Source organism: Pipistrellus hanaki, assembly GCF_964339955.1.
Source record: "Pipistrellus hanaki genome assembly, chromosome: 10".
Lineage (NCBI taxonomy): Eukaryota > Metazoa > Chordata > Mammalia > Chiroptera > Vespertilionidae > Pipistrellus > Pipistrellus hanaki.
The window spans coordinates 67,504,620-67,576,708 of record NC_140512.1 but is presented as its reverse complement, the minus strand read 5'-3'; the positions used below and the strand labels follow the sequence as shown (position 1 = coordinate 67,576,708).

The following is a 72,089-nucleotide window of genomic DNA, read 5'->3' as shown; positions in this document are numbered from 1 at the left end:
GAATTTTTGACCACATGGGGGCAGCCATCTTGTGTGTTGGAGTGATGCTCAATCTGCATATTACTCTTTTATTAGATAGTTTAGAGGCCTGGTGCATGGATGGGGGCCAGCTGGTTTGCCCTGAAGGTTGTCCCGAATCAGAGTGGGGGTTCCCTTGGGATGTAAGCTGGCCTGGGAGAGGGGCCTGTGATGGTTTGCAGGTCAGCCAAGCCCCCTGATGACCCAAACAGAGACCTTGGAATCTGGAATTTATTTACCTTCTACAATTGAAACTTTTAAAGAAAGGTTTCTGGCTTGGATGGAAACCTGGGAGAAGTGCAGAAAATGTAAAGAAGACCGAGTCTATATTAAAAGAAATTGACAGTGAGTTTGAAATGGAATTGCCATAGCCTAGAGCAAAGAATATCCTTAAATGATATTATTCTACAATGCCATTATAATTTTTTCCCAGAGTTGGGTTACCCCCCATTACCTATAATAGTACCTCACATCCTTGGGTATCAATAAAAAATCATCTTTATGGTGCTTGAAGACAAAGATAATACATCCTTAGATATTTTACAACAGCACAATGTACAACTATCCCAAACAAAATTAAAACCAATTTTTTGAATGTCTGAAGCAATTTAAAAATGAAATGAAAAAATTTAATCCCTTCCAGGATAGAGGGCCCCTTGGGAAGGCACCTGAGCATTCTATAATGGCCCCTCTTGTCCTTTTGGCCAAGAGTGACCCTTTTCTCATGGTCTAGTTGCCCACAGCTGTTGCCTGAGCTTTCAGTGCCAGCTGATGTTGAAGCATCATGGTGGCTGGTACCATAGATCTGTCTCTCACCCAGTGAGGTGAGCTGGGCCTTCTCTGGAGAAGAAACCTGGGTTTCCCAAAATATGTGATCAGTGCCTGGGCCTCACCAGCAGATGAAGGGATCCCAAGGCAGGTGCTGGGTGTGAAGGCCATGGGGGCATAGGCTACCAAGGAGACAGAACTGAACCTCACATCATCCTGCTTGGCCCCGGAAGATGGCTGGTTAGCCAAAGACTGTAAGATTCTGGGTAAAATTCTTCAGGGAAGGAAAAATATCATGTAAGGAAAAATATCCAGCGAGTAAATTACATGTAAAAATTTTGTACTTTAGAAAATTAACTTTCATTCTACCTAAGACAGACACAGTCGCAGAAGACAACATGGTGGTCAACAGAGGTGGGGCACAGGCCTTACTGCCCCTCCAACTCGGCAGGCACCTGAACATTCACCCCTTCTAAGGGATGTCTCCTGCCCCCATGGCTTATTCGCTTCCCATGCACAGCTCAAATCAGGACCCAGGTAACAGACAGAGACTTGGCTGACAGCAGCAGCCCTCTCACTGCTACAAGACTCATTTGAGATGTCTTGTACCATGGTGTGGGGAAGTGGGTTTTTGATATCCAAATCCAGCCTAGTACCACGAATGCTCAGGGCCTACTCAAGAAGGCAAATAATCCTTTTAACTAATACACACAGGGTAAATAAGATTGTTTTTAGAGTGTGAACTTTGACAGTTGAATAGTAGTCAATTTCTCAGAGATAATTAAACTAATTGAAATAATCAAATATTCTAGAAAAATTGATTGCACTGTACAAACAGCTGTTCCTAAAATGTTAACAAAATTCTTATTGGCAGTTCATCTCATGGTAAAATTTCACAACATGGAATGAACCTAAAGCAGTCATATTTTAGAGCAAATAATTAAAATGTAAAACCTACCAAGATTACATTATAAAATTTCCAAAAGCCTCCTAATATTTAAATTTAAAAAAGAGGTGACAGTGGAAAAATATCATGTAAGGAAAAATATCCAGTGAGTAAATTACATCTAAAAATTTTGTACTTTAGAAAATTAACTTTCATTTGAAATGCTAACCACAAAATACCCGTGAAAAACATAATGGTGTCAAAAAAGCCAGAGGAAAATCATTTGGGGAAAAAGAAAGAAACAAAGAATGAAAAAGAAAGAAAGAAAGAAAGAAAGAAAGAAAGAAAGAAAGAAAGAAAGAAAGAAAGAAAGAAAGAAAGGAAGGAAGGAAGGAAGGAAGGAAGGAAGGAAGGAAGGAAGGAAGGAAGGAAGAAAGAAAATGGATCCCAAGTCAAATTCATAGAAAATATCCCTTTATTAACTTTTGGTCAAGAATATGTTTGGATATTTTCAGAAAACAACTTTGAGATCATGTGGATTCCTGCAACAGAATGGAATTGACAGGAGTGCCCCAGCCATGAAGACGTAAGATAAACAGTCTGGAGATGGAAGATGCTGACAATGCCTTGCCATACTGCAGATAGAAGCTGTGTGACGCTGGAGGATGCCCAGGACCAAACCAGAGATGTCGAAACTGCATAAACACCATTTGTCATCCAACCAGATCGGAAATACCATGGCTGACATGTACACATAAGTAATGTTTGACATTGAAATGGGGACTCAAAAGAACTGTTGACCAAGAAAGGAACTCACTACAGACTGATTCATTTTCCTCTCAGCATGAACATTATGGTTTGTCTCAGTTTCGGTCCTATAAGGGAATTCCTTGTATCACATGATCTAACACATCTAGATAAAAAATAATAACCAACATAATTGATTAACAGAAATAGACCTGGAGACTGAGAAGCAGCCATCAGACTGTCGGGCCTCAGAGAGAAAGTAGAGGAGAGTAGAGTCAAAGGGGAGATACAAACCAAAGTTCTTGGGTGCATGCATATAAGCCTAACCGGAGGTCATGGACAATAGGGGGTGGGCAAACATGAGGAGGGGCATGGGATGGGAATTGGGGGATGAGGACAATTATGTAACACCATAATCAATAAAGATATTTAAAAATTAAAAATTAAAAATTAAATAGGCACAATATAGCCACCTTAGTTTAAAAATAAAATATCTATATCTATATCTATATCTATATCTATATCTATATCTATATCTATATCTATATCTATATATATAAAAGAACCATTATCTTTGTGTATGTGCACCCTTTTCTCCCCTGCAGGGGTGGCATTACTTGAATCATCTACTTACCTGGCTTCTTAGTGGAAAGAAGAAAAGTTCAATTTTGAATAAATCGAGAGAAGAGGATCTTCCACTGTGATGCCCCAAAGCCAGAATTTGTGTTACTTCCTACATTAGCTTATGAGGAACAGCTACCAGCAGTGGTACACCATCATTGATTGACATTTAGCTTCCAAAGGTCACAGGGAGCAGTCAAAGAGACTCATGAGAAGTGACCTGGTGTTTCCCAAGTCTTGCAGGAGGCAGGTCATACACAGGGGTTCTACAGATTCCTGTGAGTGCAGACATTGCTCGCAGAGATGACACCAGCAGGCAATAGAGGAAGGAAATATGGTGGGGGACTGGGAGGCATGAAAGGTTGGAAGTAACTGTGGCTTTTCCTCTGATGTCTTAGGAAACCAAGACCCCATAGATTCACAACTGAAACTCATCTTATTAGGTAAGACTGGAGCAGGCAAAAGTGCCACAGAGAATTGCAACCTTGGAAATCATTATAGCATTGCAGCAAAATCCATCATCAAGATCTGTGAGAAAGGGAGCAGCACATGGAATGAAGGAGAAATTGTCATTATGGACACACCTTGTATTTTAAATATGATATACTGAATTCTACAAAGGAGATTGTTCTTTTAAGCCTCCTGATCTTTGCAGGGTCTCACTAGTGGTCCCATTGGGCCCATACACAAAGAGCAAAGGGCCATGGAGAAGACTCTGGCAATGTTTGGAATCAAGGCTAGGATATAAATGATTCTCTTATTCACCCAGAAAGATGAATCGGTTGGCATGGAGTTTCCATGATTACGTAAGGAAGCACCAGAAGGCATTCAAGATCTGATGGAGCAGTTCAAGGATGGTCACTGTGAGTTCAACAATAAGGTGACATTGGCTGAGCAGGAGGCTCAGAGGACACAGCTATCGGACCTGGTCCAGCGCATGGTGATGCAGAACAAGGGAGGTTGCTACACTAATATGATGTACCAAAGGGCTGAGGTGAAGATTCAGAAACAGATTCAAGCTATATCATACATAGAAAACGCAGAGCTGAGCTTGAGAGAGAACAAAGGCAATTAAGAGAGGAGTATAGATAGAAAATGAGAAAGCCAAAGAGCTGCATGTGGATCGTAACCACTGGAATAGAGGCCTGGTGCATGGGTGGGGGCCAGCTGGTTTTTCCCTGAAGTGTGTCCTGGATAAGGGTGGGGGTTCCTTTGGGGTGTGTGGTGGCCTGAGCGAGGAGTCTGTGGTGGTTTGCAGGCAGGCACCCCCCTGGCAACCCAAGCAGAGGCCCTGGTATCTAGGATTTATTTATCTTCTATAATTGAAACTTTGTAGCCTGGAGTGGAGCCAAGCCTCCTGCTCACTTTGTGGTCACAGCCATTTTTGTTGGGATTTATTCATCTTCTATCATTGAAACTTTGTAGCCTGGAGTGGAGGCCTGGGCTGGCAAGGGCAGGTGGAAAGCTTGGTTTCCTCCATTGCTGGGGAAACTCAAGCCTCCCTGCTGCTCTCTTCATGGCCGCAGCCATCTTGGTTGGGGTTATTTGCATATTCACTCCTGATTGGCTTGTGGGTGTGGCTTGTGGGTGTGGCTGGGGTATGATCAATTTGAATATTACTCTTTTATTAGATAGGATTTGCTGGCTCAGTACATGTCCACTGGAGGTTTGTGTCAGGAACTGTTGATTGCAGGGCTGCCCATAGAGGTGATATGAGGTCCATGTTGGTGTAGTCCTTGTAAGGACAACAGGGTAGGCCCCACCCCAGCTGCTCATGTCTAATTTCCTACCTAACAAATGTATGGGTTTCCAATTCCTTTGGATATTTTGGGCAAAGACTGCTCTGGCTACTTCAAGCTGATTAGGGTCATTGTGGGCTTTAGGTTCCCATACTAACTAGTTGTCAGCTGAGGGAGGTGACCGGAGATGTCTGCCCAGAGGCCCCAAATAAGAAGTCTCTTCTGTGGGAGTGAGGGCCTGGTATCCTTCAGACAGCATTATTTGGAACTGTATGTCTGCCATATGAAAATAAATTAATTTTTAATAAATTGAGGAATGGATCGAAATATTAGTAGGAGTATGAAGATAATCATGAGTGCATAAAAGGAAAGCAAGAAGGAGAAAAGCCAATTTGATATCCCAGAAAGAGTCCCCAGTATTCTGTACATTGCTTGCTCTTTCAAGTTTATCTTCTATGTTTTGTTGTAGCTACCCTGATTTATTTATGTAAAATCAAATTTTTCTGATTTAAACAGATACCACCTTTTGCCACTGTAAGGAGGTATAGAGCCCTTCTGTTCTGAAGGGCAACACTGGCGAATGAATCAAGCTATTCTTATAACATTTATAAGATTTCTCTTGTCTTAGTTATACTGTTTCTTGGGATAAGTGTTCTTAGAGCCCAGTGACACAGCTATCGGACCTGATCCAGTGCATGGTGATGCAGAACAAGGGAGAATGCTACACCTTTTCTTGAAGGAAAGGCTTCAATCATAAGACAAAGTGAAGAAAAGCAAGTGAAATTTATTGAGCACAGCAAAAACACAGCTGGGGCAAATAGCATAGCGGAAGCAACAGGAGACCCTAGACTAAATCTCAGAGAAAAGGGGATCCAAAAAAGGGGGCCTTGGAAACAAGTTCAGAGGGTTAGCCAGGAAAAGATTCTGCTACCCATTGCTCTCCTGGAAGCACTTCCCATGGGGTCACTTAGAGAATAGGGTGTGCATGCCTATGGGAGAAAATGCCACAGGCATTCTTCTTGGAGGGAGAGGACCCAGGAACCTTCATTTTGGGGGTTTTAAAGTCTGACCACTTGGGGAATGTCTTAGGAGAAGATCAATAGAATATTCTTCAGTTTTATGTTGATGTACCAAAATGAGATTTATTCTCTTAACGTGTATGTCCTTGGGTGTGGCTAGCATATGGTACTAGTAATTGGATTTCTGTATCTTTAACCCTGAGTAGGATGAGTTACCGTATTTTTCCATGTATAAGATGCTGATTTTTTTTTCTAAAATCATTAGACTGAAAATCGAGGGGTGTCTTATACATGAAAGTCAGCCAAGGAGGGACCCATGCAGGTGCATAGCTGTCAATACCTTGTCAAACAGGCTTTCTCCAATCACAAGCCTTGCTGTTATTGATGTCAGCTGATGCCATAATTGAGGTGGAGGTGGAAGGTGCAGATGCAACAGGGATTGGAGCATTCTGAGCCCCCAAAGACATAAAAAATTAAAAAAAGATAAATACTGGTAAGTGATTGTCTTTTTTTTTTTTTTTTTTTTTTTATTGTTCATCAGATTTTTTTTAAAAAATTCCCTTGGTTTTTAGATTCACTTGTTGATAGTTACGTATTTGTTGTTCATAATTTTTATCTTTATTTTCTTTCTCTTCCAAAAGAACCCCCTTCAGCAATTCATATAATTCTGGTTTGGCAGTGATGAACTCCGTTAGCTTTTTTTTTTTATTAGTGAAGCTCTTTATCTGTCCTTTGATTCTGAGTGATAGCTTTGTTGGGATGAGTATTTTTGGCTGTAGGTTCTTGCTATTCATCACCTTGAATATTACTTGCCATTGCCATCTGGCCTGCATGGTTTCTTTGAGAAATCAGCTGACAATCTTATGGGTGCTCCTTTATAGGTAACTACCTGTTTCTCACTTGCTGCTTTTAATATTCTCTCTTTGTCTTTTGCTCTTGGAATTTTAAGTATGATGTGTCTTGGTGTGATCCTCTTTGGATTCCTTTTGTTTGGGGTTCTGTGCACTTCCTGGACCTGTAGTTCTAATTCTTTCCCCAGGTGGGGGAAGTTTTCTGTCACTATTTCTTTCTGTATGTTATTGGTATCTTGCTCTCTCTCTTCTTCTGGGACCCCCATAATTCTGATGTTGGTTCGCTTGAAGTTGTCCCAGAGGTTTCTTACATTATCTTCAACTTTCTGGATTCTTTTTTCTTCTTGCTTCTGCGGAGGAGTATCTTCTGGCTCTTTATGTTCCAAATTTTGACTTGATTCTTGCAATCTTCCATTCTGTTTTTAGGACTCTGTATAATTTTTTTTTTAATTTCAGACAATGTATTCTTTATTTCTTGTTGATCCATAATTATTTCTTGTTGATCCCTTATTATTTCTTGTTGATCCCTTATTATTTCTAGTTGATCACTTTTCATATCCTCATAGGTTTCATTTATTTTATCAGCCTTTTCTAGGAAATTCTTGAAAAACCTTATAAGTGTGGTTTTGAACTCTATATCCAGTCGCTTTTTGCCCTCCATTTTTTAAAGTTGTGATCTGTTTCCTTGTCTCGGCATTTTTGCAGCTTCCCTGAGTTGGTAGCCTTAAAAGTCAGTGTTCAACTTGGATGGAGCAGAGTTTCAGGGTGGAGCCTACAGCCTTGGCTTCTGTCAGCCACGCCCTATGAGTTCCTGAGTCTCAGAATTCCTCAGGGTTCTTCAGTACTCATTACAAGCACCTCTGAGAGTAAGGTGCCCTTGAGTTTTGGGCACTATCAAACAGTCTAGGCTCTCCCCAATTGGGGTTCAGTTCAATTGAAAGTGGGGTTGGAAGTGGGGTTCAGAGCAGTCTGGAGCTTTTGTCTCCTTCCCGCTAGGGCAATCCAGTGGCACACTCAACCTCACATTCTCTGCACAAAATGTGCCCACCTCTGGGACTTCCTTTAGCCATTCCCCTGGGTTTCCACCTTATAGCCCAGGCTCCCTCTGTATGAGCCTGGGTCCCAAGGACCTGGCCTAGAACTGGGGTTCAGTGCAGTTGGAACTGGGGCTCAGCACAGTCCAGAGCTTTTGTCTCCTTCCCTCTAGGGCAATCTAGCAGCACAGTCAACAATCCGTCCTCTGCGCGTAATGTGCGTGCCTCTGGGGGCTCTGCCTTTTGCCGCTCCCCTGAGATTCCGCCTAACAGCCCAGGCTCCCTCTGTATGAGCTTGGATTCCCAGGGTCTGGCCTAGAACTGAGGTTCAGTGCTGTTGGATCTGGGATTCAGCACAGACCGGAGCTTTTATCTCCTTCCTGCTAGGGAGCGCTCAGCCTCCCCCTCCTCTATGGCTCCATCCTCTCCATGCGCAACGTGTTTCTGTACCTTAGGCTTTTACAGCTTCTCTGATTTTCCTTCTGGTTTTCTCTTTCCATCTCATTGTAGAATTTCCAGTCAGTCAACTTTCCTGTAGTTCTGGGTAATGTCCATTTTGTATTTTAGTTGTATTTTATTGAAATTGTTGGGTGCAGCTGCAGTTAGGTGTTTACCTATGCCGCCATCTTGGATTCTCTCCCAGTAAGTGATTGTCTTACTCTGCAAAATTCAAACTGAATGTAATCAACTATACAAAAGAGCTGCAGAGACAATTTGGATCTTCTCCCAATGAGTACAGGAGAAAACTGGAAGAGAAATTCCTTAAGATGCCAAAAACCATGTAGGCCTTAAGAAGAAAACCAGAAAAATGGGAAAACTGGGAGCAGAGGCTGAAGACTTGGATTATGGAGCAGCACCAGAGTGGCTTATGTGTGTAAATCAAGTTTACTCAATGTCAGGCAAGAATGTTTGCAAGCGAAATGAGCATTGTTGACTTTTCAGGAAAGACAGAACAGTGCTTCAATTTCATGAGGAGAGAAGGGTTGGCTATGAGAACACAAATGAAGTTGGCTCATAAAATGCCTCCAGTTTATGAGGAAAAAATCCAACAGTTTCACTCCTATGTCGTACAACTTTGGAAAAAACACAATTCTGAACCAAGTCAAATACCTCTCAATTTTGATGTGAAAGGAATCAAAATAGTGGCAATCAAAACAAGTGGCCATGAAAAGACACACTCTACTACTGCTGTGCTTTCATGCTGTGCAGATAGTACTAAACTATCTCCTTTGCTCATTTTTAAGTGGAAAAAAAAAGATACTAAAGAGACCATACCACCTGGCATTATTGTGCAAGTTCAAGAGAAGGGATGGATGAATGAAGACATTATGGTCATTTGATTTGCAAAGACTTTGGTTCAGAAGACCTGGGTGGGGTGTCCTTAAAGAAGCCAGTTCTACTCGTCTTTGATCTGTTGCAAGCACATTTAACAGAAAAGTCAAAATGGGTTGCATCTGATTTACAAACACACCTAACAGTTATTCCTGGTGGACTTACATGTCAGCTACAGCCACTAGATGTTTCTATCAACCAGCCATTTAAAGCCCTGATGGGAGAAGCAAAAAGCTGGTGATAACTTGACACCAAAACTAGAGGAAAAAAATAATAAAAGAACCATTCCTGAAGTCTTCAATTGGGTCCTAAACTCATGGTATGGCATCAAGCAAGAGGTGATTGTGAGGTCCTTCAAAGAATGTGGAATCAGCAATGCCATGGATGGAACTGAGGATGATCTCACATATATAGACAGTGACTCAGAAGATAGCAGTGATACAATAGGAATTGAAGAAATTGATATGTCTAGAATTAATAGTGATGAAGAAGAGCAGTGATGCAACAGAGGCTGAATAAAGTGATATTCTGCATAATACTGATATTCTGCATAAAATGATATTCTGCATAATCATAGTACTGGTATGTGAACATTATCTATGGTAATTACTAAATAAAATTTTGTTTTGTCTTATGTTTAAAATATTGATTTCTTAACTTTGGGTTGAAAACATGGGGGGAGCATGTTATACATGGGGGTGTCTTATAAACAGAAAAATGTGGCAAGCTATTTATCTCTGGTTGTGGAGAAAACATGAAAACCACTTACTCTTAAGTGTTCTTGGTTTGGGGAAGATAGAATTTACCAGGTGGCTGCAAACAGCTGTTTAACTATCCATCTTCATTTCCCTATTCCACATGTGCTGGAATTTTTCTAGCTTCTGACACCAAATTGTGTGTGTGTGTGTGTGTGTGTGTGTGTGTGTGTGTGTGTTTTAAGATCAAGTAGTCTGGGAAAATGTGGTCAATGTCTTTAAGAGTTAACATAAAATATAGGTTTGTCTTTCCATTGTTTAAAAAAAATTATGTTATCTCTGTTATGTCTCTTGAAAATGTGCATGTGTTTGCCAATGAAGAAACCTAATTTTACAAGTTATAAAATGTATTCCTAAAATATCAAACTAAAAAATGTTAATTACTTATTTTTAGTTGTTACTAAAAATTAAGGTTTATAAAGGTTAAAAATCTAATTAAGTTGGAAAAAAAACTATATGGTTTTTGGTAATAAAAGGTATACATGAGAAAGAGCAATATACTAACCTGACAAGCTCAGGGGAGGCCTACATGGCAGTCTTGCAAACTCAAAAATCTAAAGTAACCACCAAGGATGATCTGAAATTAAAACTTTAACTAAAAGCCGTTATGGTGGATAGTCACCTCGTAGGCCAGTATCTTCCCTGACAAGGTTAATCTTTATTTTAACTAGCCTTATTGACTTTATGCATCTATGATGACATATCATTGAACTGTCAGGGTAACTTGTAATTTCCTCTTTTTTTATTTTTTATTTTTTTGACCCTTCTGGTCATAACCAAATACCCTGTGTGCCACCTAAGTAAAAGACATATATGTCTATCATTATATCCTCTATACAATCCCAAAGGTTTATCTGCTTTGCTTTCTCTCACCTCTTTAATCTATTACCAATGGATTTCATGTAACTCACCTACATCTGCTCCTTTGATTGCAATGCATAAAAATAGATGAAAAACCTCCATTCTCTGGAGAATTATCCCAATCCATTGAGATTCTGATTCCCATAAATTGTCAACAGTTTGGCTCAAATAAATTCACAAAAATTCTTTATAGGTTTGAATGTTTTTCTGTTAATAATGGAAATCCTTACAAACTCAGAGATCAAAAGTAACTACATAGGATTGGCTAAAATTAAAACTTCCTAAACCAGAGAGAAACCAAGATGGCGGCATAGGGTAGACACCCGAATGCAGCCTACCACAACAAATTTGAATTTAGAACTGGAAAACAGGAGAGGCATTGCCCTGAAGCGCCAGACGGCTAGCTGAGAGGAGGCTCTGCCATCTGGGAAGGAGAGAGAAGGCACGCTGAACCTCAGGAACTGTGAAGGTACGGAGAACTGTATGTGTAAAAAGGCGCTGCCTTACTCCTGGCGCACGGAGAGGAAGGGCTGATGGGAGACCGAGATTGCTGCTGGCTTACTCCCGGTGCACAGAGAGGGCAGGCCGGGCTGAGTTCCCTACTGGCTTACTCCTGGCACTGGGAGAGGGCAGAGAGCTAATGCACGGCTGGCTTTCTTGTTCAAGAGGAAAACAGAATCACCCTATTGCTCTGATAGACGGCCCCAGACAGGGAGAGGCCAGACTGTCAGGCAGTGGGCAGAGATCTCTTGGAGGTGTGTGAAGCCAGACGCCATTACTGCGGGACTTGAGGAGCCCAAGGGAAAACAAAGTTTGTCTGCACCAATCTGAGACTACGCCCCATCTGTGGCTGAGCACAGAAGCTCTCCCTGAGGCTGGCTTTCTCTAAGGAGGGACTGGTAGGAATCCAAAGCTTTTCTGCGCCTTTACCAAAGAGGTGTGTGTGCCTGCAACCAATCTTCCGAAACTCTCCACAAACAGGACTTTTCTAAGGTGAGACTCACAGGGAACCAAAGATTGTCTGCACCACCCTGAGACCCTGCCCTGTCCAAGTGGAGTACAGAAGTACCTCCTAGCTGAGACATTGCTGATCCTCATAGCCAATTGGCTTGGAGATCAATGCTTCACAGTGATACCAACAATAAGCAAGGCTTAACAACAAGGCTGCACACACAGCCCACAAAGGGCTACACCAAGACTGTCCACCGCAGGTAACTGGGAAGGCTGTGTTACTGGGCTCTACCAGAACACCTAGCACACAAAGCTAATCCATCAAATCAGGGAAACAACTAAAATGCAGACAAGAGGAAGGACACAAAGGAAGGAGGTGGAGGAAAAGAAAAGATTGGACATTGAGTTCAAAACTACAGTTATAAGGTTATTCAACAATATCCTTAAAAAGGCTGATAAAATAAATGAGACCTATGAGGATATGAAAAGGGAGCAACTAGAAATAATAAGGGATCAATTAGAAATGAAGAAAACATTGTCTGAAATAAAAAATATTATACAAAGTCCTAAAAACAGACTGGAAGATTGCAAGAATCAAGACAAAAATTTAGAACACAAAGAGCCAGAAGACACTCCTCTGCAGAAGGGAAAAGGTAAGAGAATCCAGAAAGTTGAAGATAGTGTAAGAAACCTCTGGGACAATTTCAAGAGAACCAACATCAGAATTATGGGGATTCCAGAAGAAGAGAGAGCAAGATACCGAAAGAATACTGGTAGAAATAGTGACAGAAAACTTCCCCCCCCTGGGGAAAGAAATAGACTTACAAGTCCAGGAAGCCTGCAGAACCCCAAACAAAAGGAATCCAAAAAGGACTACACCAAGACACATCATACTTAAAATTCCAAGAGCAAAAGACAAAGAGAGAATATTAAAAGCAGCAAGTGAGAAACAGGTAGTTACCTATAAAGGAGCACCCATACAATTGTCAGCTGATTTCTCAAAGAAACCATGCAGGCCAGATGGGAATGGCAAGAAATATTCAAGGTGATGAATAGCAAGAACCTACAGCCAAAAATAATCTACCCAGCAAAGCTATCACTCAGAATCAAAGGACAGATAAAGAGCTTCACAAATAAAAAAAAGCTAAAAGAGTTCATCACCACCAAAAAAGGCTGATAAAATAAATGAGACCTATGAGGATATGAAAAGGGAGCAACTAGAAATAATAAGGGATCAATTAGAAATGAAGAAAACATTGTCTGAAATAAAAAATATTATACAAAGTCCTAAAAACAGACTGGAAGATTGCAAGAATCAAGACAAAAATTTAGAACACAAAGAGCCAGAAGACACTCCTCTGCAGAAGGGAAAAGGTAAGAGAATCCAGAATTATATGAATTGCTGAAGGGGGTTATTTAGGAAGAGGAAGAAGATAAAGATAAAAATTATGATCAACAAATACGTAACTATCATCAAGTGAATCTAAAAACCAAAGGAATTTAAAAAATCTGATGAACAATATTAACTGGTGAATATGATAGAATCAGAGGTATGGAAGGGGAGTGGACTGACGATTCTCAGGGAAAAGGGGAGTGGGGGTGCGGGAAGAGATTGAACAAAAACTATGCACATATGGATGAGGAAAATGGGGGATGGGGAAAGGACAGAGGGTGGGGTGGGAACTTGGGGGAGGGGAGCAATTGAGAGGAGGAAGAGGATCATATTTGTAATAATCTGAACAATAAAGATTTATTTTTAAAAACAATAAAGATTTATTTTTAAAAAATAAAATAAAAAATAAAAAAATAAAGGAAAAAACTGGAAAAATGGTCCCCGATGAAGCTAAGTCTTTCTTTTAATTGAGCCTATTGCCCATTTGCATTTTTTATAACTTAGCTTTGGAATTTCAAGGTAACTTCCTTTTTACCAGACTTTTCTGGCCACAACCATGGCACCAGGGCTGAGACCACATTTTTGTAGGAACAATAATTCAAAAAAGATTGTGGAAATGAGTCCCCTAAGGCTTTAAATAAATTGTGGAATAACTTGGAATTCAGTGGAAACAACCTGTATTGCAAAATAAAACAATAAGCTACATTTAGAATATTTAAAAAATGTGATTTTTCAATTTTTAAAATCTTTCCTGCCTCTGATCCATTACTTCTTGAGAAATAATATAACGAAATGTTTAATCCTGTTTAAACCTTTCCAATGTGATCTATTAAGGAGCTCCTTTAGAGAGTGATCAGGCTCTCTATTTAGGTGCCATATAGAGCCTTCCCCCCAACCACCATGTTTCTCTCCCTTGGTGAAATGCATGCCTTGTGACGTTGTAGTTTGGGGAGAAAGATGTGGTTCTCAGACCTCAACCTCTGTCTCTCTTCTCCTTGGGTGATGTTCCTTGCCTGTAAGTTCTCTGAGGTCCTCCTGGCCCCTGATAAGGAAGGCCACAAGCTGATGAGACTCAGAGTGAATTTCTCAGTCCAAGCAATGTTCTCTGGGTGTTAATTGGCTGACATCACCACAACTCAGCTCTTGTTGGCTCTAAATGCTCTATTGGCTTGTCTTATGGTCACTCTCCTTCAGTCCCAAAGTGTCACCTTGAGCATCAGGCTACATGTAAGAGAACCTTCACTAAAGTGGCTTACCAACCATCAGTTCACCCTGGGCAGTGTGTCTCAGTGCTTAGAGCATCAGATCATGGACTAGAGGGTGGAAGTTTTGATTACTGGTCAGAGTTGCAGCTTTTATTCCCGGTCTAAATAGGTGTGTGTGCATGTGTGGGAGGCAACCAATGGATACCTTTCTCTCACATCAATGTTTCTCTCTTTCCCTCTCTAACCATGTTCCACTTTCACTAAACATCAATGGGGAAAAAATCCTTGGGTAAGGATTAAAAACAAAAAAGACAATGGAAAGATGGTTCAATTTTTTTAAAGTGTGATTTTTATGGTTTCACAGAGAGGAAGAAAGAGATAGACACATCAATAAGAGAGACATCCATTGACTTCCTCTTATAGGCATCCCATTAGGGACTGAGCCCACAACCCTGGCAAGTGCTCTGACCATGATTCAAACTGGAAAACTCTTTGTGCATGGGACAATGCTCAACCAACTAAGCCACACTGGATAGGCCAAAGCATTCCATTTTGATTCAACAAAGAGGTTTACAATGGTAAGTCCAAAGATGATATAACTATCCAAAGGACTGGATTTTCTCCCCTACCTGCTCCACAATTCTTTGTAAGTTACTTTTGTCCTCAAAGTGTCATGATGGCTGCTTCACCTTAAGCCTTATGTCTGAATTATAGGTAGGAAGAAGACAAAAACAATAAAGAAGTCAGAATTACAACTATTTATATTAAAAAAGCAAAACCAACCAAGAAATCTCCACAGTCATTGTGCTGATCTCTTGGGTTCAAAGATAAACTCACTTGCAAGAATCACTATATATCACAGGGGCACATAACCTTTATAAGCAAGATTATAGTTTTGTTAGGAAGAAGAAGACGGAAATGCCTAGTAAGCAGATGACTGGAAGCATGCTCCATGTGAAGCCTGGGGGAATTTGCTCCATCCTCCATTGAGAGCCACCTCACTTTAACTTCCCTGATGAAATCTTTTGACAATATCCCAACCAAACCTTCATATAATTCTCAACTCTTGTTCATTCTACACATGATAAGAACAAGAGAATTTAGCCTTACAGCCAGAGTCCAATTTCAAAGTAACAGAGAAACTTAGACTGAACAGTCCACCTTTGGATAAACTTTTAAGCATCAAATACTGGAAAGCAATAAAGAGCAACCAAACCAGAAACTTAAGGTGTACCCATACTGAAACAATAACCATATAAGTTGACAGTCATGTCTAAAAGGTTTTCCCTTGAGGGCAATTTCCAGACCATAGCACCAGAAGTGACTGGAACTCCATTATTTAATATATTTCTTGTTTTCCTGAACCTGGAGAGAAAAAGATTTGAATACACATCTGATTGCTCTATTCTTCTGCTTCCTACACTCTAAGAGGAGGGGTATCCCCATATCTTATGATATACACTTCTATATAAAATACTATTGCCCAGTGAATGAAACTGGGGCCTTATTCTAAAATTGAACAAGTGACAGAATTTAGACAATCCATCCTAAAGACAGTGCCCAGGATTACAAAGCTGTCATATTGGACCAAATCCTATTAGTAACTTTTTTAGGTTAGAATCCGATTCTTCAGATTTTTCTTTGAATTTCGTGAAGCACTGACATATATCAGAGCCATGTGGGAGGCTTGTTAAAATACATAGTTTATGATTCAGGAGGAGTGGGATGGAGCCTGAGATTCTGCATTTCTAACAATTCCCAGGTGTTGCTTCTGCTTAGAGATCACATGTTGAGAGTGACTGTACTGGTAATAATGGGGAGGGGGAAGGAAAACCATTTTGCTAGTGTTCAAAGCATTTGCAAATATTACCAGCAACTCCCAGGGAACCAAAGACCCTTCTCTCCTGCAGGATTATGAAGGGAAAGTATACATATAATCATCTAGGATTGCCTAGTAAGGATTGATACTGAATATAGGTTCAGCCGTTTTCATTTCAAAAGGCGATATTCGAGAGAGGTAATGATGTAAGGAAAAACAGTTTACTCAAGGGACAGCAGCTTAAGAAGATGGTTCCAAAAGAACATGTCCACAATTGACTTGGGCCTGGATTTTTCTAAGGAGGGAGTAGGAGACCTTGTTAACCATTTGACTTTGATTTTTGTAAGGAGGGAGAAGAGGGAAATACCCAACAGAACAAATTGAAAGGCAAGTTATTTGTTAAGTGGACTATGTGCAAGCCAATAGTGTCTTTTCAGACAAATGGTTTAAGATGGTCGGAAAATATTCCACAGCTGGCACTTCTACAGGTCAGAGTCTCTTTCCTTTAAAGTTAGTTCCTAGAATTCTTAAGCTAGCAGGCTGTTTATCTGTAGTCACATACTAGTTAACAGCTCATCATTACAAGAATAATATTACAAAAATGATGGAGTGAGTTACAATTCTCCACTGTCAATTTTTTATTCTATTCCCATGGAAGTTTTCATGAGAATTTGTAACAGAGCCTTAGGGCATTAATTTAGCATGAAATGCCCAAACTTGTTGTGAGATATAACTTTTAATTTTATTAGTAGAAGAAACATGCATGAGGCAGAATCCTGATCCTGCCCTTGTTGGTTTGGCTCAGTGGCTTGAGCATCCGCCTGTGGACTAAAGGGTTCCAGGTTCAATTCAGCCAAGGGTGGCTTGCAGGAGGCAGACAATCAATGATTATCTCTCATCATTGATGTTTCTATCTCTCTTTCTCTCTGAACTCAATAAAAATGTATATTTTTTTAAAAAGTAGTAAAAAAAATGGTGATATATCCAAAAGGTGAAATACTACCCATTCAGAAAAGAGGACAGATATTGATATGAAAAACTTGGAATGATTCTCAAAATCATTATGCTAAGTGAAGGAAGCCAGTCTCCAAGAGACTTTGTTTTACTTTCTCTAGATTCTCATTGTCTGGTATAAAATCGTAAATCAAGTTCAATTCACTGACTGTGAATGAATGAATGAATAGTATAAACTCCCAACATTCTTCAGAAAAGGGGTTGTCCCTCAATTTCCTGTTCTATTAAACAAATTGCATGGTATTTATCAAGAACTTTTGTTCTCTCTTCTGCTCTGTCTTTGGGGAATGAGTTATATGGGGAAGAGGTGCCTGAAAATACACAGAAAATTTACGCAGATTTTCATTCGTTTGATCTCCCTTGTACAGAAATGAGAAAACAAGTAAGCAATCTCTCTCTTTTTTAAAAAAAATAAGACTTTATTGTTGAAAGTATTACAGATGCCCCTTAGTTTTTTATTCACATTGACCCCTCCTCCTTGCACCTAAGCTTTCCTTACACTATTGTCAGTCTATGGGCTATGCATATATGCATTTAAATTCCAGGGTTAATCATGCCACTCTGCCTTCCCTCTGGAAGTCATCAGTCTATTCCATGCTTCTATGTCTCTGGATCTATGTTCATTGGTTAATTTTGTTCCTTAGATTCCACATATCAAAGAGATCATGTGATACTTTTCTTTCTCTGACTGGCTTATTTCCCTTTGCATAATAGTCTCCAGGTCCATCCATGCTGTTGCAAATGGTAAGAGTACTTTCTTTTTTACAGCTACATAGTTTTCCATTGTGTAAATGTGCCACAGCTTTTTTTATCCCCTTATCTACTGATGGGCACTGGGGCTATTTCCATATCTTAGCTATTGTAAACTGCACTGTTATGAATATAGAAATGCATAAATTCTTTCTGATTGGTGTCTGGGGTTTCTTAGTCTATAGTTCTGGGAGTGAGATCACTGAGTCAAATGGGAGTTTCATTTGTAGTTTTTTTATGAAACTTCACAATTTTTACCACAGTGGCTGCACAGTCTGCACTCCCACCTGCAGTGCACTAGGGTTCTCTTTTCTCTACAATCACCATCCACATTTGTTTATTGTTGATTTGTTAATGAAAGCTATTCAGAGAAGTGTGAGGGGATAATTCCTAGTTTTAATTTACATCTCCCTGATGATGAGTGACTTTAAGCATTTTTTTCATATGTCCCTTGGCCATATTTATATCTACTTTGGAGAACTATTTATTTAGATTCCTTGTCAATTTTAATAGAGTTGTTTGTCTTCTTCTTGTTGAGGTGAAGGAGTTCCATATATATATATAAAATATATATATATTTTAATTAAGTCTCTATCAGATGTATCATTGGCAAATATGTACTCTTATGCAGTGGGCTCTATTTTCATTTTGTTGATGGTTTCTTTTGCTGTGTAAAATATTTTTATTTCAATGTATTCCCATTTGTTAATTTTTGCTTTAGTTTCCTTTTTTTCTAGAAGATGTATCCATAAAAATATTGCTATGAGAGATGTCTGAAATTTTGCTGCCTAAGATTTTTTTTAAAGTTTTTATGGTTTAATTAATTATATTTAAGTTTTTTAATCCATTTGGTTATTTAGTTCTTACCTATTATTATTATTCCTACAACTTTTTTTTTCTTTTTTCTCAATAGTACTTCAGCTATTCAGGATCTTTTTGGGTTCTATATAAATGTTTAAAGTGTTTGTTCCAGATCTGTGAAATATGCCAATAGTATTTTTTAAAAGGTAGAATTGAATCTCCAGATTGCTTTGGCTAGGATTAACATGTTAATGAAGTTAATTCTACAAATCCATGAATACAGTACATTCTTCCACTTGTTAATATCTTCCTCTATTCCTTTTGTCAATGCCCTATAGTATTGTGAGTATAGGTCTTTTACCTCCTTGGTTAAGTTTATTCTTAACTATCTTATTTTGTTGTTGTTGTTGCAATGATAAATAAATTGCTTTTTTGTTTCTCTTTCTACAGTTCATTATCCTATATAATAAAAGTCCAGAAACCAGAATGACCAGAGACCAAAACCACCACGGCCCCTGCCAGGCTGAAACTGCCCCTAGCAAGCAGCTAGAGGCAATCAGGCAGGCAGGCTAGCAGCTAGGAGTGATCAGGTAGGCAGGCTAGTGGTTGGGGATGTTCAGGTAAGCAGACAAGTGGTTCAGGGCAATGAGGCAGGCAGGTGGGGTCCCACAATAGATCACCTAAAAGAGGGAGATCCAAGTCAAAGCTGGAGAGATGCTGGGCGGCTGCTATGGGAGGCACTGGTAGATGGGAGGATGGATGCTGCAGGGGGAGACTGGTGCCACAGAGGTTCCTGAGGAGGCATGGCACCTGCAGCCTGGCCCAGGCCCCAGGGTTACAGCCTCTCCCCTGGCTTCTGCAGGGCTGGACTGCCACTCCTCCTGCTATCATGCTTAGGCAGATCCCGGACACTTCCATGACTACGGGCTCTCTGCCAGGGCTTGGCCCCTGATCGATCTCCACAGCTCAGCCCTGACTGCAGAGGAGCTGAAATACACAACATTGGGGCCATGATCACCCCTGTGCACTTCCTAGAGGTAAAACTTGGACAAGAGGCCTCAACCTGTGAAAGGTTAACTAGATGAGAAAGAGGAGCAGAGGAAAAGGTGCCAGGTAAAGAACAAAGTGGTGGGAGCCCCATGCCGGAACAAGAAGGAGTTTCTGCAGTGGGAATCCGAGTGGCTGGAGCTCATGAATGTGGAGCTAAAAACCCAGATGGAGGAGCTGAAGCAAACATAGCAGCAGCAGCTCATCCTGATGCTCAACTGGCACTGCCCTATCTGCATCATCAGGACCCACAGCCTTAAGACCCCTGACTCAGAAGTCAACCCATTGCTGAGCACTTGGAAAAGTGACCATGGGCTGGGATGAGGAAGAGGAGGAGGAGAAGGAGATGGGGAGAGGGAGGAGGAGGAGGGTCCCAGAGGGAACTTTCTTGCTGCGAGAAAAACTCATCGATGAGGCTCAGCTCAGCCAGCATGGGCCAGGCATTTTTGTGAAACTCAAATCAGCCAACCAGGGGAAGAAACCCGGGCTGATGAAACCCAGGACCAAGCACTGAGACTAAAGTAGTCATGAGGGGAGCTTGTTCTGCCTGGGGCGAGGTTGCAGGAGGACAGGCTTGCAGGAGGCAGGACAGAGGCCCTGGGCAGAAGAGATGCCCAACCAGGCAGGTGTAGGCACTTCTCCGGCCTCCCTGCCAGGGCACCCACCCAAAGAACCTCAGGACAGCCATGAAGAGCCATGAGTTGCAACCAAAATTAGGCTGAATATGGAACTCAGAGTGAAACTGCAGTCTACCTGCCCCCAGCCCTGAACCTGACCCTGACCCTGACCCTGATCCTCATGCAAGGCTTGGAAAGGTCACAGTGCCAGGCCTTGCTATACCCACCCACCATGGTCCAGGTCAGTTCTGCCTAAGTGGCAGCTGGGTGCACCCTTGCCAGCCCTGCTGGAGTTGCTGTTAGCACAAGGCACGGGCATCCTTCCAGAGCACATACTCATTGAATATTTACAGACTGGCTGTCTTGGCAGGGCTTTCAACTGCACATGTTGTTTAAACTTTTTTTAATGTTTTTTACAAAAAAATATTTTATACAAGCAATATTTAAATGGATTTCTATAATCACTCACTGTGATACAGTATAAATATGCTATGGTTTGTTTGTTAAGAACATATTCAGCACTTATGGCCATTGTGTTTAAGTTCTAAGTACTGTAGTTTCTGGGTATTAGGGGTGGCAGGGGCAGGGTGTGGTGCATTTTCAACCTGGTAAACCCTTCATAGTACTCAGTTCTGTATTGCTCAGTAAACATTACTCTTACTGAAAGAAAGAAAGAAAGAAAGAAAGAAAGAAAGAAAGAAAGAAAGGGAGAGAGAGAGAGAGAGAGAAAGAAAGAAAGAAAGAAAGAAAGAAAGAAAGAAAGAAAGAAAGAAAGAAAGAAAGAAAGGGAGAGAGAGAGAGAGAGAGAAAGAAAGAAAGAAAGAAAGAAAGAAAGAAAGAAAGAAAGAAAGAAAGAAAGAAAGAAAGAAAGAAAAAGGGAGGCCCAGGCCACTGGCCAGTGACTCTGTGGTAGGTGTTCGGCCAGCCAGTGATCATCCCGCAGAAGGAGGCCCAGGCCAGCCAAGCCATCACACCCCACACCTGTTGCTGGCAGAGGGAGGCAGCTGGTGGTGGTGGGGGGAGACCAGGGTTGCACAGATGTCAAGCAGTGAAAGTGATGGGGGTGGGGACAGCTGTCTGCAGCCAGGGGAAGGAAAGCTCTGATAGACCCTGATCTCAGGCCAGGCCTAGGGACCCTACCTGAGGGGTCCCGGATTGTGAGAGGGTGCAGGCCAGACTGAGGGACCCCTTACTGCATGCATTTTCATGCACCGGGCCTCTAGTTGATATATAAAAATGCTATCAGTTTTGGGTGCTAATTTTGTATCCTGTTACATTACCAAAATAATTGATTATACCTGGTATTGTCTGGTGAAACTTTTGGGGCTGTCTATGTACAATATCATACCATCTGTGAATAATGATAGATTAACTTCATGTTTTTAATGTTAATACATTTTATAGTTTCTTCTTATCTAATACCCATGGCTATGATTTCCAGAACTATGTTGAATAAGAGTGCTGAAATTGTAGATCCCTGTCCTATTCTTATACTGCACCTAGGGATCTTCATGCGTTCAGAGATCATAATAATAATCAGGCCACTCAGTGTGTGTGTGTGTGTGTGTGTGTGTGTAATATATATATATATATATATATATATATATATATATATATATATATATATATATATATGATCTTTTCTTACCCATTCAGCTACCTTATATCTTTTAATTGGAGTGTTTATGTCATTTACATTTAAGTTTATTACTGATAGGTATTTATTGCCATTCTTATTCTTTATGCCTATGCTCTTCAATTTCTATTTCTTCTTTTTATAATAGTTCCTTTAGCATTTTGTGCAGTACTGGTTTGTTGGCAATAAACAAGTTTAGCCTTTTTTTGTATGTATTTTATACACATGTACACACACACACACATACATATCACTGAAAATTTCTAAGCAAATGCAGTAAATTTGTAGGAAACAAAATCTACATAAAATAGTTTATATGCCATTACACTAATAATGATTTACCAGATTGGCAAACCTGGTTGGCAGGGAAGGGGAGTTGATAGCAACCAGGCCTGCAGTGGGACATAGTATGGGACAACCAAGTCTATAGGGGAGGGCAGTTAGGGGTTACCAGGCCAACAGGAGAAGGCAGTTAGGGGAAATTGGGCCAGCAGGGGAGAAGTTAGGCATTGATCAGGCTGGCAGAGGAGTGGTTAGGGGGTGATCAGATTGGCAGGCAAAAGTGGTTAGGAGCAATCAGGCAGGAAGGCAGGATAATGGTTGGGAGCCAGTAGTCCTGGATTGTGAGAGGGATGTCTGGTTGCTGGTTTAGGCCCAATCACTGTAAATTCGTATTGGACATCCTCTGATGGGTACCAGATTGGAAAGGGTGCAGGCTGGGCTGAGGGACAACCCCATCCCAATTTTCAAATTTTGTGCACTGGGCCTCTAGTTTACAATAACAACATAAAGAATACAACACCTAGGACTAACTTTAACCAAGAAGTTGAAAAGCCTGTATATTTGAAAAGTATAAGATATTGATGAAAGAATTATCTTTCATCAATATCTTATATATGGCACAAATAAATGTAAAATATTTTAGCCTTATAGAATAATTAATATTTTTATAATGTTCTGTGGGAGCCCTGTCCAGATTATGTCAGATGTTGAAAGCCAATCTGAGCATGGGAATCCTAATCAGAGTATGCTGGATGTTCAAAGCCAAGGCCAATTTCCCAGATGCAGGTGCAAAACTAAGGATAGAGCAATTTTATTGTACTATACAAGAACGCCCTTCTATAACCCAAAAAACTAATATCACTAGTTGGGCAAGAATCCTCTTTTGTCTAAGTTGGTATAAATATGTTGTTGGCCAGCCAGTGAGAGGCTGCTTTTATGTAAGTCTGAGCTACAGTGATGGCTCCTATGGCTACTGTGTTTAAAATAGCTGCTATCTTAGGAACAACTACCGTGTGAGGCTACTTTGAAGAACTGTTTTATCTGATGGCTCCTTAGCAGCAATGGCTACTTGGGCTACAATAAAGACTCTCTTTCATGCCCACACTTCTCATGTCTTCTCCATCAGATACCCAGTGTCCAAGGAGATCCAGTCCCTAGAAGAGGGACTCATAACCAACATGTCCATACTACTCAAAGCAATCTACAGATTCAGTGCAATTTCTGTAAAAATTCAAAGGTCATTTTTACATAAATTTTTAAGGAACTATCCTAAATTTATTATAGAAATACAAAGATTCTAAATAGCCAAAGCAGTCTTAAGAAAGAATAACAAACTTGGAGGCATCACACATCCTGAATTCAAGTTATATTACAAAATTATATTAATCAAAATATTATTATATTGTCATAAATACAGACATGTAGATCAATGAAACAAAATAGAGACCCTAGAAATAAATGGTCAATTAATTTATAACCAATGAGTCAATAATTAACAATGGGAAGAGGATAATCTCTTCAATAAATTATGCTGCAAAAACTGGATACCCAGGTGCAAAAGAATGAAATTTGATTCCTATGTGGCATCATACACAACAATGAACTGCAAATGGTTTAAGAATTGAGCACATGGTTGCAAATATAAAAGTCCTTAATGAAAACAAACAGGTAAGCTGCTTGTAATTGGTCTTGGCAGTGATTGCTTGAATTTGACACCAAAAGTAAGGAAACAAAAACAAAAATAAATAAGTGGGATTATGTCGAATTAAAAAGCATTTGCACAGCAAAAGACATTATCAACAAAATTAAAAGGCAATTTGTAGAATGAGTAAAAATATCTGCAAGTCATATCTGATAAGGGATTAGTATTCAGTATATATAGAAAACTCATATAACTCAATAGCAAAAACAAAAACACAAGCCATCCAATTTTTAAAAACTGGTAGAGGAAGTGAATACACATTTTTCCATAGAAGACATATAAATGGACAACCAAAAACAGTGCCCAACATCTCTACCAGGGAAATGCAAACCAAACCTTCAATGAGATATCACCTCACTCACACCTGTTAAAATAGCTATTATTAAAAAACAAACAACAACAAAAAAACAACTAGTGGCCAAGTGCACAAAATTTGTGTATGAGAAAGGGGGCGGGGATGTCCTCAGCCCGGCCTGCACCCTCTCAAATCTGGGAGCCCTCAAAGGATGTCCAACTGCTGGTTTACAGAGATCAAAACTAAATCAGCAGTTGGACATTCCTCTTGCAATCCGAAACTACTGGCTTCTAACCGCTCACCTACCTGTCTGCCTGATTGCCCCTAACCACTCCGCCTGCTAGCCTGCTCACCCCCAACTGCCCCCAGTGCCAGTGTGCTTGCCCCCAACTGCCCCGTGTTGTCCTGCTAGCCTCCAACTGATCCCTTGCTGGCCTGCTCACTCCCATCTACCCCCCCCACTGTCCTTATTATCACCAAATGACCCCCACTGGTCTGATCACCCACAACTGCCCTCCCCTCTTGGCCTCTAACCTCCTCTACCTTGGCCCCACCACAGTGGCATTGTCCAGAAGAATGTCCAGAAGGTCTCCTGGAAAGTATTTCAGTCTAATTAGCATATTACCCTTTTATTAGTATAGGTAGAGGCCTGGTGCACAGTTGGAGGCCTGCTGGTTTGTCCTGAAGGGTGACCTGGATCAGGATGGGGGTTTCCTTGGGGCATAGGGTGGACTTGGTATGAGGCCTGTGGTGGTTTGTAGGCTGACCACAAACCCCAGCATGGACTCTTACTCCATGGGGGCATGACCAGCCTGTATAAGGGGCTGAGAGCCATTTTCAGGCTGGCCACAACCCCTTCAAGGTGGGGATTCCAACCGTGGTGCCTGGCCAGCTTGGGTGAGGGTCTGATGGCTGTTTGCAGGCTGGCCATGCCCCCCAGTGAGGACTCTTACTCCGTGGGAGTGTGGCCACCCTGGATAAGCGGCTGATGGCGATTTTCAGGCTGGCCACAACCCCTTCAGTGTGGGGGTCCCCACTGGGGTGTCTGGCCAGCCTGGGTAAGGGGCTGATGGCTGTTTGCAGGCTGACCAAACCTCCCAGCAGGGACCCTCACCCCATGGGGGTGTAGCAAGCCGGGGTAAGGGACTGAGGGCAATTTTCAGCCTGGCCACTCATCCCAGCGACTCAGGCCCCAGCCACTCCTTGAGCAGAGGCCAGGGCTCTTCCAGTCCCTCTTTTTTGTTTATTTTTGTTTCAGCCACTCCTTGAGCAGAGGCCAGAGTGGGTGGAAAGCTTGAATTCCTCTGTCACTGTGGGAATCCCAAGCCTCCTGCTTGCTCACTCCAGCTCTGTGGCCGCTTCCATCTTTGTTGGGTTAATTTGCATACTCGCTCCTGATTGGCTTGTGGGCATAGAGGAGGGACAGGTAATTTGCATGTTTCTATTTTATTAGTGTAGATAAGATATAACAAGTCTGGTGAGGATGGGGAGAAATTTGAAACTTTATATAATACCCCTACCCCTACCCCTAGGAATGTAACTTAGTGCAGATTCTATGAAAAACAGTATGAAGTCTTAACAAAAAATCAAAAATCAAACCACCATATGATCCATATAAAATCTTTCCTGTCTATGGATCTATGGATGAATAGATGATGATGATGTGATACACACATACACATATGCACAAACACACACGCACACATACACACACACACACACACACACACACACACACACACACACCCTAGGGGCCCGGTGCACAAAATTTGTGCTCTGGAGGGGTGGGGGGAGGTTGTCCCTCATCCAAGCCTGCCACCTCTCACATACTGGGAGCCCTCAAGGGATGTCCTACTGATGGCTTAGGCCTGGCAGAGTCTTGGGACCTGGGCAGGGGCAGAGCCTGTGATCAGAGGGAGCTGGGGGTCTCCTTCCCAGGTCTGAGGCTTTAGGCCTTGTTAGGGTGGAGCCAGCGATTAGAGGCGATAGGGGTCAACTAAGGAGTAAACCCCTTTTCTGAGTGCTCATTGGCAAAGCTCCCTATATGCCACTGGTAATATCCTTAGTAACTTGGGTAGTGAGAATCCAAAAAGGTGATCTTATCTACCACTCTCCTGGGGGAAAAAATAAATAAATAAAATTTTTTTAAAAAATGAGCATCTGCTGCTGGAGGCCTAATAAATGTCATATCCTGCCCTAGCTGGTTTGGCTCAGTGGATAATGCCTAGGCTTACTGACCTCAGGGTCTGGGTTAGATTCTGATCAAGGGCATGTACCAAGGTTTCAGGCTCCTCCCTGGCTGGGTCCCAGGTCAGGGATCATTCAGGAGGCAACCAACCAAAGTGTTCCTCTCAATTTGATGTTTCTCTCTGTCCTTCCCTTTCTCTTCACATTCTCTAGAAATCAATGGAATCATATCCTCAGGTGAGGGGGGGTTGGGGAAGGAAGAAAGAAAGAAAGAAATGCCATCTCTTATGATACACACATCTTAAAAATGCCTAAAGAATGTTATTTATTTTTTTTTATGTTGAAGGGAATAGAGTTTGTGTTGATGAAAACACCTTGGTGGTTGCAGTGACTGGCAGTGGCTGCAGCAGCGGGGTAATGGGGCTGGTGCCTTTCCATGATCAGCCTGGTCATCTCCCACAAAGGGAGGCCAGACTGTGGCTTAGGCCTGCTCCCCACTCTTGGGGCCTGGGCAGGGGCTCCCCAGCTCCCTCCAATAACCCATTCTACCCCTGCCTAGGACAAAGCCTCTAGCAAAGGCTTGGGGCCTAGAAAATGGCCCCCCAGGTCCCTCTGATCACAGGCTCCACCCATACCCAGGAGCCCCATGGCTCAGGCCCATCTCAGATTGTTGAGGACCTACGTGCCTAGCTCAGAGTGACCTGGGTGCTGAGAAGTTCTCAGGACCCAGGCTGCTGGGCATTTGCATATGCAAATTAGCCCCCATATTTGTTGGATTAATTTGCATACTCACTCTGATTAGATGTGGGTGTAGCGAGATACAGTTAATTTGCATGTTTGTCTATTATTAGGTAACTAGTGGCCTGGTGCAAGAAATTTGTGCTTGGGGGTGGGGGTGTTGCTTTCTGTTTTCAGGAGAATTATTCCTGAAATAATTAAGGAAAGGAGGCTCAATCTTTTTTTGGTTGCTTGTTCCTCCCCAGGACCTTCATCTTTATTCTCATCCTCAGCTTCTCAGGCATCTTCTCCTTCACCTTCACCTCCTACTTCTTTCTCCTTTACATCCTCAACTTCTTCCTTGGTACCTTTTCCCTCTCCCTCTCCTTCCTCTTTGTCAGCCACTTCCTTCTCCTCCTCTTCAGCTTCTCCTTCAGAGGGAGTTCACTCTTAGCTTCCTAATGGTCTCCTCCATCTCAATCTGCTCCTCCTGGATGTTGCTAGTGTGTTAAGAATGGAAGGAGTGAGCTGACATCAAGTAGGAGCTAGTCTATAAACCATCTTAGGCAGATCGACCAAAGATCTGGGAACTCTGGGTGTAGCCACTGCCTATGCTCCCCATGCTGGTGAAACTGAGCCGGGTCTCCTCACCTTCCAAAAGTTTCCTATAAGCTACAATGTCAATATCCAAAGCCACATTGAGGAGGTCCTGGTATTTTTTAAATATCATGCCATTTCACTCTTTGTAGTTCTCAACTCATTTTTCTAATTTGTTGATTGTGTCCTGCAGAGCACTAACATTGGAGTTCTGCTTTCCCAGAGCTTCGTTCATGCCCCAGCATGCTTTGATCTCCAGGGTCTTGGCCTTGAACAGGCAATGGCTTTCAGACACCTTGTTCTTGGTGGTGTGCACCCTGTAGATGTTCTTGGCAGTGTTTTGGTCAACATGGTGAGCAGCTCTTGTACCATTCTTCTGCATTATGCATATCCTTGGTAACCAGCTTCTCATACTGGGCCCCGATGTCCTTGAGCACTGCAGAGAGGTATGACTTGGAGAATGTGTCCATCTCCACAAAGATCTGAGTGTACTGGATCTGCACCTGCAGCTCAGCGATCTCCTCTTCATGCACCTTCTTCAGAAAGGCGATTTAGTCCATCAGGCTGTTGTGCTTTCAAGCTCAGCACCAGCAAGAGCCGCCTCGTCTGCACCTTTGCATGCCTCTATCAGCCAGCCCTCTGTATTGTGGTTCAGCACCTCTTCCTGGTAGCATGCCTGTAGTGTGCTCCCAATCCCTTCAAAGCTCTGGTGCCTGGTAACTTCCCACTGCCCTCTCCTTGCAAGGGACTGGGCGCAGTGAGCTGGGACACAGGCATCCCATTTTCATTAAAATGTTCAACCCCAGCCTGCTCCACCGGTGTCCACAGGCAGCCCGAAGACCCTAATAGGGTCCCAGATGGTGGCCTCCATGCAGCGGGCAGCATCAGGTTCAGCCCCGCTGGCCTGCCCAGTTACCAATGGCTGCCTGGACCCTGCAGGCAGTGTCAGGTGCTTCCCACATGACCTGCCTCAGCCCTGATGGTGGCCTGGACCCCACAGGTGGCGATAGGTGCTGCCCACCAGGCCTGTCCTACTCTAATGGCTGCATGGGCCCTGCGGGAGGTGTCAGGCACTGTCTGCCAAGCCTGCCCAACCCCAGTGGCAGGCTGGACCCCGCAGGCAGCGTCCAGCCCTGCCCATCAGGCAAGCTGGTCCCCGATGACGGCCTGGATCTTCAGGTGGCATCAGACACAGCCCGCCATGCCTTCCCAGATACCAATGGCAGGCTGGACCCGCAGGTTGCATCAGGCACTGACTGCCAGGCCTTCCCAGTCCCGGATGGCAGGCTGGACCCCATGGGCTTCGTGAGGTGCTTCCCGCCACTACTGCCCTATTCGCAATGGCTGCCTGCACCTCACTGGAGGCATCCATCAGGCCTGCCTGGTGCCCAATGGCAACCTGGACCCCGAATCAGCATCAGGAGCAGACCACCATGCCTACCTAACACCAATGGCAGCCTGGACCCCACAGGTGGTGACAGGAGCTGCCACCCAGCCTGCACCATTACTAATGGAAAGCTGGACTCTGCAGGAGGCATCAGGTACTGTCTGTCTGGCCTGTCCAGTCCCTGATGGCCACCTGCACCCTGAGGCAGTATCAGGTGCAGCTCACCATGCCTACCTGGTTACAGATGGCAGGTTGGACCCACAGGCAGCATCCAGCACTGCCCGCCTGGCCTGCCTGTTCCCCCAAGGAGGACTGGACCCTGTAGCAGTGTCAGACACAGCCCACCCCTCTTGCATATGCAAATTTACCCTCCATCTTTTGTTGTATTAATTTGCATATCACTCCTGATTGCTGTGGGCATAGAGAAGGTACAGTCAATTAGCATTTTTCTCCTTTATTAGTGTAGATGATACACACAGTTGGGCAAAAGTAGGTTTACAGTTACTAGTGTGCAAAATAAATCATATAATAATTAATAAAAAATGCAAGATTCAATTTTGTGTTTTCAGTACTTATAATTGTAAACATACTTTTGCCCATGTATGTGAGTGAGTGTGTGTGTGTGTGTGTGTGTGTGTGTTTTCTGCCCTGAGAATAAAAAGACATCTTGCCATTTACAGATGGAACTTGAGGGCACTTACAAAGTAACATTGGTCTTAATGAAGAAAATAAACACTATATGATGTCTTTTGTGTGTGTGTGTGTGTGTGTGTGTGTGTGTGTGTGTGTGTATACTTTTAAAATCAAACTCATAGAAATGGAGAGTAGAATGGTGGTTATCAAGCACTGGTGGATGGGGGAAATGGGGAGATGTTGGTCAAACAGTAAAAACTTCCAGTTAGAGATGAACACATTCTGGGAATTTAATGCACAGCAACAGTGGTTATAGCTAACAACCATGTATTATGTACTTGAAAGTTGCTAAGAGAGTAGATCTTTAATGTTCTCAATACAGAAAAGATATAGTAATTGTGGCACCTAATGCAGGTGTTAACAAACAGTATGATAGTGGTTGTTTTTAAAATATATAAATGTATCAAATCAGGGAGAAACCAAGATGGCAGCCTAGGTAAGCTCCTAAGCTGCCACCTAGCACAACAATTTCAAAACAACAACAAAAAGACAGAATGGACATCATCCAAAAACACAGGAAAGCTGGAGGACTGGGAAGTCTAAAACTAGAAAGAAGGAGAGAGGCTCATGGATCGGATTGGGAGTCGCTAAGCACTGAGGTAGGGAGACGCTCGTGCACAGAAGGGTGGCCAAATGCCTGGCTGGCAGGAGGGGAAAGGAAGTCCCCGATTGCACTTAACCCTTTCCGACTGTACTCAACCCCAACCCCGGCCGAAACTCCGTGGACCCAGGCTCATATGGAGTTTGGACTGTAGAGAAAGACACCCAGAAACTCAGAAACTGGGAGACCGGGGGAGCCGGGAGCCACAGCAGGCAGGGTCTACAGTCATGTGTACTAGTGAGTGCGTGCAGAGAGGTCTGACCTCAAAGGTTGCTGTGGCCTCTCCATAGTGGAAGGAGTCAGAAGCTCCAGACTACAGAGACACAAGCCAATTCTTAGCAAGCCCCTTGGGCACCCACGCTCTTGCATGGAATCTGAATGGTCAGGCATAAACTCATGGGAGCCAGGGAAGGCAGAGGTCAGGGGGAAACTCAGGCAGCACACAAGGGCAGGGCTGATGGGAAGCCAAGAATGTCAGCTCAGCCCTGAGACTCCACACCATCCAAGCTGAGCACAGAGGCTTTTACAATTTTGCAAATTTGATCCTATATGACTGTCTCCAATACAGAAGGTATCCCGGAATAGACACAGCTGATATTCACATCTAATGTGCCTGGAGGTCAATTCCTCCCAGTGATACCAGCAACAATCCAGTCTAATGGGCCTGGAGATCTAATGCAAGTCTAATGCAAGGCTATTCATGCAGTCCACAAAGGGGAGCACAAAGAGTGTCTACCTCAGGTAATTAGAGAGGCTGACCCCTGGCTCATATAAGACACCAAGCACACAAAGTGACACTACCAACTCTGGTAAGCAGCAAAAATGCCAAGAAATGAAAATAGATCTCAAACGAAAGAGATGGAAGAGAACAAAAGACTGGATATTGAGTTCAAAACCAGTTATAAGGTTTTTCAAGAATTTCTTAGAAAGGCTGATAAATTTAATGAGACCCAACTAGAAATTAAACATAAACTGACTTAAATAAAATATATATATATACAGGGATCTAACAGCAGACAGGAGGACCACATGAATCAAACTAAAGATTTGGAATACAAAGAGCCAAAGGACAATCCTCTGGAGAAGCAAGAAGAAAAGAGAATCCAGAAAGTTGAAGATAGTGTAAGGAGCCTCTGGGACAACTTCAAGCATACCAACATCAGAATTATGGGGGTGCCAGAAGAAGAAAAAGTGCAAGATACTGAAAACCTATTTGAAGAAATAATGTCAGAAAACTTTCCCCAGCTGGTGAAAAAATAGACTTACAAAGACAGGAAGTGCACAGAACCCCAAACAAGAGGAATCCAAGAGGACCACACCAAGACACATCATAATTAAAATGCCAAGGGCTAAAGACAAAGAGAGGATCTCACAAGAAGCAAGAGAAAAGCTGTTAATTACCTGTAAGAGAGCACCAATATGATTGTCAGCTGATTTCCCAACAGAAACTATGCAGGCCAGACAGGAGTGGCAAGAAATATTCAAAGTGCTGAACAGCAAGAACCTACAACCAAGATTACTGTATCCAGCAAAGTTATCATTAAGAATTGAAGGGCAGATAAAGAGCTTCGCAGATAAGGAAAAACTAAAGGAGTTCATCATCACCAAACCAGTATTATATGAAATGCTGAAAGGTATTCTTTAAGAAGAGGAAGAAGAAGAAAAAATATATAAAAATTATGATCAACAAATATATATCAACAAGTGAATCTAAAAGTCAAGTGAATTAAAAATCTGAGGAACTGGTGAATATAATAGAATCAGGGGCAAAGAAAGGGAGTGGATTGATAATAATCAGGGGGAAAGGGGAATGGGGGGTGCAGGAAGATACTGGACTAAAATCGTACACCTATGGATGAGGACAATGGCGGGGGTGGGGGGAGGGAGGGGGAGAGGTAAGGGCAGAGGGTTGAGTGGGAACCAGGTGGAAGGGAGCTATGGGGGGGAAAAGGAGAAACAATTGTAATAATCTGAGCAATATATATTTATTAAAAAAATAAAAATAAATGTATCAAATCAACACATTATATACTTCAAACTTATACAATGGCACCTCATCAACCATATTGATAAAGCTGATGGGGAAAAAAGTAGGTGGAGCTGGGTTCTTCACTAGAGATAAGGAGCTGGCAAGAATGGGTGAAAATCAGGCCCCAGGCGATTAGCTTCAGATTAAGTGAAACCCCTCACTATATGGGCAAAGTCAACTCCAGGAGTGTGTATGAGTTAGGTAAGGTCTGGTCATTAACAGGTAGTCTCCCTCCCTCCATGCAGGAACTGGCAATTTTCCTCACCTTTTCATGACCTTCTGGTAGGAGAAACCTACAAAGATGGCCAGAGTAAACCCTGAGGGAAAGTTTTCACACTCTCCCTGCTGGTCCATTTTCAATAGTTAGAAAAACCTTCCTTTCCTTTGAAAAAGAAGAGATTTTTCATGTGATTCCTTGCCCAAAGACCATCATGGCGGCACTGTATCAAGGAAAAGGGGTCTCAGTTTATAGGTAAAGACCTAAAGCAAACGGAATTAAGATTAGGGATCAAGGCTAGAAGTAAAAACAGGGCTCAGAAACCTAAAATGCTCTTCTCTGAGGTTGTAGCCCCTGTGTGAGACAAGCTGTTATGTCACAGGGGCCTTCTGAGAACATCACCACAGCCCCAAGCAGGGCTTCACAGTGGGAACTTCCCAACCCAATGCTTCACTGGTGAATGTTACTGTCTCTTTAATGTGCCACCCTTGGGCCCCACCCCCTGGGGCTTCCTGCCTCTGAGGTCTGAGAGGCAAGGCACTTCCCTGTGTGCTGGGAGGAAGAGCCTGATGAACTCATGACCAGAGGACAGCAGGAGGTCAGGAGCTTCTGGGGCCAGCATCAGAGCTTGTCACCAATTCTGCAGGAAAGGTGAGCTTCAGCAGGGGAAGGAAGTGGTCCACAGAGTAGGAGCTGTGAGGACCTGGAAGAATTCAGTGCCTGTAAAAAGCTCACTGAGTGAGTACCTTGGTTCTAGTAAGTACCAGGAAGGGGAGCTGGACCTAGAAATAGTAACTCCACACTCCCAGGTGTGTAAGGATGTCTGAGTTTCACACTCAGCAGCTTGAGGAGCATCATTAAGTATCTCCTCCAGCCTGGATGCCCAAGTTATTACTGGGGACTGTGCACTGTACACAGGGACTCAGCAAGCACAGAAGGTTCCATTGTGTTAAACCATGATTGATTGGCTAGAGCCACTTTCCTTGGAGAAACCTCAGCTTTGGGGGGCCAAGGATGTCAGATGGTGGAGGGGAGTGTCCCAGTCTCTCCAGGACACTGATCATATTTAGACTCATTGAGACAGGACAGTGAGTTGACTTCCCAAGAGCATTGTCAGAGGCTCCAGATCACCTGAGACATATGTTTCTTTTCCAATTTTCAAAACAAAAATTCCACTCCTACTCTTGTACATCTCCCAGGCCATCTACAGCAATTGGATCCTTAGTTCACTGAGAAAATTTTTAAGTTTTCATAAGCCTCCCCTGTCTTCTAAATCTCCTGGAAAATTCTAGTATCTACAGATTTTATCACAGACATAGAATTACCAAAGAAAAATAATAACTATAGCTTTCTTACTGGCATGAGTGTTAAATCTCCACTCTGCCTCTTGGATTTAATGTCCCTGAAAAAAACAAAATCAAGCTCATGAAATGCTCTCTCAATATTATTCCCATCACTTCCCAACCCTTCCAGTGTTTTCCCTTCAATTCTGATGTTCAGGGTAAGTAAGAAAGATGACTTTGTCACTGTGGTGTCACCAGCTCTTTGGAGTTGAGCTGACATGTCATAGGTATTTATACCTATTTGAAGAATGAATTAACAGTGTTTGTGACTTTTTCAGGTAAGCATGGGAGGACAGAAGATTGCAAGAGATGAAGAAAGTGTCTATGGTAAGGACATGTGCACTGGATACTTATCTCCAGTTATGAGCCCTGGATAATGATAAAAATGGGAAAACTCAGAACTGAGCAGATAACCCCAAACAGGTCTCTGAGGTGTCTCAGGTAAAACAGCAAGAGCTCTGAGACGTGCATTTTAGTTGGGTCCTTGCCTCTGTCAAGCTGGAAGAATATGAACTTCCCTGACTAGCCTGAGCCTCCATTCCCCAAGAGTAAAATGAGGATAATAAACCTACTCTGACCTGCACAGAAGAGGATATATACGGGTATCAGGTCATGCACTAGAGGGATACACCAAGTAGAATGTTAGAGAACATGGAGGGTTAAACATGTGTCTTATATGCAGGCACCTTATTATGAGGGAGGGGAAGGGATATGAGGGGGGAGAGAAGGAGGAAGTGGGATGGAGGAAGAGAAGGAAGAAGGAAAAGAGTAATATCATTCAATCCTCTCAACAGTCCTGGGAGAAACAACTTTACCATTATCCCTATTTTTGTACCACGTTTTAACACTTGATTGGCAACTTCCAAGATGGCATAGCTCGCCCATGAAAGGGCAGTAAATCAAATCCAGGGTGTCTGGGACTCTAGACAGCCCTTCATGCCCAGGCCTACTGCCCCCTCATGCCCATCATCCATGGGCAGGCTGGAATCTGGGAGAAGTATGGCAGAGGCCACTGAAGCCTCAAATGGGGCCGTTCAAAGGTTGTGGGGGTGCAGGAATAATGGGTGAGGCCATACCTGTAATTAGGAAGGGGCATGCTCTGGAGCAAAGTTGGAGAACATCTTGCCCTCAGGCTGTTTAAGTTCTGCTAAATCATCTGCTCTGGCCCTGCTAGGGCAACAGCAGTCAGTTCTCAAAATTCAATAAATCTAGGAGCTTTTTTTCATAGCAACATACATTTATATTAAGTGAATTATATTAACTGAATGTGGTTATAAATATCCAAATAGCCCTTGGAAGAGAAAAGGTTCCCTACCCCTGCTCTAGAGTAAAGCCCACCAGGTGTTGAGCATCAACAGATGCATGTGGTAAAACCAGGAAAAGGTGGTGAAGAGCCCCTGGAGTTCAGAAAGCTCTGAACAATGGCTTCAGTAAGGCTTTGATTGGAAAGCAGAGTTGAGGTACTGCTGTTCTTGTTCAAAGGCCTCCAGGGGTCCGGGTAACCAGGATTTGTTGCTTGAAGGCTTGGAAGCTCACAGATCACTTGTCCTCTAGGCTCTGAAGACAGCATGAAGGCCCGGCTGAGGCTCATCCTGGTGGGGAAGAGAGGGACTGGAAAGAGGGCCACCGGGAACAGCATCCTGGGCGACAGGCGCTTTGTCTCCAGACTCGCAGCCACCTTGGTGACCAGAACCTGCGAGGTGGGGAGCCGCACCTGGGATAGAAGGCATGTAGAAGTCATGGACACCCCGGACCTTTTTAGCTCCCTGGTCTCTAAGACAGACCCAGGGTGCCAGGAGCGAGCCCGCTGCTACCTGCTGTCTGCACCTGGGCCGCATGCGCTGCTCCTGGTAACTCAGCTGGGCTGCTTCACTGCACAGGACCAGCAGGCTGTGAGAGCACTCAAGGTCCTGTTTGGGGACAACGTGGTGAAGCGCACCATCGTGCTGTTCACGCGCAAGTAGGACCTGGGTGGGGACTCTCTGCAGGAGTATGTGCAACACACTGACAACCATGCGCTGAGGGCTCTGGTGTCTGATTGTGGGGATCGAGTATGTGCCTTTGACAACAAGGCAATGGGAAGGGAGCAGGAGGCCCAGGTGCAGGAGCTGCTGCTGCTGGTGGAGTGCTTGGTGGGGGACCACGCAGGTGCCCCCTCCTCCAACGACCTGTACCGCCTGGTGCAGGAGCTGGCTTTCTTAAGGCCTGACGAACAGCTACGAAGGGTGGCAGAGAGGCTGGTGGGCAGCACAAGGGGGCAAGGAAGGTGGAAGCTGTGGAACTGGGTGATGGCTTGGAAGCTGTGCATATCTGCGCTGCTGGGGGTCCTGTTCAAGCCTTGGAGACTGTTCTCCAGCGGCTGGTTCCAGGCTGTGGAGGAGGTCCGTCCTGAGTGACAGAGTGTATCTAAGTAGGATTTGGACCCATCACCTGACAATCACATTCTTCTGTGGTGTTTGTGTCTCAGAGGCCCACAGGCTTTCCTTGTGTCCCTCACCTGGCAGTAACCTGCCAACCCAAAGACAAAAGTCCTGCCCAGTCCCATCCTCTTCGACCCCCCCCCCCAAAAAAAAAAAAAAAAAACCTGAGACCTTCTTTTTGCTTACTGAAGCCCAACAACAGTTGTTGCTCTTGCCTGTTTTCCACTGACCTCAGGCAGGGGTCCTGGAATCATCCCTGGTCTCCCCAGGGGATCAAGAGCCAGAGCCAACACACAGCCTCATTCCAGACCCATTTATTTCAATTGAAGCTGAATTACATGAATAAATGCCTTGATGGTTTGACTCAGTGGATAGAGCATCTGCCTGAAGACTGAAGGTCCCAGGTTAGATTTCAGTCAAGGGCACATGCCTGGGTTGCAGGTTAGATCCCCAGTACGGGCCATGCAGGAAGCAGCCAATCAAAGATTTTCTCTCATCATTGATGTTTCTATCTCTCTCTCCCTCTCCCTTCCTCACTGAAATCAATAAAAATACATATTTTTAAAAATGCATTGAACATTTACATTATGTTAATAGAAATCAATATTGCAGATATTTGTTCATCTGCCATATATCCATTACACAAAGACACTGCTCTGTCATTCCTACCACTCTGCAAAAATCATGCACCCAAGTGCAGACACACACACACACACACACACACACACACACACACACACACATTGGAGTATGTGCTCATAAGAATACAAAGCACTGAAGAATGGCCCATTTTTTCCAGAAAGGGATGTCTTCTTCCCTGCATCTTCATTCAGACTCTTCAGCAACTTGAATGCAGAGTCTTCTACAAACCCAAGGATAATTTAACTAGACTTAACTAAAGAGTCGAGTTCCTAGGAGCCATTGAGGCCTGCAGAAAGTCTACCTCCTAAAAGGAGTCTTCTCACTGGCTGACACACTGATAGGGTGAGCATAGGCTTTTCTTTAAGAAATTGAGAGGTTTGGATATTTTTATTTCAAACCCAAAATAAAGGGCAAGCAGGTTTTTGTGGGCTGAGAACTGGTGATACAAGGTGGGATAAAGAGTCATCCCTCTATTCTATGCAGATCTAGAGGATACAGCTCTCTAGTACAGTTAAATAAACCAGGTTTGCATGGCTCACCTGTTCATGCACATGTGCTCTGCCCTTGGTATCTCTACAATAACAAACAAACTCAGGCTCACCTCCAAAACTGCTGGGTAATTCCAGATCTCCTCCCTACAGTATCCTCTGTCTTGTGTCTTTACAGACAAAGTCTCCCAAGTCCCTGGTGTCTTCACATCACTAAAGAGACCCGTAAAAGGGGGACATAATAATCTGAAACAGCTGAGTGCATATTGGAGCATAAGACCCACAGCCCTGCCTGGAAACCATTAGGAACACAAAGGGAAAAGCCAGTGCCAATGCTGAGACTGGACATTTCCTCTGCTGCCAAGGTCATTGTGGTTTAATGGTTGTCCATTTATCCCAGCAGAGACACTGATAGGTAATCTGGATTTTGGTCTTGTCCACTTTTCAATATTCTTTTGCAAGGAACAAACAGGAAAACTCTACCATTATCACTTGCTAAGAAAGGCAAGGGTCGCTAGTGAAAATAAAGGGAGGAAAAAAAAAAAGAATAGCAATGTTCATTGTAAGCAAAGAAACATTAGAGTATTTCTCTTTGGTTGGGGAGTAATGAAGCCAGAGAATTCCCAAGGGACAGTGATTGAGCTGTGAAATGTATGAAGAAGCATGAGTGTTAGAGGCTGGCACAGCCCAATAAGGCTGCAATCAGGACACTTTAAGTAAGAGAATGTGTTTGTTGTCTATAACTAATTACAAGACAGATATTGTCAGAGTAAATTAAAACACATGACCCAGGCTTGTTGGGGGCACCAACCTGGCTGAGGGACTATCTCACAGCTTGACTTCATTGAGCCTACTGCTGTTACAAAGCAGAGTCCCCATTTCTCAGATAAGAAGGGGGGTATAGGGGAGCACTGTGCTTGGCAAGGCAGTACTGCAAGCAGTGGAGCAGCAGACATGCAGCTCTGTGTTGAGGAGGGACTTCAAGAAACAAACAAAAGAGAAAAATGGGGGCCAAATAGACATACGTATTCTGTGCCTTGTCCCAGAGCAGATAGAAGGAGCAACTAAATAGAATAACATCCACCAGAATTGGGGAATTAGACACAGCTGGTGAGAAAATTCACAGCCAGGAAGGGGAGAGGATGTCTGGAGAATGGGTAGAGAGTAAGCCACATAACAAGACCCCTTAAGATGAGACTCCATCCATGATGGAACAATAACACTCGAGTTGTATGTACTACACCAGTGATCAGCAAACTCTTTAGTCAACTGAGCCAAATATCTACAGTACAATGATTAAAATTTCTTTTGAGAGCCAAATTTTTAAACTTGAACTTCTTATAATGCCACTTCTTCAAAATATACTTGCCCAGGCCATGATATTTTGTGGAAGAGCCACACTCAAGGGGCCAAAGAGCCTCATGTGGCTCTCAAGCTGTGGTTTGCCTTATACTACCCCAAGGGAACCCAAATATCCAAAGTAGAGAGCATCCTCAGCATACCCTGCACAGAAGATCTGAGAGACTGTACCACTGGGTCCCACAGAACATCTACTCTATAAGAAAAACTCAAAAAATCTTGGTGAAATAGAAGTATGATAAAATAAAAAAAAAAACTATCAGAAAGAAACAGCAAAAATGGGGAGACAAAAAAATAGCCCCCCTACAAAAGAAATGGAGGAATCATCAAAAAAGGAAATAAATAAAAGAGGCAAGCATTTTTCAGAGAACAATTTTAGAGCAATGGATATAAGGACACTGGAAATAATAGAAGATAAAAATCCAACAACATGTTTAAGAATCAAGAGAAAATTAAGAAGAAGCAAGAGGAAATGAAGAACACAATGGAAAGTTTCAACAGTAGAGTAAAAGAAGCTAAGGACCACATTAGTGAGTTAGAAGAAAATGTAGAAAAAACACGCAAGCAAAGCAGAAACTGGGGGGGGAAATAAAAAACAAACACTTAAAAAGCCAGAGAAGAGTTTAATAGAGCTTTGTGGCAACACAAAATGAAATAACATTCACATAATAGGTGAGCCAAAAGGACAAGAAGAGGGGTTTGGATCCAAGATGACACCTAACTGCAGCAGCACACAACAATTTCAATGGAATACTACTAAAATGTAGAGTGGACATTGCTAGAGCTACAGGTAGTCGACTGACTGAAAATTCTACAAGAAGAAAAGAGAAAACCAGAAGGAAAATCAGAGGAGCTGAAAAAGCCTAAGTACGGAGACATGCTGTGCGCGTGCACGCAGAGAGGACGCAGCTGGAGAGGTGGAGAAGGCTGGGTGCCTGCCTGGCATTCCCTAGCAGGAAGGAAATAAAATCTCCGGCCTGGGCTGAACCCCAGAACCGGCAGCACTGAGCCCCAGTTATGGGCCAGACCCTGGGGACCCAGGCTCCGGCAGGGGGAGACAGGGCTGTGAGGTGGAATCCCAGGGGAGCGGTGAAAAGCAGAGCCCCCCGAGTCGCGCACATTGCGCGCAGAGGAAGGAATGTTGACTCTGATGCTGGATTGCCCTGGCGGGAAGAAACAAAACCTCCGGCGGTGCTGAGCCCCAGTCCGGACTGCTCTGAACCCCAGTTCTACACCAGTCCTGGGGGACCCAGGCTTAAGCAGAGGGAGACGGGGCTGTGAGGTGGAGTCCTGGAAGAGCGGCGAAAGGCCAAGCCCCCGGAGTCGTGCACATTGCTTGCAAGGGAAGGAATGTTGACTCTGATGCGGGACTGCCCTGGAGGGAAGGAAACAGGAGCTCCGGCTGTGCTGGGCCCCAGTTTCGATTGCTCTGAACCCCAGTTCTAGGCCAGACCCTGGGGACCCAGGCTCAGGCAGGGGGAGACGGGGCTGTGAGGTGGAATCCCAGGGGAGCAGCGAAAAGCAGAGCCCCCTGAGTCCCGCACATTGCGCACAGAGGGCAGAATATTGACTCTGATGCTGGATTGCCCTGGCGGGAAGAAACAAAACCTCCGGCGGTGCTGAGCCCTACTCCTGACTGCTCTGAACCCCAGTTCTAGGCCAATCCCTGGGGACCCAGGCTCAAGCAGAGGGAGATGGGGCTGTGAGGTGGAGTCCTGGGGGAGCGGCGAAAAACGGAGCCCCCGGAGTCACGCACATTGCGCGCAGAGGACAGTCTGTTGACTCTGATGCTAGACCCCCCTAGCAGGAAGGAGAAAAAAAGCTCCAGACTGGAGGAATGCGACTAGGAGCAGGAGCCACTGCCAGACACCAGCCAGCCGGGAGCCAGCAAGGAACTGGGCAACGGGGGCCCCAGGGGGGGGTGCCCCTGGGCCTTCGACTGCTGAGCGTGGGCCATGGAGCCGAGGCCGGGGGCTGCTTCCTGGGTGGCACCAACCCCGGCAATAGCTGAAGCAGTGCAGGAGTCCGCAGAGAACAAAGGGGTGCCACAGGCCAACCTGCTGAGCTTCCAGGACAAGGAGGAAGAAACCGAAGAAGTTTTCAATGTGAATAAATCAAGTGAGAGCAAAAGATAGTAAAATTACCTAAGAAAGAATACAAAGAAGATCTTGAAAAATCGAAGACTAAGTCAGAACTCATCTCAGCAGCCAACATTGCAACATAAATGCGTTTTAAAAGAAAAAAAAGAACAGAATGTTGGAACAGCGGCAGCCAGGCCTAGAGTGGCCAGGCACAAGGCAGTGGCAGCCAGGCCTGAGGTGGAGGCGGCCAAGCCCAGGGTGGCCAGTCCAGGAACACCCAGGCCCGGAGTGGCCGGGCCCTGAGAAGCAGGGCCCAGAGCAGCCGGGTCAGGAGCAGCCAGGCCCAGAACAGAAGCAGCTAAGCCTGGAGCATTCAGGCCGGGAGCTGCCAGGCTCAGAGCGGCCGGGCCCAGGGCAGCCGGGCCCAGAGCAGCTGGGTCGGGAGCAGCCAGGCCCAGAGCAGCAGCAACCATGCTTGGAGCAGCTAGGTCGGGAGCAGCCAGGACCGGAGCGGCCGGGCCCGGAGCAGCAGCTGTCAGGCTGGGAGTGGCCAGGCCCGGAGGGGCTGGGCCCAGAGCAGCCGGGTAGGGAGCAGCCAGGCCCGCAGCAGCAGCTGCCAGGCTGGGAGCGGCCAGGGCGGGTGTGGCCAGGCCCGGAGCAGCAGCAACCAAGCCCGGAGCAGCCAGGTCGGGAGTTCCCAGACCCAGAGCGGCCGGGACTGGAGCAGCCTGGCCCAAAGCATCCAGGTTGGGAGTAGCCATGCCCGGAGCAGCCAGGTCGGGAGCGGCAGTGGCCAGACCCAGAGCAACTGGTTGTGGAACAGACCAGAGCAACAGAGGCCAGGCCCGGGGCAGCCAGGCCCGGAACAGCTCGTTCCTCGCCTGCCCCCACCCCAAGGCCGCCTCTCAGACATGGCTGGAAACTTTTGGGGGAACTTGAGGGTCTGCTGAATCAAGTGAGGAAGGCTTAGATCTGGATGTGTTGAGTTAATATAGCGCTGGGGTGTTGATCTGTGAGTGCCTTGTGTGGGGCCTGAATGAGGTTGGTTGATCTATTTGGAAATGTCTTTTGTGTGAAGTGTATCCTTGGGCATGTGGAGGTATTATTGATTTGAGAAAATGCTAAGTAACTGATTTACTATCTGAAAAATTTAAAGTTCTGAAAGTTTAAGGTCTCTTGCCAAAAAGAGGTTTTAAAGTTAACACCTTAATTTTAATGGAGAAAGGGGAGGACAAGCCCTTCCCACCCAGAACAGGTAATCCGATTCCAAATAGCGTGTTCATTTACACTTGAATAGCTACACCTTTTGATAGCCTAAGGGCAAGTTTACATGTAAACAAGTTTGCTCTCAGTTCCCAGAGCAGAAAAAAAACAAGGTTTAAAATTATTAGATTTTAAAATTTATTCTTAGAAGTGTAAAAGTTTATTAATTAAAAAAAAAAACAACAACAACAAAAGGAGATTGAAAAACCTGATGAACAATAATAACTGTTCATTGTAGTAGAGTCAGCGATATGGGAGGGGAGTGGACTGTCTGTTCTCAGGGAAAGAAAGGGAGGAAGAGACTGAACATAAACTGTGCACCTATGGATGAGGACAATGGGGGATGGGGAGGGGGCGGAGGGTGGGGTGGGAGCCTGGTGGAGGGGGGAATAAATGAGGAACCTTTGTAATAATATGAACAATAAAGATTGATTTAAAATAAATAAATAAATAAATAAATAAATAAATAAATAAATAATAAATAAAAAGAATTTTAAAAAAAGGACAAGGGCGCAAGGATTATAAAATCTATTTGAAGATATAATGACAGAAAATTTCCTTAACTTGGGGAAAAATAAACTCACACAAATGCAAGAAGCACAGAGAGTGCAAAACAAGATAAATCCAAGAAGATATATCATAATTAAATTGGCAAACATCAAGGATAAAGTAAGAATCATAAAGGCTGCCAAAGAGAGATAGAAAGTTACCTACAAGGGATCTCCCATTAGACCAGTGATTTTCAACCTTTCTAATGCCGCAACCCTTTAATACAGGTCCTCATGTTGTGGTAACTCCCAACCATAAAATTATTTTCATTACTACATCATAACTGTAATTTTGTTAATGTTATTAATCATAATCTAAATATCTGTGTTTTCCAATGGTCTTAGGCAACCCTGCTAGCAGTTCTCAATCTGTGGGTTGTGATTCCAGAGAGGAAAGGCGGCCGAGTGCCTGGCTGGCAGGAGGGGAAAGGAAGGCCCGAACTTCACTGAATCCCAGTTCCGACTGCACTAAATTCCAGCCCCAGCCAAAACCCCGTGGACCCAGGCTCATAGGGGTGAAGTCTGGACTATAGAGAAAGGCACATGAAGACTCAGAGACTTGGAGACTTGGGGTGCCAGGAGCAGCAGCTGGCAGGGTCTAGAGGTATGCACGAATGAATTCACACAAAGAGGTCTGACTGTGGAGGTTGCTGCAGTAGGAATTGGCAGCTCCTGACTGCACTGAATCCCAGTTCCAACTGCACTGGGATTAAAAGTATTATACAGAGACCCGACCCAGTTCCAGGCAAGCCCCTGGGGCACCAACGCTCTTGCGGGGGGAATTGGGACTGTCAGGCAGAAACTCAGGAGATCCGTGGAAGGCAAAGGTCTGAGGCACATGCACAAGGGCAAGGCTGACTGGAAGCCAAGCTGGTAACTAAGCCCTGAGATTCTGCCTCATCCAAGCTGAGCACAGAAGCTTTTGCAATTTTGCAAGTCTGATCCTGTAAGTCTGTCTCCAATACAGAAGGTATCCTGGAGTAGACACAACTGAAACTCACATCCAATTGGCCTGGAGGTCAAGTTCTTCTAGTGATACCAACAACAATCAACACTTAACTACAACAAGGCTGTACACACAGTCCACAAAGGGGAGCACAAAGAGTGTCTACCTCAGGTAACTGGGGAGACTGACCCACTGGCCCATATAGGACACCAAGCATACAGAGCCACCCTACCAACTCAGGAAAGCAGCAAAAATACGGAGACAAGGAAACAAATCTCAAACTAAAGAAATGGAGAACAAAAGACTGGATATAGAGTACAAGACCACGGTAACAAGGTTTTTCAAGAATTTCCTAGAAAAGGCTTATAAATTTAATGAGACCCTCAAAGATATGGAAAAGGACTAACTAGAAATTAAACATACACTGACTGAAATAAAAAATATTATACAGAGACCCAACAGCAGACAAGAGGAACACATAGATCAAGTCAAAGATTTGGAATATAAAGAGGCAAAAGACACTCCTCCAGAGAAGCAATAAGAAAATCCAGAAAGTTGAAGATAGTGTAAGGTGCCTCTGGGACAACTTCAAGTGTACCAACCTCAGAATTATGGGGGTGCCAGAAGAAGAGAAAGAGCAAGATCCTGAAAACCTATTTGAAGAAATAATAACTGAAAACTTCCCCTACCTGATGAAAGAAATAGACTTACAAGTCCAGGAAGCACACAGAACCCCAAACAAAAGGAATCCAAAGAGGACCACACCAAGACACATCATAATTAAAATTCCAAGGGCTAAAGACAAAGAGAGAATCTTACAAGCAACAAGAGAAAAACAGTTAGTTATCTATAAGGGAGCACTCATATGATTATCAGCTGATTTCTCAACAGAAACTATGCAGGCCAGACAGGAGTGGCAAGAAATATTCAAAGTGATGAATAGCAAGAACATACAACCAATTTTTCTGTATCTAGTAAAGTTATCATTCAGAATTGAAGGGCAGATAAAGAGCTTCACAGATAAGAAAAAGCTAAAGAACTTCATCATCACCAAACCAGTATTATATGAAATAGTGAAAGGTATTTTTTAAGAAGAGGAAAAAAAGAAGAAATTTAAAAATTATGATCAACAAATACATATATATCAACAAGTGAATCTAAAAATCAAGTGAATTAAAAATTTGAGGAAGAGAATAAACGTGAATATAATAAATCAGGGGCAATGAAAGGGAGTGGATTGATAATTATAAGGGGGGGGGAAGGAGTTTGGGGGGTGCAGGAAGATATTGGACTAAAATCGTACACCTATGGATGAGGACAATGTGGGGGAGGTAAGGGCAGAGGGTGGGGTGGGAAGTGGGTGGAAGGGAGCTATGAAGGGGGAAGGAGAAACAATTATAATAACCTAATAAAGACTTATTAAATTGAAAAAAAATAAAGCCAGCAGAACAGATGGAAAAAAAAAAAAAAGAATATTATACAAGCAAAGCGATCATTCAAATTGAAGGTGAAATCAGGAGCTGCAGAAACAAAAAAAAAGCGCTAAGGGAGTTTATTACTACCAAGCCAGCAATGCAAGAAATGATAAAGGCACTGCTGTAAAAAGAAGAAATAGGAAGGGAAAAAGAAACACAGGCATAAATAATAAAAATGGCAACAAACAATACCTATCAATAATAATCTTAAAAATGTAAATGGACCAAATGCTCCAATAAAAAGCAAAGGGTAGCTGAATGGATCAGAAAACAGGACCCATACATTTTCTGTGCTCAAGAGATGCAACTTAGAACAAAGGACTAACATAGACTGATAGTGAAGGGATGGGGACATTTTTTTCAGATAAATGGAAATAAAAATAACAAGCCCGCGGAGCAATACTTATATCTGACAAAATAAACCTCAAAGTGACAGCCATAACAAGAGATAAGGAGGACTGCTTCATAATATTAAAGGGAAGAATTCAACAAGAGGATATAACTCTGATAAACATATATGCACCCAATAGAGGAGCACCCATATACATTAAAAAAAAAAAAGCTTCTGAAAATATCAAGGGAGAGTTCTAGAGCAATGCAATCATAGTAGAGGATTATAATACCCCATTGATACTACTGGATAAATCCTCTAAACAAAAAATCAGCAGATAAATAGCAATCCTAAGTGACACACTAGAAGAGATGGAATAAACTGGTATATTCAGAGCATGTCACCACAATGATACAGAATATACATTCTTCTCAAGTGCACATGGTACATTTTCAAAGATAGACCACATATTCATACATGGGCAAAGTGTCTTCAAATTCAAGAAGATATAAATCATATCAAGCATCTTCTCAGATCACAATGCCATAAAATTAGAAATCAACACACAATAAAAACAATGAAAAATAAAGCATGTACAAGCTAAATAGCATGCTATTAAATGATGATTGGGTAACCTACGAGATCAAAGAAGAAATAAAAAGCATCCTGGAAACAAATGACAATAAAAAACAATAATCAAAAATCTATGAGAGCCAAAACCGGTTTCGCTCAGTGGATAGAGCCTTGGCCTGCAGACTGAAAGTTTCCAGGTTCCATTCCGGTCAAGGGAATGTACCTTGGTTGAGGGCACAACCCCAGTAGGAGGTTTGCAAGCTGCAGCTAATTGATATTTGTCTCTCATTGATGTTTCTCTCTATCCCTCTCTCTTCCTCTCTGTAAAAAAAATAAATAAAATATATTTTTAAAAAATAAATTATAAATCTATGAGACAGACAGGGGTCCTCAAACTTTTTAAAGTGGGGGCCAGATCACGGTCCCTCAGAGAGCTGGAGGGCTGGACTATATGAACTACTAATTCCTACTGTAACACCTCGGCTGCACTCACTGCCCAAAAAACCTGGCAGGCCGGATCAGACTCCTCTGCACATGTGGCCCGCGGGCCATAGTTTGAAGACCCCTGAGACAGAGTGAAAGTAGTCTTGAAAGGGAAGTTCATAGCTCTTCAGGCCTACCTAAAAAAACAAACAAAACAACAAGAACAACAACAACAAAAACAGAAACAAACAAACAAAAAAAGATAAAATAGTAATCTATTATCTAACACAATAGCTTAAAGAAGGAGAAAGAGAGCAACAACAAAAAAAGCCCATAATAAGCAGAAGGAAATACATAATTAAGATGAGAGTGCAAATAAAGGACAAATACAGGACAAAAATAAATACAAAAGATCAATAAAACCAAGAGTTGCTTCTTTGAGGATAAACAAGATTGATGAGCTTTCTGCCAGGCTCACAAAGAAACCATGAGAAAGAATCCAAATAAATAAAATCAGAAATGAAATATGTGAAGGAATAACTGACCCCACAGACATCCAAAGGATTGTAAAAAAAAAAAAAAAAAAAAAAAATTATGAACAACACTTCTAACAAAATGGACAACCTAGAATAAATGAATATATTCCTAGAAAAATATAACCTTCCAAAACTCAATCAGGAAGAATTAAAAAAAAAAACTGAATAGGCTGATAACTATTGGTTAAATTGAAGCAGTAATCTAAAAACTTCCAGCAGACAAAAGCCCTGATCTGGATGGCTTCACAGAGCAGTTTTATCAAACATCCAAAGAAGAACAAAAACCTATTCTTCTCAGAATATTCCAAAAAATTCAAGAGGAAAGTACATATTCAAGCTCTCTTATGAAGCCAGAATTACTTTAACATCAAAACCAAAAAATAATAATAATAATAATAATAATAATAATAATAATAATAAAAGAGTTACAGGCCAATATCCCTGATGAACATAGATTCTAAAATCCTCAACAAAATTCTACCAAATCCAGCATTACATTAAAGACCATCACCATGACCAAGTGGGATTTATTCTGGAGATGCAAGGCTGTTACAATGTCTTCAAATTAATAAATGTGTGTGATACATGACAAAATCAAATTGAGAGCAAAAATCACATGATCATGTCAATTGATTCAGAAAAAAAAAAGTTTGTCAAAATCCAACACCTTTTCTTGATAAAAAACAAAAACAAACAAACAAAAAAAAAACCCTCAGCAAATTGGGAATAGAGGGCTCATACCTTAACATAATAAAAGTCTTATTTGATTAACATATAGCCAATATCACCAGCCAGTCCTGGAGATCCCCAATCATGCATGAGTTTTATGCATCAAGCCTCTAGTTGTACTTATAAATTCTAAAGGGTTAAGTAGGGAGAAAAATTTAAATGGTCTAATATTGCTTATCCTTACTAATAAAAGCCTAAGTGGTCATCAGGCTATGATGCCCTCACACCATCACAGGCACACGCAGGTGGGAAAGGCTGGGCTTGACACTGCATGCGCTGCATGGAGTCTGCCTGGGGGTCCCATCTCTTCCTGGCTACACACAGTGAGGGTCCTGTCTCCAAGCTCTGTGCAGCACAGAGGTGGGACCCCAGCTCCAGCTCCAGCCTACCTCTTTGGGGCAATCCATCAAGGAGCCCCAGATGGGTGGGTGGGGCCTACCTCTTTGGGGTGATCAATCGTGTGGCTCTCACACTGTGACAGGGCACTGACCAGGCTGGGGGACCCGCCCCCTCCCCAAACAAGTGTATGAATTTTGTGTACTGGGCCTCTTGTCAAGGTATGATTCACCAAATTGTAAACAAGCAAAGAAACAAACAATTATGCTTTATTATATCTGGTACAAAAACAAAAAAAGTTTTAGAAATTAGCAATATTTTTAAAATTTCAAAAAAATAATAATTATCTTCAGTTTATCCAACCTTTAATCAATTTTTATTTAACTGATTATTTGCCAGTATGTCCATGAGTCCACTTATTCCTTAGAGTTGTATACATTTTCATTTAGTTCAAAAAATATGATGTGAACATTTATTCTCAGAACCTATATTTTAAAATAAGTCAGAGTCCATACCTTTGATCTTTTTGAAGATGTAACATATTTGCAAATGCATCAGAGTAGAACAATAAATGACTCCAAATGACAAAATAAATTAAAATGACATGGCTATAGATTTACATATAATGGAACTGTCAAAGAAATTTACTTTTTTGTAACAGTAATACATGAAACTGGGTGAACTCAGACTCTCCTCACAGGTTCTTTTATCATGAACTTTGAAGAATAAATTTGCAGAATAAAGGCTTTTTTTTTTTTTTTTTTTTTTTTTTAGTAAAAATATGAAAATTAAGACCCCATTCTTTATTTCCTTCATAATGCATCTCCATGCCTTATACTTTCTATAATCCCACTGATTCATTTTTAACTAATAAATCTTAGAAGCCTTCTTTCTAGTTACCAAGAAAATCAAATAACCAACATTCCTTGAATTGATTCTTATGCACATTTCGAACTTAGTTTCAAAGTACAATTTTAACAAAGCAGAAGACCTTATAACAGTTCTAAATCCACTTTACAGTCTTTGGCAATAAATGTAAAGCAGGTAATCTAACAACCAATTGGTTAACAGCTGAAAAAAGGAAGGTGAAAGAGGACCCTGCTTAAGGCAGCAGCTGCTTGAGAGAGCAGCTACAGCCAAATTAAGTGGCCCCTGGGCCCTGCATCATCTCCAAAACTACAAAGCAGACAATGAAAAGGCTACTTACTTCCTACTTGATGAGGAGAGATGGTATTGCAAAACTGAAATGCAGAATTGGGTGAACTCGAACTCTCCTCCCAAGTTCTTCATAAAGTTTGGGGGAGGGGGAATTTTGTGCACTGAAAGAATTTTCTTTAAGTATAGAACTTTCTTGAAAGCATATCAAATTTGTGAGTTGGGAGGGGTTCCCAAGTGCGTAACCAGTGAAGTCTCTTTGTATAAAAGTTTATAAATGCTGGCAGCTCTTTGTCTATATATATTACCTTCTTCTTGGACCCCTTCCCCATTTTATGTACCCTGTGCTCTTCTAATTGCCTTTTCCACCCTTTTCCTTACATGGTATTAGTTCCAAAGTTTCAAGCCACCTGGTGCCCCACTCTTCTTCATTCTATTATCCTATCTAATAAAAGAGTTATATGCAAATTGACCATCACTCCAACACACAAGATGGCTGCCCCATGTGGACACAAATTAGTTGCCATAAGATGGCCAGCAGGGGAGGGCAGTTGGGGGGGGGGGGGCAGCACTTCAGGGGAGGACAGTTTGGGGGGATCCAGGCCTGCAAGGGATGGCAGTTAGGGAGCACCAAGCTTGAAGGGGAGAACAGTTAGGGGTGACCAGGCTGGCAGGGTAGGGCAGTTGGGGCTGGGAGGGGGGACCAGGCCTGAAAGGGAGAGCAGTGGGGGGAAAGGCGACCAGCAAGGGAGAATAGTTAGGGGTGACCAGGCTGGCAGGAGAGGGCAGTTAGGGGCAATCAGGCCATCAGGGAAGGGCAGTTGGTTGTGGGGGAACCAGGCCTGCAGTTGGGAAATATCAGGCTGGCAGGCAGAAGCAGTTAGGAGGAATTAGGCAGGCATGACTGCAGGCAGGCAGGCAAGTGTTTTTAGCCAGCAGTTTTGGATTGTGAGAGGGATATCCCAGATTGAAGAGGGTGTATGCTGTGCTGAGGGATACACCCCTCCCTGTGCACAAATTTCATGCATTAGGCCTCTAGTCTATCTAATAAAAATGGAATGTGCAAATTGACCATCATACCATCACAAATATGGTGGTGCCCAGTCCCCTCAGCCCCACCAGAGTCCCATGGTCCTTTCAGCCCAACTTGGGATGGGCGGTGCAGGAGCAGCAGATGTGTGTTGCAACCAGAAACAGCCTCAGCCCCCCAGGGCCAGCCTGAAGTGCAGGCAAGCCTCAGATGGTGGCTGCCCAGCCACCCAAAGCTTCGCGAGGCTCAGGAAACCAGAACCAGCTGAGGCTTGTGCTGCTGGCAGTGACAGCAGTAGAGGTGTGATGGGGGCATCACCTTTCCCTGAACAATGGGTCTCCTTCTACCCCTGAGGGCTCCCAAACTGTGAGAGGGGGCAGGCCAGGCTGAGGGACCCCCCCTCCTCCAGTGCATGAATTTTCATGCACTGGGCCTCTAGTCTTATAATATTTCTCCATCCTCTGTGTATGTGAGACAAATATTCTGGTAGCTTGGCTCTATCTCTGCGCATTACATATGTCTTCCACTCCCATGGAACCCCCTTTGTTAAACCCACCTTCCCTATCTCTATACTCCTTTAATAGCATTTTAAGGTAACAGCTATATAACATCTAGAACATCCACTTTAATAATAAAACTATATGTATACAAATAGAATATAATTATTATTCTTTATTTGATGAAATTTCTTATGAACTTCAATTATAGTGGAACCAACTTGTTAAAAAATCAAATCTTTTTTTCCATTAGAAAAATGCAGATTGAATTAATCAGCTCCAGATCCCAAATTATTCCTTGTTTAAACATTTCTTATCTACAGTGCATGTCTAATGTACTGTTTTATCCTATATAATAAAAGGCTACTATGTAAATGCACTATTTAATCCCATATAATAAAAGGCTAATATCCAAATAGATTGAAAGGTAGAACAACCAAACAAGCAGTCGCTATAAGATGTGCTGAGCACCAGAGGCATGTAGGCATTGGCTGCTGTGAGATGGTGGAGCAGGTGAATGGGGGCACCAGACCAAGGTGAGGCGCTGGTCACTGTCATCAGGGCAAGCCTCTGGTACTTACTAAAAATTCTTTCCTCCCGCATACCACTGGCCACACTCCCACACGCTGCCTGCACCAGATCTGATGCTCACACCTGCTGCTGGTGCCCATTACTGGTCCCAATCACTTGGCACCATCAGCAGGTACAAACGGCAACTGCCAACCCTGATCACCCCTAAGGGCTTCTGCATATCCCCCAGTCCTGAGGAGCAATTGTAACAGCAGCAGCTGCTCACACCCGCTGACAACGCCAGCCCCACAAGCTCCTGCTGCTAGCGCCAGGCCCCAGTTGCTCAGCACCATCAGTGGGTGGGAGCAGTGGCAGCAGGAGTGGGGGTGCTGGCAAACATGGTACCAGGGCATGGTGGCAGGGGTTAGGCAGGGGCACAGAGGATGAGCTGAGACCCATGCCTATGTCAACCACAGCCTCGAGGCCCACAGTTCCTTTAAGGTGCACAAATTCTTGCACTGGGCTCCTAGCTTATAAATAAACACATCTTTTCTAACATGTATGGAACCACTCCTTCCTTGCCTCAAAGGAATTTTTCATATATCACTGCCTCTGAAATGCTGTCATCTGATAACTCCTATTCTTTTATCCAAATAAATAAGTTTTCCCACTATTTAATTGCCCGTGATACTTGCTTTGTGAGCATTTTTAGACCTTTACTCACATTAGCACACTTGATGGCCTCTGTGTTTTACAAGAGAATAAAGCTGGGGCTAAATGGGATGCTGGCCTCTCTGACAGAGAGACAGTGCCCCAGCCTGCAAGCCCATCTTCATTTTATAGCCAGATTCCAGGAGTCAAATAAGGGCAGGGGTCAATATGTTTACAATGTTCTTGTGGGTTTTGAATCTACTCAATTCCATGCACCTGATCAAGCTTTGTTTATTTGCTACACCTCTTGCAGCCCATATTACTCAGCCACATGGTACCACAGGTTCGGACCAGAAGGTCAAGCTTAGAACTTTAGCCTTTGACTATAATTGTGTCATGAGAGAATCATGTTCTCTCATTAGTCCAAAGCTTGAACCTGTCCAAAGGCTGTAGACACTGTTGACAAAAAAAACACTAGAGGGAATTTTTTTTAAAGATCAGGGGATTTCTGAAAGACAAGAGAGTGATTATCATTAAGATTTCTCAGTTAGGATTCTAGCAGCGGAGATGTCTCAATCTAATTAGGTAATTGGGAGAGAGTCAACTGCATGATTTCCTATAATCCTCAGACTCAGGGATGCAAGTGACAAAGTAGACTGCTGGCCACAGTGAGGAAATTACACCCTAACCCTAAGGGGGCGAGGCCTGGAACCCACACCTTAGAGAAGATGTGATCTTCAACTAGCATTGCAGGTGGTCAGAGATAAATTGCAGGGAGAGAGACAAGAGAACAAACACCCAGACTTGTTTTGCTACCCAGAAGAGATCTCCTGCTTGGACTTCCAATTGGCAGAAGTCAAGCATAAGTCAGAGAGCCAGAGATCCCACTGGTGTTGTTAGATAGTACAAGGGTCAAAATGTATGGGCTATTTATTACTAAATGCTATACTTATTGAACATTAAATTTATGAGACCAGCTGGAAACAAGATGAGCTTGACAAGAGCTCAACAAGACAAATGTAGCCAACAAAAAAAAAGAAAGACAGAAAGAAAGAAAGAAAGAAAGAAAGAAAGAAAGAAAGAAAGAAAGAAAGAAAGAAAGGAGAGAGAGAGAGAGAGAGAAAGAGAGAGAGAGAGAGAGAGAGAGAGAGAGAGAGAGAGAGAGAGAGAGAGAGAGAAAGAGAGAGAGGGAGGAAGGAAGGAAGGAAGGAAGGAAGGAAGGAAGGAAGGAAGGAAGGAAGGAAGGAAGGAAGGTAGGTGTAATTGACAACAAATAGTGTAAAGAATGGATAAGCCTTTCTCTCTGGGGAGACAGAGCTTTTGATATGAATCCCCTGTCTCCTTAACTTCCTACAAGTAAATAAAACTACCCTGTGACAACCATGTCTCCTTCTGGAATAGGACATCCCAAGAGGAGAAGCCCTTGAGTATAGTAACAATATGATCCACATAAATCAGCCTCCTGTGATAAAGAGCCAGGTTAAGGAGAGCAAAGCCTGTATCTACAGATGGAAATGAAAAATATTTAGCATATTACATATTTTTAAGTTACAGTAGGGACATTTTAGGATGGTACCTTAAAAAAGAGAGAGAGAGAGAACATCAAGAAGAGAATTTAGGAACTTACAAACATTCACGTGTTACCAGACAGGTACTGGCACATAGTGTGTGAGTTCTTAACTTGGTGCAGGAAAGAGGATGCTCATTAAAGCTGGGGACAGTGAAATAAAAGAAGGGTTTAGGATAGAAGAAGCAACAGCAGAGAGCCTAGGTGGGGGCTACTTTGGCTCTAGAAATATTATAGGAAAGAAGTGAGCCAAGTTGGGACTGCTTCAGCTCAGTGGGAAGTCAGAGACAGGATCAGGAGCTGAGGCTGGGTGCCACTGCCCACTGCTCCCGTGGTTGCACGTCCCTCATGGGGATCCACAGAGTTTAGGGAGAAATAAAAAGTTCATGCCTGGTATAGGGCATGAGGTTGTGCAAGAGCGAGTTTTTGTCTTGAGAACATTTTATCCATTTTCTTTCCAATCAGCTTCCCAGGTGCATTTTTAATATGCTGATGCATCAAGATAAGTGCATAGCTGAAACCTGTTTGGCTCAGTGGTAGAGTGTTGGTCTTCGGACTGAAAGGTCCCAGGTTTGATTCTGGTCAGGGGCATGTACGTTCGGTGTGCAAGAGGCAGCTGGTCAGTGTTTCTCTCTCTTCAACGTTTCTAGCTCTCTATCTCTCTCCCTTCCTCTCTGTAAAAAATCAATAAAAATTTTTAAAAAGATAAGTATATAGGGGAGTTTTGTATTATTCTTTTGTCTGCTTCACTGCATTATTTTACCTTAATTGTGACTGGCTTTGATGTGGTTTTTGATATTTTTCCCTGACTTCATCTGCCCTTGGGTTTAGCTGGAACAAATAGCATGAACTGGGTCTTTGTGCTCTACTTCCCAGACCAGTCTGATTTAAGCTATGCATTCTCTGGTTAGGGAGGAGTCGTATAAAGCATTTGCTCTCAAGTGCCCCTGGTTAGGGAAGATAAGATTTTGTGATTAACAAACTGGCTATAAGCTGCCCATCTTCTCATCTCAGTTTTCTTATTCTATTCATCCAGGAATTTATCTAGCTTCTTACTCTCCTGCCTCACGTGGACCACAGAATCATCTTGCTGGAGAAACCAACTGCTTCACTAACAAGGTGCACGCAGACATGAACTGAAAAAAATGTGCGTGCTAACACTTGAAACATGAAGGATTTCTGATTTGAATTTTCCTAAATTGAGTCTGTGAACTCTTCATAATATATTATTGCCTGATTATGCCAATTCTGTAACTTCTTCCATTTGTTAGCATTGTGGGCATTGGAGGTGAGTGAGCAGGGAAGATGCTGGTGGCTACTATCACAGAATAACAAACCATCCCAAAGCCTAGTAGTTTAAATCAACAAATTTATTTTTCTCACAAATCTGCATTCTGGGGAGGATGCAGTGGGGGTGGCCGATATTTGCTCTTTGCTGCTTAGTTTGAGGTGGCTCAGTTGGCATCTGGAGAATTTGCTTCCATGTTGCCTCACTTGCATGGCTGTCAAGTTGGTTCTGCTGGAAGATGAAAGACCAGCCAGGGGAGTGGGCCAGTGACTTCAAGTCCTCTTCACATGGCCTCTCAATGGGCAACTGGGGCTTCCTCACCACATGGTTGCCAAGTGCCAAGCCCACAAACCCTAGGGAACAAAGAGGCATTTTTCCTATCTCACTTTTGAAGTCACAACCACACACTGGTTGTCAAAGCTAGGGGATAAGTTCATTGATTTTCAAGTTAGGGGATAAACCCTATAATTCAACAGACAGAAAAATAAACTCAGATTACAAAAAAAAAAAATGGGTGAGATAGAATACATTGTTGTAGTCATCTTTGGAAAATACAATTAACCACATTAACAAATCATACTAAATTAAGAAATGAAATTTACATTATTTCAAAAACATATTCCAAATTTTTGAAAGTGTATTCCAAATCCAATTAACAACATCTTTAAGTATATTTATTTCAGCTTCTTCCCTAATATTTTTAAATTTATTCATTATAGTTCTCCAATAAGAATATTTTTTCTTCTTCACTGCTTCCTTTGATATTTTTCCCTCAGCACATTGCTCTTTAAGTAGTTTAGTTTCCTTCTGTAATTGATCAGCATAGATTTTCTTCAAGGCCTCTTCCTGACTTTGCAGCTTTTCCCCTATTTCCATATATTAATAGATGGCATCAGAAGATGAGCCCCTCCATTCTCCTGTACCACTTCCTCTATCAGCTTCACCAGCTCCTGCAGTTGAGCTTCCTTCTCAGCCTCATCTGTGCTTTTGTTATTGAAGGCACAGCAGCGGTTCCCACACTCCTTGATGATGCTTTGCAGGTTTACATTTGATAATTCTATAAACTCATGCAGTGCCTGATCTTCCAAATGATCTTTGAAAGTGAACAATACGATCATGTGCTTCATGACTGACTCGCAAAGAAGTTCTTGATCAATGCAATTATTTTCTGCTCCTCTTCCGTGTAGCGGCCCAGTCGTATAACTAGGATGATAGCGTGGGGCCCAGGGTAGGTCAAGAGGGCACACTCGGTGATATGCTCACAGGCAGTCTTCAGTGTCTCCTTGCTGTCAAAGATCCCTGGGGTGTCCACGACAAAAAGTTCCCTCCCCTTACAGTGTTGGATTACTCTTTGACATTTCTTGGTAGTCGGGAAACGACCAATTTTAGATTCAAATGCTTTTCTGCCAAGGATGCTGTTTCCTGTTGCACTTTTTCCACTTCCGGTTTTCCCCACCAGAACAATCCTCAGAGTGTTGTCCTGACAGGCAGCCATCTTCTTTCAAGAGGCTCTGGGGTGCAGATACCAAGAAAACCTCAAGGAAGGGAAGGAGAAGGGAAAAGGATACTTAGGTAAGTGGGGACCATTCTCTAACCTATTTTCTTTGTTCTTGTCCCCCATGAAAATTAGTAATCAACTTTTACTCATCTGGAGGAAATAATAAAGCAGAGTTTTCCCACAAAAGAGTACCATGTCCAGGTGCTTTCACAGGAGAATTCACTTAAAACTCTACAAAGCTGATCATCTCAATATTATGTAAGATATTTTTGGTCATATAAAAAAATAGGGAAGTCTTTCAATTATTTTATGAATCAAGTGTGATATTGATTCTAAAGGCTAACAGAGATTTGACCAATAAATAAAGCTATAGACCTATCTCATTTGGAAATATTCATATCAAAATTTGTAGTTACAACACTTCTTATTAATAGATGAAATAGAAAATTACCCAGTGCAGTCAATACATTTGACGAAATTAAAAACTAATCCATGTTTAAAGCCTTTTATACTTTGAAATTATAGATAATTATCTACCATGATCTTATAAAACAATAAATTTAATTTTTTTATTATTATAACTTTTACCTCTATCTGAGAGTGCACTATAAAATTAAAATAATGAGTTATAAAGTTTTAGAATGAAGAAAAAGTAAATATTTCTCTAACATTATTTTATAGTAGAGGCCTGTGCATAAAATTTGAGCACTGAGGAGGTGTCTCTCAGCCCAGCCTGCACCCTCTTGCAGTCTGGGGGCCTTTGGATTATGTCCACCCACCTGCTCACTGCTCACTGCTCCACCTGATGTGCTGCTCCTTAGCACTGCCCTGGAGCCAGGAGAGGCTCCTGCTATCATCACTGCGCCCACCAGCCAAGAGCCCAGCTTCTGGCTGAGCTGCGCTCCCCCTGTGAGAGCATACTCACCACCAAGTGACAGCTTCTGCATTGAGCATCTGCCTCCTGGCTACCAATGCACATCATAGCAACCAGTCATTCCACTGACAGTTTCACTATTTGGTCGATTTACATATTAGGCTTTCATTATATAGGACATTCATGCCCAGGGGTTTGTGTCCCTCAGTTCATCCTGCACCCTCTCCAATCTGGGACACCTCCAGGAATTTTGGGACTAAACTGGCAGTCGGACATCCCTCTCACAATCTAGGACTGCTGGATTCCAATTGCTTACATGCCTGCCTTCCTGATTGCCCCGAACTGCTCCTGCCTGCCAGCCTGATTACCCCCTAACTAATCCCCTGCCAACCTGATTGATGTCTAACTGCTCCCCTGCCAGCCTGTTTTCCCTCAATTTTCCTCATCTGCCAGCCTGGTCATCCCTAACTGCCCTACTCTGCAGGCTATATCCCTCCCAACTGTCCTTCCCTACTGACCTGATTACCCACAACTGCCCTCCCCTCCTGGCCATCTTGTGTTCACATGGTGCCAGGACCTTTGACCACATGGGGGCAGCCATCTTGTGTGTTGAAGTAATGGTCAATTTGCATATTACTCTTTTATTAGATAGGATAGAGGCCTGGTGCAAGGGTGGGGGCCAGCTGCTTTGCCCTGAAGATTGTTCCAGATCAGGATGGGAGTTCCCTTGGGGCATGGGGCAGCCTGGGTGAGGGGCCTGTGGTGGTTTGTAGGCTGACCATGCCCCCTGGTGACCTTAGCGAAATCCCTTGTATCTGTGATTTATGTATCTTCTACAGTTGAAACTTTGTAGCTTGGAGCTGAGCCAAGACTGCTGCTCACTCCATGGTGGCAGCCATTTCTGTTGGGATTTATTTATCTTCTTTCATTGAAACTTTGTAGCCTTAAGTGTAGGCCAAAACAGGCCAAGGCTGCAGAGCTTGGCTTCCTCCATTGCCAGGGCTACCATAGTTTCCTGCTCTCTCCAGCTCCATGGCTGAAGCCATTTTTGTTGTGATTTATTTATATTCTATCATTGAAACTTTGTACCATTGAGTGGAGGCCTGGCTAGCCAGGGTGTACAGAAAGCTTGGATTCCTCTATCGCTGGGGAAACTCAAGGCTCCCTTTCTCTGAGGCGGCAGTCATCTTTGTTGGGTTAGTTTGCACACTTGCTCCTGATTGGCTGGTGGGGTGTGGCTGGTGGGAGTGGCTTGTGGGTGTAGTGGAGTGATGATTAATTTGCATATTATTCTTTTATTAGATAGGATAACTATAAAATTAAAATTTTTGTCATCACCATTTTTTTAGGCAGGTGAAATATAGTGGATTATAAACTTCATTTGAATGAAGAAAAAAAGAAAGTTATTCAGCACCATGAAGAATAAGAACAAGGAGGAAGGGATAGCTCTGCCTGGAGTCAAGCATTGTAGTTTCTATGATTACAGAAGTGTGATGATGGTGCATGAATAGAGAAAACAATGAATCAAAAACAGAAAATTCAGAAACAGACAAAATTAATCTACCTTATTCATTTATATTAATTCAATTATACTCTGTTACAGTTAGATTCAAATGGCAGTATACCACATCAAAGGGGCCAAAGATGGTGCAATAAAGCAATTTTAGGGTAATCATATAATCATACAGAAAAAAGATAAAATTGCATCCATTGCTTCATGCCATTCAAATTGCAAGCAGATTACAAGTTGAAATAAAAGAAAATCATGGATACATTATTTGTAATCTGGAGGTAAGGAAACTATTTCTAAGATTTGAAATAAAGTAAGGAAAAAATTAATAAGTGTGATTACATAAAAATATCACAGATAATGTGGAACAAAAGACACCTTAGAAAAATTAAAACAAAAAATGTCAAATTAGTGAAAATAATATTTTTCAGCTTACAACAAATGGGATAAATGCTCCTGCTATACTCAGAAAATTAAAAAGTATAGAAAGCAAATACTAGGAACTTGTTAAAATATGGAGTGAGAGATGGGAATAAATATTCAGATAAAAATGAATTTAAATGTACCTTGAATATATCAGAAGACATTAACATACACTCTGAGAAAAATGAATCAAAAGAGAAAAAATAAAATCACCAAAAATATTAATTAAATTACACCTCTATTTCTGAAGTGAGATACTATTTAACACCTCCATGTTTGGCAAAAATTCAATGTTTGCTAGTATAATCTGTTGGCAAAGGTATGAGGGAAACAGGTCCTCTCCTGCATGGCTGGTGAGAATGGAAAAACAGTCCAAACCCGGCAGAAGGGAAGTCAGCACTATGCTGCCAACATACATATGCATTTTCTCATTCATTGTCAGTCCCCCAATTTAGTATTTACTATCCCTTAAATACACTGACAAAAAAATGAAGAAAAATAACATGTAAGGCTATTTATTGCATCATTATTTGTATTAGCAAAAGACCAAAAACCTCTCAAATGGTCATCAGTAGGAATTGATTGAATTAAGATTTATTCACACAGTGAAGGGCTATCCAACTGTGAAAAGGAATGTGTCTCTCATACATGCCTGGAGAGGTCTCCAGGATACATCATTAAGTGGGAAAAGCAAAGTAAAGAAAATAATGTAGAGTTTACTTACCATTTCTCTAGTAGGAGGAATATGCACTACATATATAAAATATAATACATATATTTTTATATATACCAAAAGGCAATAGCAGGATACTCTGAAAACTAAACCAACAAAAATTTACTTACATGAGAATGGGAGAAGCAGTGTGGAGATGACAGGGACAGAAGCTGAAAACTGGATGCCTTTGTAACACTAAGATTTCATAGATATGATATTGAAACCATATAGGTAGTTTACATAATTATACAAGGAAAATTATATTTTTAAGTACTAAAAGCAAATGGCAAACATGTCTGATTTTATATTGTGGAGTGGGTGAACCATATAAGGAATTTGTCCAAGACACTGAAAAAAGCAATACTTTCATTGTCCATATTTAATGGCATTAACTTAAATTTTTTAAAATAACCTGAAAAAATATGAAATTATTTTCAGAAATTCTATTCTTGTTTTTGTGTGAGTGTGTGTATGTGTGCACGCAAACAATTTTGGAGTCTATTTAAAGGCACAGAGACAATAATGAACTCAGTGACAATGACCACCCTCAGTACCTGGAGTGTGGTTTTCAAATGCCATTTACCACCAAAACATTAGGGTTTTATAAACTACTGATTCTAGGAATAGGCAGAGTTGTAAACAAAAAAGCCAGGATAGCTGAAACTGGTTTGGCTCAGTGGATAGAGCCTCAGCCCGCAGACTGAAGGGTCCCGGGTTCGATTCCAGTCAAAGGCATGTATCTTGATTGAGGGCACATCCCCAGTAGGGGGTGTGCAAGAGGCAGCTGATTGATAATTCTTTCTCATCGATGTTTCTAACTTTCTATCCTTCTCTCTTTCTCTCTGTAAAAAATCAATAAAATATATATTTAAAAAAAAAAAGAAAGAAAGAAAGCCAACATAGTCTCAAAAATCACTGGGATCTTATGGAAAGGACTTAAGAGTCAATCTCAAGAAAATGCAACTGGACATTTTTGTGAGCATCAATAATAACTCTAATGAATCAAAATATATCAGATATCTTAAAATACATGAGTTCATAACAAGTCCTTGTGCTTAAAATAGTCAATCACTTCCTGGGGAGTGTGTTAGGAAAGCATTTCATTGTTATGAACATTGACAAATAAAAAAGGAAATGGAGCATTTATTTTGTCTTTCAGATACAACTGTACCTCATAGAAATGAGAGAATGGTTGGAGGGAACTTTCATTTTATAAGATTTTTCCATCTAATAAATAAGGGAAGAATGATAGAATTTGATATCATTACTTCTGTCCCTTAATGAAATTTAGGCTATCATTAACATCAATTAATGCCAAAGAAAGACAACCAAAGATTATGTGCTTTCAAAGGGAACTTTACAGCTGAACCTATGATGTATTCCCAATAAATAGTCAAACCTGAGTCAGAGCAAGCCTCTCCTTAAATAATTTCACCCAAAACACTGGAACTAGAAGAGCAGGTGAAATGACACCATGAGAATGTTAATCAACAAAATACAAATTGCACCATTTCTTTGGAAAAAAGACTTCCTCTAGAAGGAAACAGAAAAGGTGAGAAAGCTATATATTAAATTAAATATAAGAGAAATCAAAAAATTATAATTTATGAATCTTAATTTGATCCAATTTCAAACAATTTTTGTTTGTTGACAATCAGGAAATCTGAAGGCAACTGGTAACTTTGTAAAAAAAAAAATTCTATTTGCTTTTTGAAGTCTGATTATGATCATATTTTTAAATGGTTTCAAGTATTTACTGATAAAATGAAACAATGAAACAATGTTTCATTTTTTGCTTCAAAATAATGTGTGGTGGCTGAGGAGTGGTGAGTATATATTAGTGTAACTATATTGTCATCACTTAATAATTGTGGAAGCTTGGTCTAGGTACATGGAAGTTCCTTTTATTTTTCATTCATATTTGAGTAAATTAACATTTTTCAACAATAAAAAAAATGTGGTATGTGTGTGATAGAACCACTGCTGACACTCTATAACAAACACCCTAATAATTTTTTGTACATTATCTCACCTACTCCCCCATAATAGCCTGCAAAAAGCTAATTTTATTATTCTAACTTTTTAAATAAAGACAATGATGTATCTTGAAAATGCTGAGACACTTGCCCAAGGTCACAGTGCTAACAGGTATTGGGCAGAACAGCATCAAATTCAAAGTCTGGCTGACCACCTTCCCTCCTAACCACTGCACACAATGGCCTCCTTCAGTGTCTTCTCAGAATTCTAAAATCACATCGAATCAGAGCTAGATCAAGAGAGCACAGGGAGGAGAGTCCACACTCTTTCCAGAACAGAACACGTTTAGGAAACCTGTAACTAGGGACACTGACTGGAGGGTTTCACATACATTGTTCCTGAAGAATAGCCAAACCTCTATGGCTATTGACATAGACATAGACATCCCCTCCTCACCTCACATGTCATGCTACTCAGGTCAGTGCTTCTCTCTGCTAAATGATGGAAAGGATTCAGAAAACTGCAGTGCAGATTTCCTATGACCTTAGTGACATGGGTAACCCTTAGGATCACCACACTCCCTGGGATCCTGCTCCTATTCCGTAAAAAGAGGAAGTTAGATAGGTCAGTCTTTATATTGCCTTCAAGCTCAAAAGACCTGCCTAGGGGACATTCATTTCCTATCCAGGGAAAAGGAAGGCTTGTCAGGCAGCCCTCAGTGTCTATCACAACAGTAAATGCATGAAGATGCACCAGTCAGCACAAATGTGTCTTGTTCAGTATGAGACATGTAGCATTGTGCTAATAACACTCCTGACTCCCCACCCTACCCTCCTTCACTACCCTCAGACAGTATCCCCCCTTACTGTGCTTCGGGCACAGAACCTGGTCCTTCCTGGGACAAGAACCCACACCATGAACACTCACTCCATGGACCTACTGCCCAAACAACCCTAGTGCTCAGGGCTGCTTCTCAGCCAGACTCACCTTCTTTTCAACCAGTTGGTGAATTCTCAGATTTTCGCCAAAGACACTCTTCCAGCTGGTGCTTTTGTTTTAACTGTGAAGAAAAGTTGTTTACACCCTCTGAAATCATAGAGGCAGGAAGCTCAGATTGGGTGGAGCCAGTGGAAGAACTGTTTGCTTTTAAAGAGACAGTAATATTCCCCCCTAATTTGGATGGTGCTTCAGTTTTGCCAAGTTGAAACCTTTTCCTCCATATGCTTGCTCTTGTACCAAAATTACCAAAGCTATATTTGGTGTTTTTGGTTATAGTAGTGGATCCAAAGGCCCTTATTAAAGTACCTAAATATTTAAAAAACGAACACACACACACACACACACACACACACACACACACACAAATAAACACACAAACAAACAAACAGGTACAAGTGTCCTTCACCTTCCCTGGTGCAGTGGGATACTGTGAGGTCATCTGGAAGAAGAAAGTTGAACATGGGGCTTAGAATATTCTCGGATCTTGCTAGTGATGGGTTTTGATCCTACTCTTTCAGAAGGGTCTCAAGCTACTCATTCAGAAATTAACAAAACTCAGATATACAAAGACAAAGGGGTATAAACCATTGGGAGCAATGTAGAAAATAGGAAAGAGAGGCCTGGGGAAAGTCTTCCAATGATCACAATCTCTCTGTTTTGTTTATTTATTTCTTTGTTTCATATGGTTTTACATGGTTGAAAGTCTACATTACATGACACATAAAGATGCACCTAGAAAGTAGATGCAACCTTCCCTCCCAGCCTTTCTACCTTCTCCCACTCCAGCCCTGACAGAGGCAACTTATCTTAGATTTACCAGCGGATGGTTGCAAAAGGATTTAGAAATTACTTTCAGGTAAGAGGCAGACTATGGAATCTCTCATGGTTGACAAGATGTTCTAGTTGTGTGTTCCATCACCAAAAAAAAATTGAATTTTTTATTATACAGTAGGGACCTGGTGCATAGATGTATGCATATTTTTTATATATATATTTTATTGATTTTTCTTACAGAGAGGAAGGGAGAGAGATAGAAAGCTAGAAACGTCGATGAGAGAGAAACATCGACCAGCTGCCTCCTGCACACCCCCCACCGGAGATGTGCCCACAACCAATGTACATGCCCTTGACCGGAATCGAACCCGGGACCTTTCAGTCCGCAGACCGACGCTCTACCGCTGAGCCAAACTGGCTTCGGCAGATGTACGCATATTGAAAGGAAATTAATTAGAAGAAGGCCAGGGAGTGATTGGGGAGACTGGCTTGCCAGGGAGGACCAGAGGAGGGCTCCAGGACATGTCTGGCCATCTTTCCCAGTCCCAATGAGACAGACCCCAGCATAAAGCTAACCTACCAGACACAGTGTCTGCCGCCTGGTAGTCAGTGCATGTCATGGTGACTAGTCTAAGAATTGAATGGTCTGACACTTAGTATATTAGGTTTTTATATATATACTAGAGTCCCAATGCACAAAATTAATGCATGGGGGGCCAGGGGGTGTCCCTCAGCCCAGCCTGCACCCTCTCCATTCTGGGACCCCTCCAAGGATGTCCAACTTCCCATTTAGGCCCAATCCCAGTAAAATAGGGCCTAAACAGGAAGTCGGAGATCCCTCTCACAATCCAGGACTACTGCCTCCCAACCGCTCACCTGCCTTCCTTCTTGATTGCCCCTACTTCTACCTGCCAGCCTGATCACCCACTAACCACTCCCCTGCAAGCCTGATTGATGCCTAACTGCTCCCCTGCCAGCCTGTTTGCCCCAAACTGCCTTCCCCTATAGGCTTGGTCACCTCTAACTGCCCTCCCCTGAAGACCTGGCCCCCACAACTGCCCTTCCTGCAGGCCAAGTCGCCCCCGACTTCTCTCCTCGGCCGGTCTGGTCACCCCTAACTGCCCTCCCTTGCAGGCTTGATCACCCCCAACTGCCCTCCCTTGCAGGCCTGGTCCCTCCCCACTTCCCTCCTATGCTGGCCATCTTGTGACTGCCATCTTGTGTCCACATGAGGCAGTCATCTTCTGTGTTGGAGTAGTGGTTAATTTGCATATTATTCTTTTATTAGATAGGATTAGATAGGATAGAGGTCTGGTGTATGGGTGGGGGCCAGCTGGTTTGCCTTAAGATTGTCCTGGGTCAGGGTTCCCTTGGGACATGGGGTGGCCTGGGGAAAGATCCTGGGGTGGTTTGCAGGCCAGCCACACCCCTTAGCAACCCAAGTGGAGGTTTTAGTATCTGGGATTTATTTATCTTCTATAATTGAAATGTTGTAGCCTGAGTGGAGTCAAGCCTCCTGCTCACTTCATGGCCACACCCATTTTTGTTGGGATTTATTTATCTTTTATCATTGAAAGTTTGTAGTCTGGAGTGGAGGCCTGGGCCCTCCAGGGCAGGTGGAAAGCTAGGCTTCCTCCATCTCTGGGGCAACTCAAGCCTCCTGCTCTCTCCAGCTCCATGGCTGCCACCATTTTTGTTGAGATTTATTTATCTTCTATCATTGAAACTTTGTAGTCTAGAGTGGAGCCCTCAGCCAGTCAGGACAGGCAGAAAGCTTGGCTTCCTCACCTCCAAGGGCAACTCAAACTTTCTGCTCTGTGGCTGTCAACATTTTTGTTGGGATTCATTTATCTTCTATCATTAAAACTTTGTAGCATTAAGTGGAGGCCTGGGCTGGCAAGGGCAGGTGGAAACCTTAGCTTCCTCCATTGGATGCTAAGCAGCCTTAGCAGCCTCCCTCCTGTTCTCTTTGTAGCCACAACCATCTTGGTTGGCTTTATTTGCACATTTGCTCCTGGTTGTCTGGTGGGTGTGGCTTGTGGATGTAGCAGAGGTATGGTCAATTTGCATATTACTCTTTTATTAGATAGGCTTAGAGGCCCAGTGCACAAATTTCATGCACTGGGGAGTGTGTCCCTCAGCCCCGTCTGCACCTTCTCCAATCTAGGACACCTCCAGGGATGTCTGACTGCCAGTTTAAGCCCAATCCTTGTAAACTGACAGTCAGACATCCCTGTCACAATCCAGAACTGTTGGCTCCCAACTGCTCACCTGTCTGCCTGCCTCATTGCCCATAACAACTTCTAATTTCCTCCTATCCACTCCCCTGTCAGCCTGATTGATATTTAATTGCTCCCCTGCTAGTCTGATCATCCCCAAATAGCATACCCTGCTGCCCTCCTTTGCTAGCCTATAACTGCCCTCCTTTGCCAGCCTGGTCACCACTAACTTCCCTCCTCTACAGGCCTGGTTATGCCTAACTGCCCTCCCCTGCTGTCCTGGTTGCCACTAACAGCCTCCCCTGAAGGCCTGGTCACTTATAACTGGCTTCCCATGCAGGTCTGGTCTCCACTAACTACCCTCCCCTGCAAGCCTGGTCACCCCAACTGCCCTCCACTGCTGGCCCAGTCACCGTTAACTTTCCTCCCTTGTCAGCCTGGATGTCCCTAACTGCCCTCCCCTGTAGGCCTTGTCACCCCTAAGTACCCTCCCTTCAGGTTGGGTTCTCCCCAACTGCCCTCTCCTGCCAATCTGGTCACCCTAACTGCCCTCCCCTGCAGGCCTGGTTGTCCTTAACTATCCTCCCCTGCATACCTGGTTACCCCTAATTGTCTTCCCCTGTAGGCCTGGTTGCCACTAACTGCCCTCCCAGCTGACCTGGTCATCCTTAATTGTCCTCCCCTGCAGGCCTTGTTCCCCCCCCCCCCGCAACTGCTCTCTCCTGTAGGCCTGAATTCCACCTCCCCCCAACTGCCCTTCTCTGCAGGCCCAGTTGCCCTCAACTTCCCTCCTCTGCCAGCCTGGTCATTCCTAACTGACCAGGGGATGGTAGTTAGTGGAGACCAGACCTGCATGGGAAGCCAGTTATAAGTGACCAGGCCTTCAGGGGAGGCTGTTAGTGGCAACCAGGACAGCAGGGGAGGGCAGTTAGGCATAACCAGGCCTGTAGAGGAGGGAAGTTAGTGGTGACCTGCAGGCTTGATCGCCCACAAATGCCCTCCCTTGCGGGCCTGGTCCCTCCCAGCCATCTTGTGTCCACATGGGAGCAGCCAACTTTTACCATATTGAGGCAGCCATCTTGTGTGTTGCAGTGATGGCCAGTTTGCATATTAATTTTTTATTACATAGGATAGAGGCCTGGCAGGTTTGCCCTGAAGGTTGTGTTCCCTCCCCCATTGTCCTCTCCTGCAGGCCTAGATCCTCCAAACTGCCCGCCCCTGCTGCTCATCTTGTGACAGTCATCTTGTGATAACCTGGGCATGGCCACATTGAGACCACATTGGAGGCAGCCATCTTGTGACCACACTAGAGTGGCCATCTTGCGACCAATAGAGGGGGCCATCTTCTGTGAGGGGTGATGGTCAATTTGCATATTACCTCTTTATTATATAGGAATTTCTTCACTAGATTGAGAAAGTGGATTGATCAATGCTTAAGTTTGAGGGTCAGTACTAAGAGGACCAAATGTGCAAAAGAAATGGACAATGGGATTGCTATCCATGGAGGGAAGCAGATAGACTTGGAAATGATGGTGTAAATGGTCATATTATTGGACCAATTATTGGACCATTTATTGGTATTGATGACTTTGGTCACCTTGAAGGAACACAGGTAATAGTCTTTCTATTTCTAATAAAGACACAGATCAGGACAAGCTATATAATTCACAGATCTAACACAAAAAGAAAATACCTGTGTTTAAAAATCATGAAGAATTTCAAGATGACATTACAGAGCTTTAACACTCTAAGCACAGGACCTTGAGCAACCCTACAAGTCACACATAGAGGAATCTTACCTTGACAGGCTGCATATATGTGAGTCGAGAGCAGAGTCAAAACTGCATCTCTTGCTCAAAATATCTCCTCCACTTCCCAGTTTCACTTCATTCTCAGTATTTCCTGAATGAAACTTGTCCTGCCAGAAGCTACCTTTTACATTTTCTTGGACAACTAATTCACACTCATAGGTCCCCAAAAGGGAAGAGGGACGTAGTTGAAATAGAATCCATAGATGCTATAGGGAATAGAATACAGTCTTGAATGGTCATAGCCCTGAAGTCCTTGGCCTTGGAGGAACATTTGGAACATGGCTCCCACCCCTGAACCCTCTCTTTGGAGTGATCTCCCTCTAGGAGACTTTTGATAGAAGGAATTTTGCCTCATGTCTCTCCTGTGCTGTTCAGTTGGCCATGCTTCTCATCCTTAGGAGTTTCTTTTAACATCCAGCTCTGCTGAGCCACCTGTCTCTCTGCTGCTGGTCCCCACGTGCAACTTCATGAAGATGCTCTCCCCACCTCCCAGGATGCTGCTCCTTCTACATACTCAGAAGGAAAGAGATGAATGTAGAGAAAGCCACCACTTCCTATTTTACATTTCCCTATTATTCTCCCCCCTCCCCCCCACCCCACCCCTGCTTTATGCTTTACATCATAGTCATACATGGCAATGTCAAAATATATAGATTTTTCAAGAGATTGGGAGTTTTTTAAATATATTTCTTTAATTTCTATCAAAATCTGTTTTGTAGAGTTCAAGGCTTTTTCTGCTGAAATGTTCTAGATAAATTCAAAGCTCAAAATTATTCAGCTTTCCAAAAATAATAACTGGGGGTGAAAGGAATAGTTTTTTAAATTGTCACTACACTTCCATACTGAATAATTAACTGGGTATATCAGTTGCCTATTGCTGCCATAACAAATTACCAAAAATTTAAAGTCCTGACACAATGCAAATTAATTTTCTTAGAGTTTTTCAGGTCAGGAGCCTGAAATTAGTCTTATGCAGATAAAATAAAGGTATCCTTGTGGCTGAAGGTATCTCCTGGAGAGTATCCATCACTTACCTTTTCCAGCTTCTAAAAAGCTTCCAGAATCCCTTGTTTTGTGATCACATCACTCCAATCTCTCCTGCCATCATCACATTGCCTTTGTCCTCCTTTGATCTTGCCTCCCTCTTCTGAGGGCCTTTGTGATTACATGTAGGACCTACTCAGATAATCCAAGACAATCTCCCATCTCAAAATCAATAACTTCATCACTTCTGCAAAAAAGGTAACATTTATATGTTCTGGGGATTAGAAATACTTATGATGGAAATAAGGGGTGTGTGATTTTTCAGCCTACCACATGTGCATAAGCCAACCTCTCTGTAACTCCCTTTACTGATCTTTAAAATGGAGTATTTACTTCATAGGGTCAGTGTGTATACCAGGAAGTGGGGTTCTTCTGTAAAAGAAATGCTTAATAAGGACACATATGTAATACCTTAATCCACATGTGTCAAACACAAGGCCCGCGGGCCAAATCCAGCCCGCCAGGCCTTGCAATGTGGCCCGCACTGCGCTGTCATCACTGCACTCCGCTGTCAGTTTATGACATTGTCAGTTTATGACTGTTCAGTAAACCATTCGGCCCGCGATTTAGGCTGGATTTTAGATTTTGGCCCCTTCTCTGATTGAGTTCGACACCCCTACCTTAATCAATAAAAAAAAATTTAAAAGTGCTTAAAATATGATTGTGGTTGGGGAATTGGGAAGTGCACAGATACTGGGAGCATTCTGGGGCACTTGGTAGGAAATGCCTAGAAATCTTGTAGAGTCTGCTGCTGGGAATTTGAATATTAAAGGTGAGGTCTCAGTTCAAATTGAGGACTGTGGTATTGGACACTGGAAGAAAGGTGATACTTGTTACGAAGTGGGAGAGAAGTCGCTGAGTTATGTTCTCCTACTGTGTGCAAAGAAGAGCTTGAAAGCAATACACTTGAGTTTCCAAAGATAGTTTGGAGTGTACAGCCTGGGTTCTCCTGGTAAAATGAAAAAGTCAAGAAATGGGAGCAATGCATCTATAAGACAAGAACTTCCAAGAGTTGCCAGCAGCCACAAGGAGCTGGGACCAGCAAGGATCCTCCCCAGCACCTTCAGAGAGACCATGGCTCTGACAACCTTTTGATGCTGGACGTCTAGAACTATGGGACCATAAGTTTCTGTGGCTTTAAGCTACACAGTTAGGGGTACTGTGCTACATCAGCCCCAGGAATCTCACACACATTTCTACTTCCCTCTTCATCTTTCATAAGCTCAGCATCTCAGAGATTTCCCCTTCTGCATGAGCTTGTGTTTACTTGAGTAGTCCTTCCCACCCCCGCCCGCACATCTGGCCCAGGTGGGCCACAGAGGCTGCTAATGAGGGAAATGCTGGCCTTCTCATAAAGGCCTTTAAACTCTGCCTGACCCTGTCTCTCAGCAACGCCTCACTCCAGGGCTCCCAGGCCCTATAACCACCCCATTCTCCTTATTTTTACAGTGTCTGAACTCAGCCTTTACTGAAGAATTTAGTAAATATATGCAGCACCAAAACAAACCCTAGAATCTTTCTTTTTGAGAGAGAAAGTGCTAATAAAGGGCTCCTGGACTCTTAAGGGAGTGGGCAGACTACCAAGCTGGTGTGAGCACAGCAGGTCCTGAGACCACCTCTGAATGAGAGCATGCTCCAGGCCCACTGGCAAGACCCGACCTCACACTACAGCAGAACAACAAAGTCACACAAAAGAATAAGTAGTTTCACAAAAAGTCAGAGACAAAGACAACAGTATGGTGGTTAATAGTGAAAAGGAGAATGGAGGTGTGTAAGGGGTAAATGGAGTCAAATCTATGGTGATGAAAGGAGACCAGAATTTTGGTGGTAGGTACACCATGTAATATACTGATAATGTACCATAGGATTTCACCCTAGAAATACACATACTATAAATAACCAATTTATTTTTTAAATTAAAATAAAATTTAATTTTTAAAAAGTATAAATAGTTTCATCTAAAAAAATAGAGTAGGGCCTCATCCCTTACAAAGTAAAACAAAAACAAAAAAGTGTTTATGCATTTAAATATACAGGTGCCACCTTGCTCAGCTGGCAGCACACAATGCTAACATGTCTGACAGTGTGTCCTCTCCTATTATATTAACCTTAGTGACACTGGTTTTGCTCCATGAGCTACAGAGCAGATTTTCAGATTAGCGCATCAGCACTATTGTCTGCCATTAACACATGAAATGCAGTCAGGAAAGCTATGTTGTTCTGGTTCTGCCACTAGCAGCATCTATGGTTTTGGACAAAATGATAACCCTTCTGGGGCCTGGAATCTCTACAGAGAAGAAAACAGATTAAGTGTCATATCCTCTAAGTCTGATGCCTCCAGGGAATTACACCACACACCAATATCTGGGCCTTGCCCCATGAGAACAAGTCCTCAGACTCTCCCACTAGTTTGAATCCTGAGCCCTGCTTACCCACACTTCCTCTCAGATGTTGTTTGGTTATAGTGATAAACCTGTGACAGTGAACAGGAGTCCTCATGGAAAACCAGTCCTGGGACTCTTGGCTTGAGGGTCTGAGTGAAGTATCAACATCACTGTGGGCCTCAGCTCCCATGCTTTGAGTGCCTGGGGTCATCAGAGTCCTGTGTAGTTACAGACAGTGACAGATCCCAGCCCTATTACCATGTGGCAGCAACAGCCAAGAAGGCAGGAAGCAGGGAAGCAAGTGTGCTTCTTCCACAGTTCTCCCACTCTCAGCACATCCTCCACTCCCATCCTTACTCATCTGCCCCCACTTTTCTGCCCCCTCTTTCCAAAATGCACATGACTCCTTGGACATCCCTCCATTCTAGCCATTCCATACCAGTGGCAGAAGAAGAGTCTGCTTACACCAGGAACTAGGGAAATAATTCAGATACTGGTAAGCATTCAATCACTTGCTTTCTTTCTGGGATTTTCAATTAGGTTTTCACAATTTCTGCTGTTATCTGTGTTTCTTCCTTTTGGTTTTAGTTTGATATCTTTGGCTGATTCAATTCAGTCCTCCCATAAAGATATGTTCTTAAGTGCTTTATTACTACTCATAAATGCTGAAGATACATCTTAAAAGGGACAATTTTAATGTATAACTCAGCATATCACAGCACAAAATTTGTTATTGTTTCTCATAATCCACTCTATTTCCAAGAAATGAGCTACAGGATGATCTATTGTAAACTCATTTGTGCACAGGAAAGCAACACATCCTGTCTTCACCACAGCACTTTCCAGCCCTCACTTCCTCCTTGTTCTGTTTAACTCATCACTTGAAGTTTTGGTCACAGCACAGGCTAGAAAGGCTAGGTTACAGGGCCCACATCCCCTTATCTGTACCTCCTGAAGTGTTCAGAGGGGTGAGAGGAGAAGGCTGGGCCTAGAAGAACCTCACCATGGATATCTCCCTGAACTGTGTTTAGTATCTATTCGAACTCCTCCTAGGCTGGTGCTGGCCTGAGGATGAAATGGAGGAGTTGTCCTGTGAGTC

The 72,089-nt window shown here is 42.9% G+C and overlaps 1 protein-coding gene and 1 pseudogene across 2 annotated transcripts; one reads left to right on the top strand and one right to left on the bottom strand.

The window, feature by feature from the left end:
• The first annotated feature begins 33,118 nt into the window (after positions 1 to 33,118).
• LOC311628752 (GTPase IMAP family member 1-like) lies at positions 33,119 to 36,679 on the top strand. Its single transcript, XM_084896273.1, has 3 exons — positions 33,119 to 33,222; positions 34,193 to 34,241; positions 35,469 to 36,679. Exons 2-3 carry the CDS (start codon positions 34,199 to 34,201, stop codon positions 35,876 to 35,878), a joined length of 453 nt encoding a protein of 150 aa, XP_084752399.1. The 5' UTR covers positions 33,119 to 33,222; positions 34,193 to 34,198; the 3' UTR covers positions 35,879 to 36,679.
• An 18,146-nt stretch (positions 36,680 to 54,825) lies between these two features.
• LOC311628729 (GTPase IMAP family member 7-like) lies at positions 54,826 to 62,848 on the bottom strand (annotated as a pseudogene). The gene is made up of 2 exons (XR_014797075.1): positions 62,747 to 62,848; positions 54,826 to 56,297 (listed from the first exon to the last, which is right to left on the bottom strand). The product of XR_014797075.1 is annotated as a GTPase IMAP family member 7-like (transcript).
• Between the last annotated feature and the right edge of the window lie 9,241 nt (positions 62,849 to 72,089).

Coding starts and splice junctions, on each gene's coding strand:
- LOC311628752 (XM_084896273.1), top strand. CDS start 34,199: ATGGGAGGACAGAAGATTGCAAGAGATGAAGAAAGTGTCTATG. Junction 34,242..35,468: donor AGATGAAGAAAGTGTCTATG/GTAAGGACATGT, acceptor CTTGTCCTCTAG/GCTCTGAAGACAGCATGAAG.